The sequence below is a fragment of the Arachis hypogaea genome, chromosome 3, assembly GCF_003086295.3.
Source record: "Arachis hypogaea cultivar Tifrunner chromosome 3, arahy.Tifrunner.gnm2.J5K5, whole genome shotgun sequence".
In the NCBI taxonomy this organism is placed as follows: Eukaryota; Viridiplantae; Streptophyta; class Magnoliopsida; order Fabales; family Fabaceae; genus Arachis; species Arachis hypogaea.
In genome coordinates, this window is record NC_092038.1 from 17,454,943 (window position 1) to 17,527,031 (window position 72,089).

Consider the following 72,089-nt stretch of genomic DNA (forward strand, 5'->3'; position numbering starts at 1 on the left):
TCATTTATTTTCTTTATATTTTTTTATTGCTTTGTTTTAATCAACATTTTACACTTTCATCATCTTTTATATTTAATTATTTATTCCTTTCTCGTTCAGCATCAGTTTACCACTGGCAATATTAACATAAATTGTTTCGACAATAACTAAGTAATTTATGGGTCGAACTCACTCTTTTTCATAGGAGCCGTATCTGTTCTCAAATACTTAAGATCTTGATACAAGCTCGTTTCGACATCACCGATCAATGTTGACCAAAAAATGAGTGAAACAAATTGGCACGTCCAGTAGAACCTTGAGTTAAATTCGTATCGAGTGGTGTATGTGATTACGGTGGTAGATTGATTATAATAGATAGAGCTTCAACGTCGATGGGTATGTCAAACAGTGATAGTAAAAATTTTACTAGAAGTCCTGAAATAGAGGTAGTCCCTTTGACTAGTCTTTCGAGTCAACAGTTGACAGAGGACATTCTGATGGCCATTCTTGTCACATGGTCTCAATATGGATTACCTTTAAATTATTCACCACCTTTAAAAAATTCTAGTGTTATATATACTGGAAGTATAAATACTATAAGAAATAATCCTTTGTACAACCTGATACCTCTTTTGGGTTATCCTTCGATGGATATACACAATCAATACTTTACATAGCAAAATATAATGCCTATCAATCATTAATAAATAACCCTTTGTATTTGGGATCTATACTCATGCGACAATCAACTCCTGCAATGTCGAATGTCATTTTGATGCAGGGCCTAGGAGCCCCTAGAGTGTCGATAGGAGGAACTCGTAATTCAATATTTTCTTAAATGTCGAGGTAGATTTTGTAAGGACATCTTCACCTAATACAGTTGAATCTTTGGCTATATTTAGACGACAAATCAAGGAAAGTCATTATGATATAGTCAACATGTTGACACAACAACTGCTACAGTATTAAATTCAATGTTAGAAAATGACAATGCTCGAATAGAATAAGTCGCTTGATGCAATGATGATATTGTGGGAGCAATTAATTGACCACTAGCCCAACCTTTTGGGAGAGTTCATGTTAATAACCTTCCTATCATGTTAAATAGGGGGGATGATCCAAATAGGGTATTGAACGAAGTTAGAACAAATAATGCTGCTCAAGCTTACGGGAAAAATATAACTTAAGTAGTCAAGCAAATCCTGAATAGAGCTAGATTGAAGATTAGGGTAACTAATCAACCTTATTTCATATCTCCTTTCCCCGATTATGTTCTGCAAGCCAAACTCCCAAGAGGGGTCAAAACTCCTAAATTCCTTACGAAGTTTGCAAGAAAAAATGGAGAATCGACCGTAGAGTATATTTCTCGTTCTTCGGTCGAAATAGGTGAATTGGTTAATAATGAATATTTAAAAATGAGATTTTTTCCTCTTCTCTAATAAAGAATGCTTTCACTTGATTTTCAAATTTGCAACCAAATTCGATTCTTAGTTGGGTTCAACTAAAAAGAAGTTTCCATGATCAATTATTTATAGGAAAAATGAAAGTAACATTGTCAATCTATTTATAGTGAAGAGAAAAAAAAATCTAAGTCAATCGATGATTATCTCATCAGGTTCAAAAAGACGAGAAATAAATGTTTTACACCTATTCCAGAATCGAAAATAGTTAAAATGACTATCAACGGGCTTTGGTTTAACATTTGAAAGAAATTATGAACTAAAAATTTCTCGACTTAGCCCAGTTGGCTGATAAAATTCAACAAATCAAAAAATTAAATAAAGAAAAAGAAGAACAAGAGTCAAATAAAATAACATTTTTTTTAATAAAAAGGTTAATTATGTCGATTGCATGAGTGAGAAAAAATCGAATAGTGAATCTAATTTTGTTGTGTTATTAAAAGATGGACCTCCTTATGTGTGTTAGTCTCTTAATCCAACAAAGGATAAAACTCTTTTATCAGGGGGAAAGAATTATTCCTTTGATTTAACAAAAACTGAACAAATCTTCGTCATGTTACTAAAAGATAAACAACTTGTACTCCCTGAAGGGAAAAGAATGCCGTCTATTTTAGAAATGAGAAATAAATTTTTTTGCAAAATTTATCAAGTTTCTGGATATTATACTAACAATTGTGTTCATTTCAGGGACTTGATACAAAAGGCTATTGATGAAGGTTGACATAAGTTTGCTGATAAGCCTGAAATGAAGGTAGACTCTGATCCCTTCCAGGTCGCTTCAAATTTTGCTGAAACAGAAGAAATGACATTCCCAGTAAATAAACATGGCTTTTGTCAAACCTATAAAAAAATATGAACTATTTGAACTAGACATATAAGAAGTAGAAAGGTCTATCTATCCAAAAGCATGGGAAGACCTTCTATATACCCATGTAGCTACTATATACCCATGTTGTAGTGCCCTATTTGACACCTTAGCGGGTAAAGCTTTCGACTCTTATAAAAAGAGTAGAGAGTGTGTCCAATAAGAAGAATTGAGACAAGCTCAACTGAAACAGGGATTAAAGGTCAAGAGGTTGTGGCTGTTCCTGTTAAACAGCACATGTGCACGATGATAACAGTCGACCAATTACTCCAGGGGTTATCGAGTCGAACTAGGGTTTCTCCATCCAATGTATCGAACAACAATTGGGTACAAAACAATGCTCCAAACTACTCAAGGAACTATAATTTCAGTATTCCTAGAGGTGATTTTGGAAATCGAGCTAAAACCCAAAAAGAGGAAGTTCTAGACAAGAAGCAAGCAAAAGGGGTATTGGTTGAGGTAGGTATCAATGCGGTTTACCTGAAAGAACCCCCTTCATTCCAAGGGATGTGGCACAAACACAAAATGCTTGTGCCAATATACAAGAGCCATATCCAGAGTTGGCTAAAGGAAGTAAATCACCTCAAAAGAAAGAATAGGAAGGAGATAAGGTGTTTGAAGAACCGAAGGTGAAGTAGATAATGCCAGTCAAGTCGGTCCCTGTTCCGAGGGTTACTTGAAACTGTAGGTCGATCTCGGTCGAGATCTTCTGTGCTGGTCAGAGATGACGTGTCCGGCGTATAGGTGGTGGTCGGAGCTGCCGAGTTCCGACTTGTTGGACTGCCAATGCTGCTGATCCTTTGTCTCCGGAGGGTGGTGGTACCTGCAAGGGACTCCGATGCTTAAGTTAGCAAGGGATTAAACAGGTTTTTAGTAGAATCAGAGTATGAGTTATACCTGGGTGCTCCAGTGTATTTATAGAAGTGTGGAGTGACCTTTTTATATAAGATAAGTTAGTTATCTTATCTTTATCTTATCTTCAAGTGAGGTCATCTTATCTTCAAAGGAACTGCCCTTCTCTCTGTAGGCTTTGGGCTGCCTTAGCATTTGGGGCGTGGTCCTCCGTTTGGGCCCTTTTTGGGCTTTCCTGGTGATTTGACCGAGCTCTTTGAGAAGAGGTCGGATTGTCCTGACCTGAAGAGGTCGGTCGACTTGTCACTAGAGCATCCCGGGTCGGACAGCTCGACCCAAGGTATGAACAATGACCCTGCTCGAGCTCGGTCTTCTGTTTTGAGGTCGAGTCTTCAGTTTTAGGACTTCGATCCTTTTATGGTGAAGCCGAACTCGAGCATTTTGTCGATTTCTTCTTTGCAAGGGTTCTCCTTTTTTAATATGGAACGTTTTTCTTTTGCTTCTTCTTAAAAGCGCATTTTTGCATTTAGCGCTCGTAGACTTGGGAATGTGCAAGGGTTTAATACCCTTATTAATTGGTTTTTAATTGCCCCATTTCTCTTAGCCTCTCTGTTTTTGAATTTCACGCTTAAAAAAATGGTTTCTCTTCTTTGTAACTTTCCTTTTCTTTCTCTCTTTCTATTTTCTGAAGTTTGCAGTTTTCGTATTTCTTCCTGCGATGTTGCTTGGCGATTATTAGTGCTTTCCTTATTGTGAAAGGGCGACTCCTAATTCCATCTTCTACCTTCAACTTCGTCGAAGCTTTCTGCTTTTTCCAGGTTGGTTCTTCTTTCCGCTTTTTTACTTCATTCGTTGCTTTGCATCCGATTTTTGGTAAAGTTTTAATTTTGCTGTGATGCATGTTGTTACTGGGGCTTTTACTTTCCTGGAAAGATTGTTCCTTTGACGTCTTTTCGCCATGTTGGTAACTGTGATGACTTTGGGTATGAACAGTAACTTTGCTGACGAACCTTAGAAAGTAACGATTTTTTGATGGCTCGTTTTGATTTTGTGTCATTTGCCTGTTTGGGGGGGATTTATTTCTCTGAAAAAGGTGGCGCCTTTGATGAATACGTTTTGCTGCTTGGTAGTTCCGTTTGCTGATAAGCTGAGACTGCGAATTTGGGAGGTAGTTATTTTGATGACTTATTTGATTTGTAGCTTTTTGAGGTAATGTCTTTCTTTTCTTCTCGGGATGTCACTTTTTGAGAGAGGGCTTTTCTTTGTCTTTGCTGAGAGTTTTATTGGGGTGTTAGTCTTGTAGGTTTTCCTGAGTCCTTGTTCTGTTAACTGCCTCCAAAGGATGCCCCTGGATCTTTTTTGTGTGGGTCCTGGGGTTTCCTTTTGTTGCCTGTACTGCGCTGGATTATGTTGTCTGAGTTGTTTTGATTTCATCCGAGATGTTTTTTTAGTAATCCAATCTTCTTTTCTTGTTTGTAGGACTAGTTGGCCATGTCTTCTCGCAAAAATATTGTCGAGGCGTCTTTTAAGGTTCCTGAGGGGATATCCGATTGGCTGGACTCCATTGTGTTGCTGTGTGTTTCTTTAGCCAATTCTGAATTTTGTGTAGCGCTTAGAAGACATCATCATATTTGTAGCAGTGAGGATCAGGAGAACAATTATGAGTTAGTGGCACCTGATTCTGATGATAGAGTTTGCTTTCCTGTCCTAATTCGGAGGGGCGTCCCTTTTTCTATGCCTATGACTTCTTTTTCAGCCAAATGAACATCACCTTTCCTTTTACTTCTTTTGAAACTGACCTGTTATGGTCCTGTAACGTAGCCCCCTCTCAGCTTCATCCGAATTCTTGGGGCTTTATCAAGATTTTTCAGCTGGTTTGTCAAGAATTTGCTGTTACACCTTCTCAAACTCTCTTGTTGTATCTTTTCGTGTTAACCAAGCCTGGGACTACCAAGAAGAAGGCTTCTTGGATTTCTTTTAGGTCTGCCCAAGGGCATAAGGTTTTTTCTATGTATGAAGAGTTTTTCCGGGATTTTAAGAATTACTTCTTTAAGGTCCGGGCTGTTGAGGGAGCCCGACCTTTCTTTCTGGACGAAAATAACGAACCCTGTTTTCCTTTAGAGTGGCAAAAGAACGTAGTGGTATTCCGGTATACTTGGGAGATGTTGGACGAGGTTGAGCAGGCCTTTGTGAATGTCTTGGAGGATATTTGGGGGGAACCTTTTCATATGGATACTAAAAAAATCTTTGGGGGACCCATCCCTTGTTCAAACTGCTTTGGGTATTACTTGATATATTTTGTTTCTTGTTTTTACTTTGCTTTCTCCTTTTTTCCTGGTTTGTAAAACTGTTGGTTTTCATTTTTCAGAGATGGCCAAGAATAATGACGCGATGAAGGCTTTCAAAAAGGCGATAAAGGCTAATGCAGCTCAGAACATCTCGACCCGAGCGAATGGGGAAGGGTCCTCTCAAGTCTCGTTGAAGCCGTCTGTGCCGAGCTCTCCTGGCCCAAGGAGAATGATCCATACTCCTCGAGTTCGTTTAGTGGATCCTCCACAGTCTTCTAGTGCTGCTGTGGCTTCTTCTACGGCCGTTCTTCCTTCCAAAAGACCTCGGACCGTTAAACCCTTCAATCTGGATGCGCTTGATTTTGACCCTATTGGATTTGTCGACCAGTAGATCGGTCCTTATGGTTCCCTCTCTATGGATGATGTTTCTCTCCTTCATCACTTAGATTTTATAACTCGGAGTAGCATCAAGATGGCACATATGGGAGCTGCCCCATGTCGTACTGCCCAAAATCTTCCCCTTCATGCTACCAAGGCCTTTATGGAGGAGGCTAAGCGGGAGTTTGATAGAATGAAGGGTTTGAAGGAGGAGCTCCAAGTGAAAGTGACCAAGCTGGAGAAGAAGTTGGAGAGTGAAAAGGCTAGTTCCGTTGCCTTGGCGGCTTCTGTGCAGTTGGCTGAAGACACGGCGTTGAGGCACAAGGATAGCTATGTCACGACCTATAGGGAAGTGATGCGTCTCAGGGAGGAGTTGGAGTCGGCCCAGGCTGATTATGCCGATCTCCAGGGTCACCTTGTGGGCAGCGCAACTGCTGCTTATGAGAACCTGAAGGAGCAGGTTCGGGTTCTTGCCCTCGAGGTCGACCTTACTCTCTTCAGCCTGGATAATGTTGTGAAGGATGGTAAGATTGTCCCTGACGAAGATGATGATGTTGAACCTTTCTCTATGCCTGCTACCAAAGCCCTTCTGGTGCCGACTTCTTTAGTTCCTGAAGTCGGTCATTCTGAGTTGGAACCTGATTGTCAAATCTGAATCCGGGATGATGGGACAGTGGACGCTATTCCTGTTCAGACTCGCCCTCCCTCACCCCATGTTGATGCTGCTGAGAAGCCTTTGGATTCTTAATGAATTTTCTGGATGTTTGTGTGGACAGCCCGGCTTGTGGGCTTTTTGAACTCTTTATATTTTGTAAATAGTGGTACTGACTTTTGCTACATTTATAGTTGCTTGTTTAGCAACTTTATTTTGAAAAACAAAGTAATTCCCAAGCTCTTGGGACTGGTTTTGATAGCCCTTTGAGTTTGTTATTATTATAACTTTGTGTTTTTCGTAACATATCTGTCTGCACTCATTTTGGTACCTTCATAGGTTTTGGGAGTGTTGGAACTTTCGATGTCTGACCTCTTTGGATTGGCTTGATTCCCTCGAGCCTTTGCCTGATGTTATTTTCAGTAATTTGTTTTGTTTGGACCTTGTTCAGGTCTCTTAAGGTTTTCGAGAGGTCGATTTTGCCATGTTGGTTTTGTCCAGGTTGTTGTTAGTAATCCTCTTTTTTGGACCTTTGTTTAGGTCTCTTTTAGGGATTACTTTCGAAACCTTGTGTTTTGGGCTGACTTCATCATGTGGGGACCTTCTAAGTTATTTTTGTAATCCTCTTTCTTGGACTTTGTTCAGGTCTCTTTCAGGGATTAATTTTATAACTTTTATGTTTTGGGCCGACTTCATCATGTCGGGCCCTTCCAAGTTATTTTTGTAATCCTCTTTCTTGGACCTTGTTCAGGTCTCTTTCAGGGATTACTTTTATAACTTTTATGTTTTGGGCCGACTTTATCACACCGACCCCTTTTAAGTTATAGTAATCCTCTTTTATAGGGCTGGCCAGACCTCTTTCCAGGGATTTACTTATAACTTTGGTTATTGCGACTGGTCTGACTTCTTTACGTCAGCCAGTCTTTAAGTTATTTTTTTAGCAATCCATTTTATTAAGACCTCGTCAGGTCCTTTCTATGGATCACTTTCGATAACTTCTTACATTATTCTGTTTTCATCTTTGCCGATTTTGTAGAAATTGGGTTTAATCCTCGTTTGGTCGACCTTTTAATGAATTTGGTTTTCATCTCTGTTGGTCTTTATCGTGATCGTGTAGTGAATTTGATTTTCACTTTCTCCCGATCTGTAGCTTTATAATCGGACGATGAATGTTTCAAATTAATGCGGCTTGAGGATTTGTAGAAGATCTAAACAGATTTTTTTCAAAATAAAATGCAAATATATACATGCGGGAGTTTTATCCTCTAAGTCAGGTAATTTGTAGGTCTTGGCTTGGCGCCTCATTAAAACCTTGTTAGGAAAAAGAGTGCGCCTTATCCTAAGATCCTTTATCATCCCTAACTGTAGTACCTTCTTAAGTTGCAGGCATGCCATGACCTAGGAAGCTCTCGCACATCGAGTTCGCTCAGTCTGTAGTAGCCCTTTCCCAGTACTTCTATGACTCGGTAGGGTCCTTTCCAACAGCCAGCTCTCCTTCTCCAGGTTGGGTTATTTCGATATCATTTCTGATTAGGATGAGGTCGTTCTCAGCAAAAACTCGCTGCACTACCTTTAGATTATATCTCGAAGCCATTCGACATTTTAATGCTTCTTCCCTAATCCAAGCTCTTTCTTGGACTTCCAGAAGTAGGTCGAGTTCTTCCCTTTGAAGTTGGGAGTTGGCATCTGATGAGCGGATAATTTATACGCTTTTTGGCATTGTTTTTAGGTAGTTTTTAGTAGGATCTAGCTACTTTTAGGGATGTTTTCATTAGTTTTTATGCTAAATTCATATTTCTGGACTTTACTATGAGTTTGTGTATTTTTCTGTGATTTCAGGTAATTTCTGGCTGAAATTGAGGGACCTGAGCAAAACTCTGATAAAAGGCTGACAAAGGACTGCTGATGTTGTTGGATTCTGACCTCCCTGCACTGAAAATGGATTTTCTGAATTTACAAAACTCCAAATGGCGCGCTCTCAACAGCGTTGGAAAGTAGACATCTAGAGCTTTCCAGCAATATATAATTGTTCATGCTTTATTTGAGATTAGATGACGTAAATTGGCGCTCAACGCCAGTTCCATGCTGCATTCTGGAGTCAAACGCCAGAAACACGTCACGAACCAGAGTTGAACGCCAAAAATACGTTACAACTTGACGTTCAACTCCAAAAGAAGCTTCTGAACGTGTAAAGCTCAAGCTCAGCCCAAGCACACACCAAGTGGGCCCTGGAAGTGAATTTCTGCATCAATTACTTACTTCTGTAAACCCTAGTAGCTAGTCTAGTATAAATAGGACATTTTACTATTGTATTAGGGATCTTTGGTCTTGGTTTTATTCCATTATTCATCTTAGGAGACTATTGATCATTCATGGGGGCTGGCCATTCATCCATGCATGTACTACCATCACTTATGTATTTTCAATGGTGGAGTTTCTACACACCATAGATTAAGGGTGTGGAGCTCTGTTGTACCTCGAGTTTTAATGCAATTACTACTATTTTCTATTCAATTCCGCTTATTCTTATTCTAAGATATTCGTTGCACTTCAACATGATGAATGTGATGATCCATGACACTCATCATCATTCTCACCTATGAACGCGTGACTGACAACCACTTCCATTCTACCTTAGACCGGGCACATATCTCTTGGATTCCTTGATCAGAATCTTCGTGGTATAAGCTAGATTGATGGCGGCATTCATGAGAATCTGGAAAGTCTAAACTTGTCTGTGGTATTCCGAGTAGGATTCAGGGATTGAATGACTGTGACGAGGTTCAAACTCAAAAGAATCAATGGATTTTATTTCGACATGATCGAGAACCGACAGATGATTAGCCGTGCTGTGACAGAGCATTTGGACTATTTTCACTGAGAGGATGGGATGTAGCCATTGACAACGGTGATGCCCTACATACAGCTTGCCATAGAAAGGAGTAAGAAGGATTGGAAGAAGGCAGTAGGAAAGCAGAGATTCAAAAGGAGCATAGCATCTTCATACGCCTATCTAAAATTCCCACCATTGAATTACATAAGTATCTGATGAGTGGATAATTTATACGCTTTTTGGCATTGTTTTTAGGTAGTTTTTAGCATGATCTAATTACTTTTAGGGATGTTTTCATTGGTTTTTATGCTAAATTCACATTTTTGGACTTTACTATGAGTTTGTGTGTTTTTCTGTGATTTCAGGTATTTTCTGGCTGAAATTGAGGGACCTGAACAAAACTCTGATAGGAGGCTGACAAAGGACTGCTGATGCTGTTGGAATCTGACCTCCTTGCACTCGAAATGGATTTTCTAGAGCTACAGAACTTTAAATGGCGCGCTCTCAACGGCGTTGGAAATTAGACATCCAGATCTTTCCAGCAATATATAATAGTCTATACTTTATTTGTGATTAGATGATGTAAACTGGCGCTCAACGCCAGCTCCATGTTGCTGTCTAGAGTCAAATGCCAGAAACACGTCACGAACCAGAGTTGAACGCCCAAAACACGTTACAACATGGCGTTCAACTCCAAGAGAAGCCTCAGCTCGTGGATAGATCAAGCTCAGCCCAAACATACACCAAGTGGGCCCTGAAAGTGGATTTATGCATCAATTACTTACTCCTGTAAACCCTAGTAGCTAGTTTAGTATAAATAGAACTTTTTACTAGTGTATTAGTCATCTTTTGACTGTTTAGTCTTTTTGATCATTCGGTCTTGTGACCACATGGGGGCTGGCCATTCGGCCATGCCTGAACATCTTTCACTTATGTATTTTTCAACGGTGGAGTTTCTACACACCATAGATTAAGGGTGTGGAGCTCTGCTGTACCTCAAGTTTTAATGCAATTACTATTATTTTCTATCCAATTCGATTTATTCCTGTTCTAAGATATTCGTTGCACTTCAACTTGATGAATGTGATGATCCGTGACACTCATCATCATTCTCACCTATGAACGCGCGTGATTGACAACCACTTCCGTTCTACCTTAGACCGGGCGCATATCTCTTGGATTCCTTAATCAGAATCTTCGTGGTATAAGTTAGAATTGATGGCGACATTCATGGGAATCCGGAAAGTCTAACCTTGTCTGTGGTATTCCGAGTAGGATTCCGGGAGTGAATGACTATGACGAGCTTCAAACTCCTGAAGACTGGGCATTAGTGACAGACGCAAAAGAATCACGGGATTCTATTCCAACCTGATTGAGAACCGACAGATGATTAGCTGTGCTGTGACAGAGCATTTGGACCTTTTTCACTGAGAGGATGGGATGTAGCCATTGACAACAGTGATACCCTACATACAACTTGCCATGGAAAGGAGTAAGAAGGATTGGACGAAAGCAGTAGGAAAGCAGAGATTCAGGAGGAGCACAGCATCTCCATACACCTATCTGAAATTTCCACCATTAATTTACATAAGTACTTCTATCCTATTTTATTTATCTTTTAATTATCTAATCCAATCACATTTGAATCAGCCTGAATGAGATCTACAAGATGACCATAGCTTGCTTCATACCAACAATCTTTGTGGGATCGACCCTTACTCACGTAAGGTTTATTTTTTGGACGACCCAGTACACTTGCTGGTTAGTTGAGCGAAGTTGTGGAAAGAAAGTGCTGACTTAACAAATGCACATACCAAAGAGCCATTATTGATGATCACAATTTCGTCCACCAAGTTTTTGGCGCCGTTGCCGGGGATTGTTCGAGTATAGACAACTGACGGTTCATCTTGTTGCTCAGATTAGGTAATTTTCTTTTTATTTTCTTTTCAAAAAAACGTTTTCGAAATTTTTTCAAAAATTTTTCTTTATTTTCGTTTTTCCAAAAGAATGTTTTCGAAAAAAATAATAAAAACACAAAAAAAAATCATAAAATCATAAAAACAAAAAATATTTTGTGTTCTTGTTTGAGTTTTGAGTCAATTTTTAAGTTTGGTGTCAATTGCATATTCATATTGTTCTTGCATTTTTTTTCAAAAAATTCATGCATTCATGGTGTTCTTCATGATCTTCAAGTTGTTCTTGGTAAGTCTTCTTGTTTGATCTTGATGTTTTCTTGTTTTGCATTTTGTGTTGTTTATCATATGCATTTTTCGTTTGTTAGAGTCCAAGCATTAAAGATTTCTAAGTTTGGTGTCTTGCATGTTTTCTTTGCATCAAAAATTTTTCAAAAATATGTTCTTGATGTTCATCATGATCTTCATAGTGTTCTTGGTGTTCATCTTGACATTCATAGTGTTCTTACATGCATCATATGTTTTGATTCATAATTTTCATGTTGTGAGTCATTTTTATGTTTTTCTCTCTCATCATCAAAAATTCAAAAATCAAAAAAATATATTTTCCTTATTTCTCTCCAAATTTTCGAAATTTTGGGTTGACTTGGTCAAAAAAAAATTTTAAAAATTAGTTGTTTCTTACAAGTCAAGTCAAATTTTCAATTTTAAAATCTTATCTTTGCAAAAACTTTTTCAAAAATCAAATCTTTTTCATTTTTTTTTACTTTCAAAAATTTTAAAAATGTTTTTCAAAAATCTTTTTCTTAATTTTTATCTTTATTTTCGAAAACTTAATTAACAATTAATGTGATTGATTCAAAAATTTGAAGTTTGTTACTTTCTTGTTAAGAAAGGTTCAATCTTTAAATTTTAGAATCTTATCTTTTAGAGAAAATTGCAGCTATAATCACTGATAAGGAATAATATACTATCAGCTTAGGTTACTCAATAACCTCAACTGATCATAATTTGCAACAAAGATAGTTCTCTCTTTTTGTTTTCTTAAATCTCAACGCAGAAGAAAAGCATAGTGCAATGCATTCGAGTCGTAGTGAGTTATTAAAATCAATTCTCAATTCAGTGCAACAGCAACAACATCATAAATCTCAATTTTCGACTAATTAGTAAGCTTAAAATGCAGCAACGATAAATTCAGCCATCATGAGACCTAGAATCATGATTGCAGCTCATGTTCAATTTAACACTGAAATTTGGAAAAAATAGTTGAGAAATCTTACGCTACACAAAGCACACAAGACACTGACCTATGTATACAATAGGGATTCGAGCTTTGGAGAGTAAGCGAGTGACGACAACCGGAGAGGAGAGAGCGGCGGCGAGTGGAGAGGAGCAGCAACGAGCGAGTGGCGAGCAGAGAGTAGCGCGCAGCGACGACGACAAGAGAGGAGTGTGAAAGAGTAATTCTCCATATACAAGAGATTTTCAATACAAGTCATACAAGTCATTTATATTTACGCTATTTCACGTTTTTTTGTGTGCCTTTTTTCTTCTTCCTCTTCCTCTTCCTCTTCCTCTTCCTCTTCCTCCCGTGTCTCTTTTTTTTCATTTTCGTAATTTTTCTCTCTCGTTATCATCGTCATCAACACCACATCTTCCTCCCTCTTTTTTATTGAAATTTCTTCTCCTCTTTTCGTTTTCTCTTTCTCCTTCATTAAAATCACCTGAAAAAATGAAGAAACATTATTTAAGGTACTGTTTTACTGTTTTTCTAGATTTTTTTTAGATTGTCTCTGTCATGTGCCTCATCCTTAACCAGCAAAATATTAAAAGATTTCAAGAAGAAATATACTGTCTCCTCCTATATTGGGTGTATTTCTTAAATCCTTTGAGTGTATTTATTAAATCCTTTGGGTGTATTTCTATAATCGTTTGGTTTATTTCTGTAACTGTTTGGGTGTATTTCGGTAATCCTTTGGATATATTTCTATAATCGTTTGGGTGTATTTTTGTAATCATTCGGGTGTATTTCTGAAGTTCCATCATCTTCAAAACAATTTTAAAGCTTGATTTCAGAAACCATGAAAATCGAAAAAAATATAAGCAGATCGAAGGCAAAGAGAGAAAGCTTTTCCATACAAATCATACAAGTCATTTATATTCACGCCGTTTTCACGTTTTTTTTTGTGCCTCCTTTTTTTCTTCTTCTTTCTCCGTACTTCCTCTTCCTACTCTTCTTCTTCTTCTTTCTCTGTGTCTCTTCTTCTTCTTTTTCGTAAAAAAGGAAACGAAGATGAAACACGCGAAGATGATTCAGTAACGCGCGTGTTAGGCCCAACTTGTAAGACTTGTAACTAAAAATGACTTGTATGTGTAGCACTCCTCATGCACTTCTCATTATACAGAACAATAGAAGAAACAATGATTTTTTTTCAATATAAATTATGAAAAATATTTATTTTTTTTTAAAATTTGTATGTGTAGCACTCCTCATGCACTTTTCAATGTATGTTTTTTATGTATTTGGGCAAATTCATCGAATCTCACGGCGAATTCTATAAAAATTAACAAGTTCGCCTTATACTCGAACAAACTCTCCCTGGCGAACTCCACCTTAAATACATTAAATTGAGTTTGAAAAGTTAAGAATGGTAAGTATTATCATCGTCTCCAAAATTTATAAGAGTACACAAGAGTATACAAGAATAAGTCGTATTTTATTTTTGGGAAATAATTATTTTTCTAATTTATAATTAAAAAAATTTTGTTAGACATACTTACTCCAGTGTACTTATATATTTTTGAAGACGATAATAATGATTACCATAAACCCATGAGACAAAAATAATATATAAAAATAATAAAAAATAATATCAATATATTTAGTTATTTAAATCTCATAGTATGTTAGTTAGTCAAATTTTTAATAAATATAATTAACACATTAAAAAATATATTAATTTATATTAAAAATATTTTTTCTCATTTTAATGTTTTGGCATTATTGTGTGATACGTTTATTATTAATATCAGTCCCTTATTCAATATCTTATATCTGTCAAATTATATTTTTATGGATTATTTTTTATATAATACAACAAAAAATTATAGTTTAATAATTAAAGAATCTATAAAAAATATAATTCGAATTAACTAATATTAAATTTTTAGCAAAATTGTGAGACAAAAATATTTGTAAGAAAAATAAAAATTTACATCAAACAACTTCAATTCTCTTTATCAAAAAAAATTATTTTTGCCCAAACTATTATAATTTTCTGAGTCCATGGCAACCATTATCATGGTCTCCAAAAATATACAGGTACACCGGAATAAGCCATATTTAACAAATATTTTTTAATTATAAATTAAAAAAATAATAACTATTTCCCAAAAATAAAATACGACTTATTCTTGTGTACTCTTGTGTACTCTTATGTACTTTAGATACGATGATAATGCTTACCATTGTTAACTTTTCAAACTCAATTTAATGTATTTGAAGTGGAGTTCATCGGGGAGTAAGGTGAACTCTATAAAATTTATAAAGTTTGCCGGGATGTAAGGCAAACTTGTTAATTTTGTTAGAGTTCGCTGTGGGATGCGGCGAATTCGCTCAAATCCAAAAAAAATGTGCATTTCGGTAAATAAAGCTCACAAATGAATTTTGAAAAAATAAATATTTTTCACAATTTATATTAAAAAAATCCAGAAAAAATCACTATAGAATAATCCTAGCTACTTCTATATATAGCTTTCAATAATAGCTAATTAACTTAATTAACAATACTAAAGGGATTATTTAACTTGATGCTGAGTTAGCTCATCACTTCTACAAATAACATTACTAATTATTAGTTACAACTTACCAAAGTAAAATATGCCAAAACAATAAAACTAACTAATTTACATCTTCATCATCCTCCCTCAGGTTGGAACTAATCACTCCACTTGAAGAGGAATCACATCCTCCCTCAAGCGGGGAAAGCAAATCAAGTATTCCTAGCTTGTTGAGTAGCAAACCAAATAGTCCTGGGACAAGCGCTTTTGTGAGCAAATCAACTGTTTGATTAGCTGATATAACTGGCAGTAATTTAAGCACACCGCATTGCACCTTCTCCCGCACGACAATCCACCTCAATGTGTTTTGTTCGTTCGTGAAAAATTGGATGCGCCGCAATATGCATCGCGGATTGATTATCACAATATAAACTGATTGGTTGTGAGTGTTGAATCCGAAACTCAAGAAGGAGAAACAATAACCATTTCCCCTTTCTAGTTGCTTGTACCATAGCCCAATACTCTGTTTCGGAGGAAGAGCAGTTGTCTATTTTTTACTCTTCCAATACACGAGGGAAGATCTAAGAAAGTAACAATACCCGGTGACTAAGCATCTGGTGTCCGCACACGTAGCCCAACCAGAATCAACAAAGCCAGAAAGCTTGAAATCATTCTTGGAGGGGAAGAATAACCCCTTGCTGGTGCTTGTTTGAGGTAAAGAAGAATGAGCAATGAAGCCTTAAAATGTTCATCAGTGGCACAGTCAAGAAACTGGCTGAGTTTACCAACCACATACGCAATATCTGAACGTGTATTAGTCAAATAAAGGAGTCTTCCAAGCAACCTTCTAAATTTTGTCAACTCTGGGAGCTTAGAGCTACTATCCTTAGCTAGTTTTCCATTGTAAAGCATAGGCCACTTGCTGGTTTTGCCTTCACCATCCCAAACTCATTAAGGAGATCCAAGGTATATTTCTTTTGGTACAAAGCAATACCTTGAGAACTGCATGCTACCTCCATTCCCAGGAAGAACTTTAGTCTTCCCAAATCCTTGATGCTGAATTCAGCATCCAAGGCTTCCTTAATAGCATTAATCTCAACTGCATTAACTAAATCATCCACATACACAAGGATCACTGCTAGTCCACTACTGGTGCGCTTGGTATAAAAGGAATGATCATGACTGGATTTGAGGAAACCGTGCTGCTGAAAAAAACCACACAGCCGCGGATTCCATTGGCGGCTCGCCTGCTTTAACACATATAACGATTGATCAAGTCAACAAACAGATCCGGCCAAAACATTAAGTCCTTGTAGAGCTGCCATGTAAACTTTCTCATGTAATTCACCATGTAAAAATGCTGTATTAACATCCAATTGGTGCAACGGCCAACTGCGGACTGCTGTCAGGGTCTACTCGCAAAGTGGTCATTTTTACCACCGAGCTAAACATATCAAAATAGTCATAACCAACCCGTTGGTTGTGCCCACGAGCCACAAGTCGTGCTTTGTGTCTCTTCACACGACCATCCAGGTTGAATTTCACTTTAAATACCCATTTACAACCGATAGCACGCTTCTCTGGAGGCAAAGAAGTAACGGTTCAGGTTTTGTTCCTTTCAAGAGCGAGCAACTCCGTACTAATGACGTTTCTCCAACATTCATGAGCTACAGCCGGCTGATATGTTTTTGACTTCTCGGTTGTGGTAGAGCAAGGGAAAAAGCTCTAAAAGGTGGGGACAACTTCCCATAATGCACCATTTGCGACAGGCCATACTTCCATGAATCAAATTGTAAGATAGAGCAATTTGTCCTAGCTAGCATGCAATGATAATCACGCAAGTAGTGTAGTGGTCTGCTAACCCGAGTTGACCGGCGTAGGGAAACTATAGAAGAAGATGAAAATGAACCATTTTGATGCATGGACTTAGACGATGAACTATTTTGATGCAAGGACTCAGATGGATCCCCAACATGCCTATGAACAACTAAAGGATGGGATAAATGAGATGCAGATGTAGAATGGGAAGATACGACACTATCCAAAGAAGAATAATCACAAGTAAAACGATCGAGTAGTGCAAGATCCGAACTATGGTTAGGACCAACAGATTTGGAGGTATCCATAGCAATATTAAAATTGGACAGCAAGTACAGAAAGGAATATTCATAAAACTCCACATTCCTGGACAAGTAAAGCTCCTTTGTTCCAAGATCAAATAGAAGAAAACCTTTTGTACCTGATTTAAAACCAAGAAAAATGCTCTTTCTTGACCTTTTATCAAACTTCTTCCTACCGTGAGCTAATGTAGATTCGTAGGCCAAACAATCGAATGTTCTAAGGTTACTAATATCAATATTTTTTTATATAAAGCAGAAAATGGTGTTTGATACTTTAAAATAGGAGATGGTAGTCGATTAATTATATGCGCAGCTTGACCTATAGCAAAAATCCAAAAATATTTAGGTAAACCAAATTAAAACATCAAGGCTCTTGCCACATTGAGTAGATGTTGATGCTTCCTCACAACAATACCATTTTCTTATCGGGTTTCAACACAAGAGGTTTGATGTGAAATGCCCTGTGTTTGGTAAAAAGTAGCGAGTTTAAATTCCAGACCATTATCCGAGCGAACAACTTTGATATGTGTTTGAAATTGTGTTTTAACAAAGTTTACAAAATTTTGCATTAAAGAACCTATTTCAGATTTCAACTTCATAATGTAAATCCACACAAATCTTGTTTTGTCATCTACTATTGTTAAAAAATACTTGAATTCTTGCATTGAAACAAATGAATTAGGTCCCAGAAGTCTACATGTATCAAATCAAAGCTGCGCGCACTTCTTGACTCACTAAGAGGAAAAGGTAACCGCTTTTGTTTAGCCATGTGACAAGAATCACAAGGTATATTACATTCAAGCCTATTGAATTTTACACAAGGATAAACCTTCCTAACACTTTCAAATGCACTATGTGGTAAGTGACCTAGTCTATTATGCCACAAACTAGTAAGAGAAAATTGATGTTGTGATACCAAATCTGCTATCCTGATATTCGAACTAAAAGTTATTTTTCTATTGTTATTACTCTCCTTTGGTTGATGTATGATGTTATCCGTAGATGTAGAAGGAACTAATGCTAATGATGCATGCAAATCAGTTGGTGTATCTAACATGTACAACCCTTTACATGCTCTAGCTGTGCCAATCTTCTTCAAGGAGGTCTGACTCTATATTTCACCACCATTATCAGTAAAAACACATTTACAATACAAGTCTTTTGTAAGCTGAGATATAGAGAGTAAGTTGAAATTAAAACTGGGTATGTACAACACATTAGTGAGATATAGTGTGTCTGAAAATACCACAGTTCCACAAATATTTGAGGTTGCGTAAGATCCATTTGGCAATTTCACAAAAATTGACCTAATATGCCTAAAAGTTGCAAAAAAAATGCAATGAGTGTGACACATGATCAGTTGCTCCTGTGTCAAGCACCCAAGAATTTGAAAAGAAAGTGTTTACCGATAATAGATGTGCAATATGTAAGCTCATGCATAATGTGTAAGCAACTAAAGTTGTACCTCCCTGTCTTGCATTGGAGTTGCAGGTTTCTCTCATACTCTCTCCATGGCAAGCTTGTGTACATTCCTGTCGAAAAAAGGCAACTAGTGCATCTCTCAAACTTTGATTGGACAATGGTAGATCATCCTTCTCTTTGTCCTGCTTCAAACCACTGCCACTTTCATCATTTACCTCAGTAGCAATGTGATTAGCTGCTGCCAAATTGTTCACTTCCCTTGGCTATTTTTGCCTCTGGAAGTGTAGTGGAAATCCATGCTTGTGATAGCATTTGTCCACCAAGTGTCCTGCCTTGTGACAATATGAGCAGCTTTTAGGTGAGTTTCTTCCACTTTGTCCACCTCTTCCACCCCGCATTCCTCGTCCTCTCTCTCTAAGGACGCTATTATCGTTGAAATTGTGAGTGAAATTGGTAAGAGCTGCGAAGCTCCTGGTCTCACTATCCATCCCATGGATTTGTCTCTCTTGTTGAGTAAGTAGAGGGAACATTTCATTCACAGCAGAAAATGGCTTCATCAGCATGATCTGTGCTTGAACGCCACTAAATTGCTTATTCAGTCCACGCAAGAATTGAACCGCATAGTTTCTTTTCCAGTAACTCCTAACTACTTCAAGTCCACATTCACAATTCACATCACAGCTAACATACACTAGAATGGGTTCAAAACTCTCAATATCTTCCCAAAGTGCCTTTATTTTTGTGTAATATTCTGTAATATTCAAGTCTCCCTACTTCATAGCCTATAATTCTTCTTGTAATTCCACAATTCGAAACAAGTCTCCATGGTAATATCGATGCTCCAAATCTTGCCACAGATCTGCCGCACTCTCGTGCCAAGCTATGCTTTGAGCTATGTCACTGCTTAGTGACAAATTAATCCATGACACTACATACGTGTTACACTTATCCTACACCACAAACTCAGGATGGTTCATAATTGGTTTAGCAAGTGTGCCGTCAATAAATCCAATTTTATTCTTTGATCTCAAAGCTCTCTTCATAGATCTAGGCTAGGAGTTATAATTATAGGTATTCAACACGACTGACACTATAGAAACTCCAGGATTCTCACCTGGATGGAGATAGTAAACGCTCGACGGATCTACCAAAGCACTCGCACTTGACCTAGCTCCGTTCGAGTTCAGATCTGGAAACCTAAAGTCAGAAAGACTTCGATAGCAATCTCGCTAAGCTTCGAAGCTCTGTTGTGGTTAGATTTGAGTTCTGATCGCGGTTTCCTTCTACGTCTGAAACGTCTGCCATTGAAGTAGAATCACAGCTCCGATCTGTAACTGTTCTTCACCTCTCGTTAGATTCTAGATCTTCCACGCTCACCGCACCATGTGAAAACCATGCTCAAGATTAAAATTGAGAGAAAGAGATGTGATGGGAGTACAGGGAGTACGTGTGAGAAAATGCACTTCTCATTATACAGAAAGATAGAAGGAAAAAATCACTATACAATAATCCTAGCTATTTCTATATGTAGCTCTCACTAATAGCTATTTAACTTAATTAGCAACACTAAAGGGACTATCTAACCTGATGGTAAGTCAGCTCATCACTTCTACAAATAACGTAACTAACTATTAATTACAACTTGCCAAAGTAAAATATGCCAAAATAATAAAACTAACTAATTTACATCTTCATCAGAGAGAGTGGCTGCAAGGGGAGAGGAACGAGCAGCAGCAAGAGGAGAGGAATGAGCGACGATGAGGAAAGAGTGGCGACCCATTGGTGAGCAGTGGCGAGCGATCGGCGACAAAGCGAGTGACGATGGGAGAAAGAGACCGGGGCTACGAAAGAGAATGAGGGCTGAACGAATGAGAGAGGGCATGCGTTTTTGTGAAAATGAAACCATAATTTTAACTATCTATTTAGTTAGTAACCAACTATTTTTCTGTTTAGTTTTTAAGTTGGTCGCTACGCTAATGATAAATTTAATTACTGAATTTAGTGGTTAACTACTTTTATCACTTTATATTTTTATTAGTCGCTAAATTAGTTGTTAATTTTATCATTTACAACCGATTTAGCGACCAACTATTTTCCAGCTTAGATTTTATGTTAGTTGCTAAATCAATCACTAATGATAAATTTAACGACTAACTGCTTTTATCACCTTATATTTTTATTAATTGCTAAATAGGTGGCTAATTTTATCATTAGCTACTGATTTGAAAACCAACCCCTTAGTAATCGATTTAATGACCAACAATTTTTCAACTTAGTTTTTGTACTAGTATCTAAATCAGTAGCTAATGAAAAATTAGCGACCGACAACCGAATTGGTTTTTTTATGACCAAAAAGATATTAGTTACTAAATTTGGTTGCTAATTTCTGATTAGTGACCGATTTAGCGAGCAACTAGAATGGTTTTAGTGATAGTCGCTAATTTAATTAGCTACCAACTTTTTTTGGTATAAAAAATTGGATCGGCCACTAAATCGGTTGCTATTAGCAGATGATTTTGTTGGTCGCTAAAACTTGTCGCTATTCCAATAATTTTTGCAGTGACTAATACTAAAATAAATAAAATGATCATTAAGAAAATAAAGCATCATCAACAACAAGGATTTTTCACAACATCAGCAACAATAATGAAAATCTTAAAACAAAAGTAGAAGGAATAAATAAGAAACATTAGCAGAAGTAACAAGACACAACAACAAGACAGCAAAAAAAAAAAAACAATGTAATAAATAAAAAATAGAAGAAAAAATTTGTACCAAGACGAGAGATCAATGACAGAAACAAATCTGCATTTCAAATATCAAAAAATTAATAAAATAGAAAAGAATTAAAACCCTAATTTAGAAGTGAAATAAAGAAGAAGTGAAACGAGCAGAAGTAGATTTGCATTGAAAGAGCACAAGAAGAAGGAAGAAACTGCAAAACGATGAGAATGCAAGCGGTGAGTGGCGAGGAGAGCGGCAAGCGAATAAGGAGTAGCGCTGCAAAGCTCGTCGGAAAATAGCAAAAATAGCGACTCTAACTCCGCCGTTCGATCTGCTTGTGTCAACGCGGTCTCCACCACACCCGCTCATAGATGTGCTAGCGTAGGAGCAGAAACAGCGATGGTGGCACATGACATCTCCCTCTTCCCCTTATCTCTCGTCATGCTTCTCTCTCTTACTTTTTTTAATTTTATAATTTTTTGTTAGAGGTAATTTGGTCCATAATTTTAATATTTAGGTAAAATGATGATTTTAAAACCAAGTTGAACTTTAAGGACGAATTCGAATGCAAAAAAAAGTTGGAAATGAATAAAATTTTTAGTCTAAATCATAGAGACCAAAATCATATTTAACAATAATAATAATAATAATAATAATAATAATAATAATAATAATAATAATAATAATAATAATAATAATAATACACTTTTTAAATTTATAGGTGATTTTATGTCATAATATCATAATATTCAAATTAACTAAAATAGTCACACAAAAAAATTAACTAAAATTATAAATACAAAATAAATTATATATTTACATAATCTTTTGTATATTTACATCATATTTTATGTCATAATATTCAAATTAACTGAAATTAACTGAATTTATAGATATTTTGAGCGTATTTTTCATTTCTTGTGTCTAGAATTGAGAGTTTATTGAAAGAAACAAAAGACAAAGAGTGTTCGGACAAAAATCATATATTTATTTTGTTTGAGTTGTATTTAAAAGTGTGCTAAGTTGAGTACATTTGGTTCTTCTTATCTAAATTGTGTTAGTACTTAAGTGTTGAACTAAGTTTGAATTAGCTTAGGGTTTTATAAAAGTGTGACTATTTTATAATTGATAATTGTAATCTGTTTTGATTATAGTGAAAATTCTACTATTTATTACATTATATTTTGTGACTGAACCAAAATATTTCGTGGTGTATGTTACTCTTCTTCCTTTCTAAAATCTACAACTTTTAGTTTCATTTTGTCTCTTATTGTAAGACGAGACAAAAACAAAAATAATATCTTAAAACCTATTTTTCTGCACAAGTTATTCTTTAACTTAAAAAGTGAATCTATAATTCAATTTCTTTTTCAACCCACTTGAAACCTTCATTATTTTATGTACCATTTATTATTTACTTTTAACATTAAAAGGTAAAAGATACATATATAAAAAGGATATACATAATTGTTATGTATATAACATTCCTTTGTAAATAAACGAGAAGTTATAAACAAATGATATGTAGCCAAACTCATTCATTCAAGCGATAACTTCTACCACGAAAGGCAATCCCATTATCTCCCTTATCATGATTTTGTTGCTGAGAAGAGGAAGCATTATTGTTATTATCATTCCCTTTAGTGTTACTTGTTGCTTGAGACCCCCCAAGTCGGTGACTTCTTCCTTTGAATACAATTCCAGATGATGGATTAGATTGCACTGGAGCATTCACTTGGGTACCCTCTCCCCAATATGCCACTATTTTGTGTCTGATTTGGTACTTAGTTAAGGATTATAAGAAGCGTGATCAAATGCTATGTATTTTAGGGAGGGCATATATATGTTTTCAACAATGATTTATATGAAAATGTTTTGAAACTAAATTAAAGAATAAATACCTTTCTCATCCTTGACCATTTGTCCAAAACACAAAATATTTTTCTATAATTTGAAAATTCTTCATCGATTGCCAACCATCCAAATAATTGGTTTAAGCGACTCTAGACACATCAGCAGGTCAGTATTTACAAGGATTACTTAGACTATTATTTGAATGATTGAAAAATAATTTTAAATTATAGAAAATATTTTATCTTTTAAATAAATTGTCTAAGATTGAAAGAGACATTTATTTTAAATTAAATGATCAGCAACATAATTTTTTTAAAGTTAAACTAATAATTTACTTAAAAAAATAATGGATACACCCAGAGAGGGGTTTTGAACTTGATTTTCCCACCAGCAAGAGGATGAAGTACTGATAAGAAGTAATATAGGTGTCCTGCAAGCATCCCTAAAATATTTGGTTTTATAGGACTTCCAAATATTAAGTCTAGAGCTAGTAGTGCCCATGGAAGGTAAAAACCCTGCACATCAATAAAGATTAACAAAAGTCCGATAGTTACTATAGATTATGAATTATACTCCATCGTTTTTAAATTATTTCTCTCATTCAATTTTTCAATATATTAAAATATTAATGTATCAAAACACACTTTCAAGTAAAAATTTGTTGGGAAATCAAAATGTCCGATCTAAAATTCTTCAGGAATCAAGATGATCTCGGATGTTTGATATTGTCCAATAGATTTTATTAATCGAAACAAAAACAAAAGTATAGTATAGGATAAGGCAGGACAAGGTTAAGCAGTGTCAAGATTTAATCCTATCTATCTTATTGCGATCCTTAATAAGAGGAGGAATTGAAGAAGCAAAAGAAAAAAGAAAGAAAAGAAAAAGAAATGAAAAGCAAAACATATGGGAGAGAACAAAAAAAAAAAGTTGAAAAAATGAGACTTAATTAAAAAGAACTTGTTGCGTTAGTACTAATAAATCATTTCACTTTGTTGGTTATAAGCCAACAATTTGACAAATGTTATAAGCAACAAATTGATAAATGTATTTTTGTGATGACTGATGAGAATGAATTCTTTCAATTATTTTTAATAATTAAAGAAGTAAAGTACGATTTTTTATCATAAATTTTATAAGTGAAATTAATAAAAAATATGAGAGAAAAAGTGTAATGAAGGGTTAAAAATCATACTTTACTTCTTCAATTTTTTTTAACAATCTAGAAAATCTATACTGATGATATAATAAAGCAGCAGCAGCATTAAGTAAAAGCTAACATCATTAAAAATTTAATGTACCTTCAATGATACAACACCATAAATATTGATTCTCGCATTTGGAAACTCACGGCTCCAAACGTAAGTGATCATGTAAACTATAGATACTCCCAAGAATCGAACCCGGAAAAATGGCACAAAAGTGATCACCTAATACATGAGGATGCATGCATCAATCAAAATAAACCATAACATGTTTTCTCTACATGCCTAATAGAATGTTCTAGATAAAAAAAAAATGTTTAATTCGTTCACTAAATCATTGAATTTTTCTTAATTGAATTTTTCTTAATTGAATTATAATTTCCTAAAACATAAAACTGCAGTCATGTACATTTTGGTTCACGACTAAACAATAATCATTCGTTGGCCTGTTAATCTAAAGAAACAAGTGTAATGAGTATAACTGAATTATTAAAGGGAAAAATTAGTATAATGAATATTAATGGATTAATTAAGTCCAATTAACGTTCAATGAAAGCATTAAGGTAGCAAGGTATGGATTTCACTACTGTGAATATAGGTTTTGGCCGCCGTGTGAAGGATTTATGAATGTAATTAGAACTATATATGAGTTTGAATTGGAAATAATGGTGAAGTTATGAAAGCATGTGCAGTAAAATAGACAGAAGAAGAACTATTGTTTAAAAAGAAACTTGGAAAAATAACGCAATAGTAGAGAAGACTTTGGCTAAAAATCAATATAATAATTCATTTATATTAATTAATTTTACATATTGTATGTATATGTATATGTATATGTAGGGGATGTATTGTATGAAAATGAGATTTTTAGGGGATGTATTGTACGAAAATGAGATTTTTATATGACAATGCTAGAATGTATTTATAGCTATTGGATTGATTTAAATGATTAAAATTGAATATGCTTAATAAATAATATACATACAATGTATTTAATATAGTCATTGAATTCATGAGAGAGAATACATAATACCATTGTATTTATAGTCATTATCTTTGACTAAAATATTCCTAATAAATAAATTAAATAATTATATTTCACATAACTATAAAAATATAACATATAAGAAATTATATTATCAAAAATATTATGTTCAAAAATATTATACTCAATTATTATTAAACAAATTATTTATTTAGTGTTATAAATTGATATAAATTATTTTTAATAATAAATTAGAATATGTATGTTTCACTATACATACTCTTAAAAATGAATTCATAATTTTTAAAATAATTTCAATACCCATAAAAAGAGTTCTTTGACAAAAAAATTTGAAGTATACCGTAATAACTTTATATTTCTTGTTTTATTCTTTTGATGACATGAGATTATTAAATACCTATTTTTTAATAAAAAAAGCATTTTTTAATTATGATTTCATTTTAAAAAAAAATATTATTTACTTTTTAGAGAAATGGAAGTAGCCTACAATCATTAAAGAGTGCATTTTATTTGCTGGTCTGCGTATAAGAGTTTAACTATAGTGCGATAACAAAATTAGTTCTTTTTTTATGATAAACATATTTAATTATTTATTATATTAAAATATACTAAAATAATATATATATATATATATATATATATATATATATATATATATATATATATAACTGATTTAGTGACTTAATAATATATATTTTAAAAATTAAAAATTTATTTTTAAGAGTATGTATAGTAAAACATACATATCTTAATTTATTATTGAAAATATTAAAAATAATTTATATTCATTTATAACACAAAATAAACAATTTTTTTATAATAATTGAGTATAATATTTTTTAACATAATATTTTTAATAATATAATTTCTCATGTTATATTTTTATAATTATGTAAAATATAATTATTTTAATTTATTTATTAGGTATATTTTAATAAAAATTAAAGATAATAACTATAAATATAATAGTTATTAAATGTATTTTTTTCATGAATTTAATAATTATATTACATACATTGCTTGTATATTATTTATTAGGCATATTCATTCTCAATCATTTAAATCAATCTAATAATTATAAATGCATTCTTACGTTCTAATATAAAAATTTTAAATAGAACTGATTAAAATAAAAATTTTGATACTAATTTTAAAAATTTTAGTCCAAAATCGGGTCAAACAAGCCAAATCGAACGAACCGGTCCGTATTGAGCCCGTGGCCCAGTCCAACTCTACTTAAATGAAGGGCATCAGCCCTTCTTTCCCAAACAAAGGGGGAAACACACTGAAACATAGTGAGGGGGAGAAGGAGAAGAGCAAACCCTTGGCTCCAATTTTATTCTGCCATAACTTTTAATTTGGGGCTTCGATTGACGAGCCGTCAACAGCCACACATTTGTCTCGGAATTCTCTACAAATCCTGCTAATCAATTTGGTAAGAAAAACTCAATCTCACTCTCAGTATCTCCCTCCCAAATTTGAAAATTTGATGAGTGAGTGTTGAGATTTTTAGTTGTTTTGATGTTCTAGGGCCAAATTAACTGGAGAAAATTAGTGGGTCTTGCTCAATTTGATGCATAAATAAGGTAAGAACCTCAAGTTCTTGTTGATTTGTGAATTAACAAGCTTGAATGTTGATTATAGTAATATGTTGTGGGATTAGATTGAATATTGTTGATTTGGAGTACATTGATGATGTTGGGAGCTTGATTGTTGGACCTTGGTGGCTGAGATTCGGTTAGGAGAGGCTTTAGGACTGTGGTCTCTTAAGGAACGTTGACCTTGAGGTGTCTTTGGGTTTTACGAGGAATCGGCTAAGGTACTATTTAAGTTTCATTTAAGTACCATGTGGTGTGATGTAAATTTCTAGGTTAGATTCCCCTCAGATTAAGTTTGAATTTAGTATTTAGATAGAGTTGCTATGTGGAGAAGACATGATGTGATAATTGATGTTTTGGATGATTTATTGTTGTTGTGTTGATTGAAATTGGTATTAGATAGTGAATTATATGGTTATGAGTTTATGTATATTGATTTGATGAAATATTGAGGCGGAGGCCGTGAATTTGGGTCGGAAGTTGGAAAGAGGTAAGGACGGTAAGTGATGGTTGATGATTGATAAGTTTTGATAATGATTATGAATAACGATAATAATTGATTGTTGATTTATGAATAATGTTGGTTAATTGTAAATTTGTTGGATTGAAATTGATAGAATTTGATACTGATATGTAGAGAGAGGGGTGATAAGAGTATGGAAGGATTTTAGTTGGAAATTGGGTTATTTTAGGTTGGAAAACTTTGGTATGAGAATGAAATGTTGGAAGATAAAGTTTTTGAACTTTTGGGTAAAACTTGGTTTTTAATGAATTTCGACCATCCATAACTTGAGCCTCGGATTTTGGAATTGAACAAAATGTATTTCAAATTAAAGATAATTTTGAAAGCTTTAAAACGGTATACATTTTGTGGAAATAAGAGTTTTGTATAGAAAATTATGGACGTCGAAAGTTAGGTGCATAAAACTGAATTTATGGACTTAACAACTTTTAACCTATTCTGCATGACTCGCGTACGCAAGCCTCGCACGCGACGCGACCAACCTTTTCGGGTTTGGTATCTCACGTACGCGAGCAAGAAAAAAAACTCACCCACGTGTACGTGTGACTCCTGTTTTCAGCAAAGTGAATTTTATATTTTAAAACCTAATTTTAAACTTCTAAACCTCTATTTCCACTCTCTAAGACCCTAGAATTGAATGATAATGGTAATGAAGAGGGTTGAATTAGGAAGTGATGGTGACTTATAGGAGAAGAGAGGTTTTGGAGTGGGGATTTAAATTGAAAAGTGTGAGTAGAGCGAGTAACTAAGTAATAAGTTGTTGGCAATATTGAATGAGAAGTGAATGATGAGGATGATTATAAATGATGAACTTGAGATTGAATTAAGATATGAATTGATAAAATGTGAGTGTACGAGAGAAGGTATAAGGGTGGTAATGATAAATAGTGAATGTGATAGACACTATATGTCTGGTAGACAGTGACTGTGACTATGATTGATTAATTGAGAAAGTGCTATATAATTGATGAATTCTTGGCCATAATGATATTGAATGAATGAATGTGAATGATTGATGAATGAATATGATAATAGAAATCTGATTGAGATTGATGATGATGAGTATGTTGAGTTTCTCTCTGTTGTAAGGTGTGTCGGGCATTATATCCCATGAGTGTGACGGACACTATATCCGGAGACCGTGGTGGGCGCTATATCCCAAGAGTGTGAAAGCACCTTACCCTGAAAAGTGTGTCGGGTATTATATCCCATGAGTGTGATGGGTACTATATCCCGAGAGCGTGGAGGGCGCTATATCCTAAGAGTGTGGGAACACTTTGTCTCAAAAAATGTAATGGGCACTATATCTCATGAGTGTGATGGGCACTATATCCCGAGAGTGTGATAGGCACTATATCCCAAGAGTGTGGAGGTATGTCAGAGAGATGATATCTAGGTTAGCTACCAGATATGTCGGGTTCTACCAAAATAACCGACACGTGAGCTCACGGCCAGTAGGATAGACATACATCATATGCATCTGTTTGAATTGTTTGAGTTTGCTAATAACTTTGGTTTGCCTAATTGTGCTTGTTTCATAATTATTTTTTAATTGTCTTACTTGCCTTACTTGTGCATTACTTATCTGTATTGTTTGTGTTTGCATGAGTTGAAATACTTGAGGGATGGTTCGGTTCTTGGATTGTTCAGTTGGAAGGTAGTGAAAGTATAAAGGATATTGGATTAGAATTAGAATCCCCTATGGTAGTTGCCAAGTTATGGATTAGTGAGAACTTAGGATGGATATGACGAGGTAAGAAGTTTAAGATGCTTAGTAAATTTATATTATAGTGTATTGTATTTATTTGGCACTATTATCGTACTGGAAACTTATGGGTCCGGAATTCTCATTCCGTATATATATCTTGTTTTTCAGATGCAAATCCAGGTGCTCATCAGTGAGCTGTGGTTTATCTGAAAGATGGCGAAGACCTTTGAAATTCTCTTATTTACATTTTTCTTAGATCCTCTTCGCTTTTGTTTTGAAAACTTATGCTATGTATTTAATCCTTTGAAACTTGCCTATAGAGGTCCTTATGTATCTTTTGGGAGAGATTAGGAGATATTGTTGTCAATTACTTTTATACTGTACCCTAGCCGGCCTAAACTTCGCAGGTCACAATTAGTGGCTATTTACTTATGTTATATATCTATACTTTGTCTTGTTCTTACTCTTCTTTATAGTTTTATCTTTGTATCGTTGTCGATTCGTACTTTGTCTTCTAATTATCGATACGTGAGTGTTGCAATTTTGCGATTTTATTTTTACTCTTTTCAGACTTCTCGATTTATACTTCTTTTCAATTATTTATAATTATATATTATAATTCACCTTGAGAGTCATACCACCTTATTATCATTGACTATTGATTCGAGTATAAGAATTTGAATAATAGGATGTTACACTATTCTTATATTACTAACATCTTATTCAGTTTCTACTTGTTTGGCTTAGTTCAAATTATGCTCAGTTACATTACCTCTTTCAACAGACCAGAGGAGCAAACATGTAAAAATTGATTTAAATAAACAAGAATTGCGTTACATACCAAAAGCGAGAGTGCACCAAATATGAACATCCAAACATAGTCTGCAGTACGTTTATCAAAGGGTCCTCTTTCCAACGAAACTCCATATTTTGCTCTGTTCAATTATTAAATACTCAAACAATCATGGTTCTAATTTTTTGGAAAGTTGAAGATTACTATATAAAGTTAATAACTTAATATAGATACTTTCATCAAGAATTAAATCGGAGATATAAAGAGACAATTTTGGTCACTTTTAACTTTAAAGTATGGATTCTCAGAATTTAGAACAACTGAACAACTCAAATAGTAACTTTTATTTTAATTTCATTTGGGGTCTCATAAAATGCTACATCTATATTTGTGAAGTTATATATCTCAAATAGTAATTTGAAACTAAATGTAATATTTGTCATTCTAATATTTGGTTCAATTCAATTTGAATTTCAGTCCAAAAAAAAATTCAATTTATATTATTTTTAATTATTTATCGAGATAATTATACAAGTGACAAAATTTTATTAATCGTCTATTGAAATAATATCATATCTCTAACGTGAGATCAATTTTATTTCATCTAATAATTGTAATACACATTTTAATTTTAAATCAGTTCACTTTTTATAAATATAAAAAATAATACTTTAAAAATACTCTTTGAAATTGCTCATGGAGTGTAAAGTAAGGGATGTGATAAAAAAAAAATTACATTGCTACTTACATCATTATAAGTCGAATTGCAAATGGAAATGAAAACGGTCCAAGAAAGAAGAAATTTGTGATAAGCCTCCAAATCTACATCAGGGACAAACAAAACATAAGTGAGTAAATTAAATAAATGAAATTACGAGACAATTAGAACTTTTGCTAGAATTTTATTGCTAGAAAGAGTTGATCTCAATTTTAGCCTTAGAACGAAAATCCGGGTCCCAAGAATTTTAAGAATAGGTAGTTGTTGGCGAAACATAGAAGAAGAATGAATCAATTTAATTTTTTATGACAAACCTGAAGGCGTTTAAATACAAGTCCATAAAAGAGTGCTATGTTCTTTGCATCATATAATTGCAGATAATATGCAGCACTGGTCATCAAACATAACACTCCATAGGTCTTACTGACAGGTGGTAGAGAACGGTAGTAACTGCAATAGCAACATAGAATTAAATTAATTTTTCTAAAATGGTATATGGCAGCATAGCAAAAGTTTTAGAATTTAGAAAAATAAACAAGTTTTGGTATAACTTTAGAAAAATAACATAGGAGACTCTGATGAGTTTTTACGAAATTTGTTTGAAGATTTTAAATCGAAAAATCATTGGAACAAAGCTTAAAAAGAAATAAATCTTGCTCGGTCTCAAAACATAATGCACTTATAGGAGATGTGAAGCAAAATAATTGAGCATAATTAAGATGATTATGATGGAATTTTGAGCATAAAATGATATATAGTAACAATTTCAATAAAAGCACAACAATTAAAATGCAAATATGCATCAACAAATGAAAATCTAATCTCTGTTTAGAGGGAGAGAAAATAGAGAAAGAGAGAATACTCTGCTGGAGTAGACATATTGAATTGAATTGAATGGAATGATGGGAATTAGAGAATGTAGAGTTACATATAAGATGAAGAAAGAAAGGAAAATATAAAATAAAATTTCACAACTTTGGAAATTCCAAAGAGTAGTGGAATACTAGTATGAGCCAATAAATGATGAAGAATTAGTCTTTGAAGTAATGACCATTCAAAGTCTAGCTTTAGCACCAGATCACACTCCACACTGTCGTTATCTAGTGGAGATTATTAGACTCTAACTCCTTTCGTATTGCGCATGAATTTGGAGAGTATTTTCCTGTCTTATTCCCAAATTATATTTAATAGAAAATTTGTAAATATTAAAATAATAAAGATAAAGGATCATTTGAAAAAATCACAAAAAATAAAGAAAAATGGTATTATCAATTTTGGGTGTGATGATAAAGTCATTCTCCCAAGAATTTAACTGCCAATTATATTGTTTTGTTTAGATTAATACCTCAAATGAAGCTGTAATAAATTTTATTCAAATTGTTTTTTATAATATAAATAAATTATTCCTGAATTTTTAAAGAAAACTATTATTTTTTGTTATAAAAATTCGAGCGCAGACAATTATAAGAGTAAATCCTTAAATTAGTCCCTCAAATTCACAACTTTTACTATTTTGGTCCCCGAGATTTAGCTATGGACACTATATTAGCTTTTAGATCCTTTTTAACATTGATCTAGCAAATAAAATGTTAAATTATCTTTGACTTATTATCCTAGATATACGGTTAAACGACGTCGTTTTGTTTTTTGCACTTAAACAAGACAAAACAAGAAAACGAAAAAGAGTTTAAATTATGTACAAACAGATTATCTCCCCTTATTCTCCAAAACGACCTCGTTTTTGTTTTGTTTAAACGCCAAAATGAATAAACATCATTTAACTCGGATCTAGCATGGCAAGCCAAAATTATTTCGACATTTCGTTCATTGACTTAACACCGAAAAGTGTCCAGACACCAATATACATGGTGCCTAGAATTAGATTTCAAAAATTAGTACAGACAATTTTAAATTTAAAAGACTAAAATAATAAAGGTTGGGAATCTCAAAAACTACTATACGAATTTAATCCAATTATAACAAAATTTATAAACAAATTTGATACAGATCAAAGATTTGGTAGTGTTCCTTCAATAAAACTATCCAAAATGAGTAATTTGTTAGGTGGTTTTATCAAATGTTTTGGATAGATTATTTAATTCTTTTATCATATTGTTGTAAAAAGATAAAGTTATCTATAATTTTAAAAAGATAATCAGTTATTTTTTGGTTCTAAAATATATTTAAATATTTTTTATTAGTTGAATAATTTAATGTTTTGGACTTATGATTTTTTTAAAAAAATTTTGGTCATTTATAAAAAAATTTATGTGTTATTTTTAACTAAATGATATATTTTGTAATCATTGAATTGATTGCGTGGTATTAAACTAAAAGAGAAGAAGAGAAGGAGGGAGATTTTTGAATTATGTAGAATTTACCAAAAATACAGCACCGGAATTTTCTAAACGTGAGGCAAGAAGTTTTTTAATTTTGATACTGAAATTTTTTAACGATGACACAGGTTCTTATTAAAAGGGTGAAATAAGAATTACGAAAATATGAAAGAAAAAGAACATAGCACTGAAACTTTTTAAACATGACACAAGAAGTTCTTAATTTTGACATTGAAATTTCTTAACCATGACACAGATTCTTATTAAGAGGGTGAAGCAAGAATTATGAAAATGTAAAAATGGTGGTGATGATATTGAAGGAGGAGGAGAAAAAATAAAAAAAGAAGAAATCAAATGAAAAAGGAAGAAGGAGAAGAATGAGGAAGAGGATGAGGTAGTAGTTGTGGTGGTGACGACGACAATAAAAAAATGAAAAATGAGAAAAAAAGAACGAGGAGAAAAAGAAAAAGAAGAAGTAGTAAAAGTGTAGGTAAGAATAAAAGAAAAATCACAGGAAAAAGAAGAAGAAAAAGCGTGGACGAAGAAGAAGAAAAAGCGCGCACATAGGATTTCGTTAGACCTGGTGTTTTGTCGATTTTTAGCAAATCGATGGTGGTTCGATTCTAATGGTCTGGGAGTAAAAGCAACTCCTCTTTTGCGAGTACCAATTTTTCTAAGAGTGCATCAAAGATCTTCGAATTAGACGAAATTTAAAGGAAAGACTGAAAAAGGTGTTAAATAAAGATTTTTAAAAGTAAAATTGACTAAAATCGAAATGGCTTGCATTGAATTTAAACAAAGCGATAGAATGCCTTCGACTGAATCAAATGACTTTTGACATGGAAATTGAAAGTGCTGAAATGTAAATTTAACAAGAAAATTAAAGTTGTTTGAAAGATAAATTGAACATGAAAAGTAATGTTTTGCAAAAATTATATATGAAAAGTAAAAACAAGTGGAAGGAATCCTACAGAAATTTGACTCGCAGCAAATTCAGAAAGTTGCTGGGATGTGAGTGTGCGTGAGTAATTTCTGAAACCAAGTTCCAACCTTTGTTCCTTTGATCCTTCTAGTATTTATAGCCATTTCCTTAACTGATCAATCTTGAAGTGACACCCCCACGTATGCAAAAACGTAGGTAATCGTTCTCGCTCTTTTGTCTGATCGTGTGACAGTTGTTGGATAACCCTTGATTTTGAAAATCTTCGATTTCCTTTTTTTGAGTGACTTCTCGAATTGCTGATCCAATTGAACTCTTACTTGGTGTCCTTACATACATCTCTTTCGATACCAAATTCTACTTCAAGGCTTACGGAAGGGACAAAGCATCTCCATACGCTTATCTGAAATTCTCACCAATGAATTACATAAGTATCTCTATCTTTATTTTATGTTTTATTTATCTTTTAATCATTAATCCTCGATAACCATTTGAATCCGCCTGACTGAGATTTACAAGATGACCATAGCTTGCTTCATACCAACAATTTCCGTGGGATCGACCCTTACTCGCGTAAGGTTTATTACTTGGACGACCCAGTGTACTTGCTGGTTAGTTGTGCGAAGTTGTGATAAAGAGTTGAGATTGCAATTGAGCGTACCATGTTGATGGCGCCATTGATGATCACAATTTCGCGCACCAATGTGCCACGCTTTCCTTCTTCCATAGGCCACTCTTTTCTTCTTCCTTAGGCCATGCTTTCCTTATTTCTTTCTCTTCTTCATCTTCAATTAATCAAAACAACCAATCAAAGTATCACCAAATTCACAAGGTTTGTAAATCATTCAAAACCCAATTAGTTTTAGCTTAAACCTCATGATTTAGTATCAAATAAAGGATGGTTGATTGATTCAACAAAACCATGCAATTCCACTCCAAACCACTTACTTACAATGCAAGAAAGTGCATAAAACCTAATGAAACAAGTGAAAAATGCTTGAAAAGCTAGCATAAGATGACTTGTCATCACAACCCAACAACCTTACAAAGACAACAACACAATCAAATAACAAACCAATAGAACAAGAAAACAAAACACAAAATCATACCTGCATATATTGCCTAATGGCAATATCTCCAACCTCATTCGCCAATGACACATCAGCCGACGATTGACAAACCTCATCAGCGACGACCATATGAGGAAAGTCTTTACCCCAAATAGATGACCCATCACTATGGTCATGCAGTTTTTTCTAATTATCCATAAATTCATGAATTTCCGCAATAGGAACCTCCACCCCTCCCCATCTTCATCAGAGTCCTCAGATAAGTCCACAACATCTAATTTCCTTTTCTTCAGTATGACCTTCTTCCTTTTTGGGTGAGGTTGATTAACCTCACCCACACCAGTACCCTTATCTGGTTTCGAGGTCGACCCTTCCTTTTCCAGATTTTTACTTTTTACCCGAGCTCTTAAAGTAGCAATAGATACTCCAGGATACTTCCCACCTGAAACAAATACGAATCAAACAGTTACTAACATACTAAATCAATACCTACAAAGCTATATTTCAACACCTTACCCAAATACTCTACAACGGTCTGCCTATTGTCATCCCATTGAAGTAAATCAAAAATCGAGATTAACTCTTTTCGGGTAATAAAGTCTACTAAATACTCAATGATGCATTCATTTCTCGGACTGATCGTCTCAAAACTTAGAATATTTTGGGGTTCAAAGCAGCACCACAATGGAAACTTCTCCCCAAGAGTTTCATCAAAATAAAATGGAAAATCACTCTTAGCAGACCTGACTTTCAAATACATCTCTTTAAAGTCCTTGAAAGAGGACTTATACAGCTTAAAAATGGCAAAACCCTCGAGAACTATTCAAGTTCACCCAACCACCCTTCTAAACAATCTTGGCCTGACACATGAAGAAGAATAACTCTAACAACGGATTTTTCTCCAGAAACTCCATCAACACCTTAAAACTTCACAAAAAAGCCCAACTATTGGGGTGAAGTTGCGAGGAGCACAACTCAACTGCTTTAAAACCTAACACTCGAAATCCGTAAAAGGAAGCTTGACCCTCAACTCTTCTAGCACACAACTGTGTATGTAAAAGAACTCGAAACCCTCCCCCTTATGAAAGACACGATCATGAGCAGAACATGACAGTAACTCTAAACGCACACCAGAACCCCTTCTATCTATCCTATTCCTATCTATCTATTTGATAGCTTCTTCATCAACAAACAAAGAAATCCGTTTTCGCACATCTTCGTTCACCAAATTGTAAGACCAATCAATCTTTTCCTTTTTCTCTTTCTCAAACCCCATTATCAACGACTCAGAAAAATAAACAAAAGAAGAAGAAACACTACAGGTAGCAGAGATAGAACAAAAGCTTACCTCTCTTGCTCATTTCTTCCTCCCAAACATTTTTTATAATTGGCAAGATAATGACTTACAAGATAACCATTTGGATTCTAAAGTATCTAAATAAACCATTAACAAAATTGCTTGGGTTCCACCAAACCGTCCCATCAGTTACATCCACGATGCAGAAGGCCTCGAGAACATGCACACTCTTCACATTAGCATTTAATGTCTTAACTATAATTATTACCATTTTTTCTTTAATCCAACTTGATATTTATTATTTTTAATAAAGCATCTTGATCTGGGGGCTCCATAGCTATCTTACTTACTGAGTTATGACTCATTATAAGTTCAACCTGCTTCATCAAAAATATTCACAGGCTAAGCTTGAGGATTGTGATATGGCTGTTACAAATCATAAGTCATAACTCGGCATTATGCATTATAACTCGGGTCAACGGGCTATAACCCATCTCAAACGGTATAGCTCGGAATCCTAACGCCCGATCAGATACCATAACCTGCCGACCTGTTATATTTACCCTTCAATGCAAATGATTACCAAAAAACATAACCAATCTACTCCACATCACCTATAAAGATATGGCATTTTATTTTCGGAAGGACACACAAAAAATTTATAATACTAACTTAAGCATCGACTGCAAGCGACCGAGTTACATCAAGGTCATTCACCCAAGAGCACCCACAATAAAAAAATATTATTTTTCTTTCTCAAGTCACATTCAAAATACCATAAGTGCACACTAAATAATTTTTAACACAACTAAAATTCATTCGAAAATTTTATATAAATATTTTTTGAACAAATCTAAAATTAAAAATTAAACATATTATCAAATATTTACTCGTGAAAATATGATTGAAAGTGAAATATGTTAAAAAATTAAGAATTTACTTTCTACTAGTTAGATTAAAAGAATTAAACAAACACATCCTATAATGAATATTACCCACAATAAAAAAAAATTATTATTTTTTCTTTTTTAAGTCACATCCAAAATACTATAATTGTACACTAAATGATTTCTAACACATCCAAAATTCATTCGAAAATTTTATATAAATATTTTTTGAACATATCCAAAATTAAAAATTAAACATATTTGATAAACATAAAAAATTCATTATATGAGTGACGTTTAAAAATGTTTTTGGGATGTTTTGAAAATTTTGAAATGTGTTAGTATGTTGTACGTGATTTGTAAATTAAATTTAAATTTATAAATTTTAGTCTTTCTAAATTTTTGAAAAAGAAAAATCATATCTATTAAATGTATTTGTTTTATATTTTTAAAAATTAAAGTAATAAAAAGGTGATTGAAGAAATAATTTAAAAGATACCTTATTGTAGTGATAATTTAAAAGATGGACATTTCTTTTTTCTGAATGGTAATTGATTTACGAATTACCAATAGTCTTCTAAAACAAGTAAACAACTTACAAAATGATGCCATCTTAAACAATGCAAGAGGGGACTAAATCCTCCACTCTCAATCGCTAATTTTGTGACACCATTCTCATATGATGATTTTTTTTGATAAAAATATGATGATTTTTAAGGATAAACTATGTAATGCGATTGATTTAATTAATGGAAGTTGATGCATCATCGGATAAGCGGTGACGTTAGGGTGACGTCTAAGCAGTCCTCGCCGGAGCCTTCATGATCTTCGGATAGTAGCTCTACGACGAAGAGGAGGACGAAGACGGTGGGGACCAGGGTACCGGTGGGGACAAGTCAGGTTCATATGAAGACGGGGCAAGTGTGTACACGTGGCGAGCAGTTATTGGTGAGCTCAGTTCAGATAGTGACTGAAAGATAGTTGCAAGGAAGTAAATGGGATAAGTTAAAGCCATGTTTGGTAGAGATCAAAGCAAGTAGCTAGTGGGGGTCGATTTTTCCTTTTTGGATTTTGTAATACAATAATTGTTATTTCTTTGTCCTACTCCCAGGTACTTTTCTTGAAGTCATGCTTTTTTTTTTAAAGCTCTACACCGGCTGATGTAAAGAAATAAAGAATGTTTATACTTTATAGTGTTAGAAGAAGGATCGAGGGGCGGCGCGTATGGAGAGAGAAAGTTGGCGAGGTATTTTTACAATGCTCGACTACAGCAGATAGCACTAGTTTTTGATGCAGTTCGGTTTGGTTGATTCTCAACGATTTTTATCTTGAAACGGTCTTGGTTTTGGATTGAATCGGATTAGAGTCTGATTTATTAATTTCTCAATTCAACCGAAATTCAATTTAGTTTTTACAACTATGGTTTCATATTTTTCGAATAAATTGCCTTATCTTGCATGAAATTAAAGCCCTTATTCTCTAAGTAAACAAAAAAAATCCACGTGTGAATCTGAATATAATTGTCGGTAGATATATTTTAGTATTGAAGAGGGTGTGCTTTACTGTATTATAAGAGTGTACACAAAATTGTTATCCATAACAGTAGATTGTAGATACGTTTCATCCATTTCTAAAAAACTTAGCCATAGAAATATGAGAGATAATTGATATAAGTTTACATGTTAAATGATGACAAATATAAGCTTTAGAAAATTTAAATGGTAAAAAGATTCATGTTATCTGGAGATATGAGCAATGAAGGAATCCATTTCCCGTCTTGAAACCCCACCTTCATCCATGGATTCAAGAACGGCATCTCTCAGCTTCAATGCCGTCTTTCTCATCTCATCACCTTCCTTTGATGCCATCAAAGTTCTCACAGCATTCTCAACCTCGGAAGCAGTAACCAACTCATCCCTTTTGGCCCAATCCTTAACAACCAAACCAATCTTCAACACTTGGGTTATCAAAACCATGTTCCTTGGTTGGTCAGAGTGCATAGGCCATGCCGCAATTGGCACCCCCATTGTTATGCTCTCCATGGAAGAGTTCCATCCACAGTGACTCATAAATCCTCCGGTTGAATTGTGCCTTAGAATCTCCAATTGTGGAGCCCAATCTCTTATAACCAACCCCATCCCTTCAATTCTCTCTTCAAATCCGTCAGGGAGAATGTATCTCCTGACTTGGCCATCGAAAATGTCCCCTTTGTCTGCATCTCTCAGCACCCATATGAACTTCTTCTTGCTCTGTTCCAACCCAGTTGCAATCTCTTTGATTTGTTGCTCCGTCAATGATGTTGTTGTCCCAAAAGAGATGTATATAACTGAATTTGGTTCTTGCTTATCAAGCCACTCAATTATGATGTCCTTTTCCTTGCAACTTTTCTTGCTGGGGAATAAAGGGTTGAATGGCCCCAGAGCAAAATGCTTAATATTTTTGTTGATGCCAGGGAACTGTTCTATCATCTCCATATAAGGACCTTCAATGGCTCTGCTTGTGTTGTGGATGAACCCATTACTCAATGCAAAGAATTTGACTTGTTCTGTAATGAAGTCCATTATTTCTTCCGGGAAGCATCCTTCTAAAGAAGCAGCTTCGGTAATATGAACACCAAAACTTTCAATATTCGGATTATTGTTTTGCATGAGATCCAGCACAAGGTACAATGCAAAGCAAAACGCAGAGACACTCTGAAAAGTGTAGTTCTCTGCGTTTGGTATATCCGAGGCATCTTGTGCCACAGACGACATTAGCGAGTCGTGGATCACTACCACCCTTTCGTGCAGACACGAAAGGGATCGAAGAAGTGATGCCACAGGCTCACGAAGATTTGAGGAAGCGTAAAAGGAAGGAATTATGTGAGATGGGAACATGCTTTGTTGGTTAGGGTTTGGAGGAGGAGAAGGAAAAGGAGGGACTTCAAAGTCATGGAAATGGAGTTTGGAAATGGAGGTTGGTTCCCAACCTTGAACACGAAGTGTGGCTTGGCGGTTGTGTGATTTTGTTCCAACGTAGTGGACGGGTATGTTGTGTGATATGATTAGGCGTGAGAGATGGAGAAGCTGGTTGAGGTGGCCTTGTGCTGGGAAAGGTATCATCACAACAACAACTTGGTTTTGATTATGAACATTATTATTGTCATAGGTTTTGCCAGTGGAAGCCATTCTTCGAGTTTGGGCTGTAGGGGTTGATGCTTAGCTGGCTACTATGCAATGTACATATAAAGTATACTAGACTTTATTAATATTTATAATTTAAAAATCACATTTTTTTGTTTATTTATTTTATGAGAAGTGGAAAACGACATTTGAACTTTATTCGGGGTAGTATCAATAAGATGTCATACCTCTTATAGGTGGAGTACTATTGGTCCGTTATACCTTTGTTGGTCATCCGACTTAAAAGGCAGTTATTGGGTTCTTAATGATGATGTTTTGGTTGGGCGTTACCTTGTTGAAATTGTAACGTGTAACGGCAGAGTTGTTATGCAGATTGCCGAGTTATGATCATTGATTGCCGATTAATAACTGTAATGCCAAGCTATAACGCCAGCTTTCTGAATAATAACGTGAATAATGCCGAGTTATGAATGATAATGCCGAGTTTATGATGTTGGATTTGCAACGGCCGGATCATAGCCCCCAAGCTTGACCTGGGAATTGTGTTTAATGAAGCAGGTTGAGCTTTTTAATGAACAGGTCAGTTAATTGAGTTGGTGCATAACTCGGCATTTGACGTGGTTTTGGAGCCCCCAGTTCAAGATGCTTTGTTAAACAATTAATAAATTAATATTAATGAGAGAGAGAATACTGTGTGTACTTATTAATGACGTGCGTCTTCTCAATGCACATCATATCTCTTAGGGCAGTTGAAGTGACTGTTTGGTGGTACTGGGAAGCGATTTTTTGGATTTTGAAATTAACCTTTGGAGTTGAAAAGGTTTGGTAGTTTGACATAAGGTTATGTGAGCTTTATCAGAAGAAGTTTGAAGTAAAATATGAGCGAGAGAGGTATTATCTTTTTCTGACATTTTTTACCTTTGCTTTCCTTTTCTGTTATCTTTTTTCTTGTTCTTTCTCTTTTTGTTATTTGTTTGATATTTTTATGGATGACCAATTTGGTTCCATTTTCCTTTGTATAAGGTTGTTGGTCTAAGGCTTGCCAGTTTAGGGCGTAGCCGAGAAAAGAAACATCGTCAAATGGCCGAGTAGAAGCCAGATGCGAAGTTGGAGGAACAGTTGAGCTTGAAGAATGTAAGGGTTACAGAACTGGAGAGTAAAGTAGCTGATCTTGAGAAAGAGCTAAAATTGATGAAGGAAAACTATGCAAAAGAAGTTGAAGATTTGAAGAAGAAAGAGGCCGAGCTTTCTTCTATGACTTCCCAGGTTGTAGAGATAACAGCGAGATTTGAAGGAAGTTGAGAAAAGTAAGGTAACAGAAATTTTAGACTCTTTTGTTGAGGGATTTGAAAGGGCTTCCTTGCAAGCAAAGTTTTTGGCTCCCGATTGTGATTTTTCTCAGATGGATTCGGGCAACAATTTCAGAGATGGAGTTATGGTTGAAGATGACGGAGATGCCGAGGAAGAGGATGAAAATAGTTGATCAGTGTGTATATTTTGTGTGTTAAAACATGTATGTTAGTGATTTATTTTGCTCCTATAGTGAGCTTATGACTGTTTATGTTCTTAATTTTGGTACTGTTTATGTAAATAGTTTATTTGGCTTTTGGTTATTTGCACATGTTGATTTTGTAGAAAATATATATATTGTTATGATAGGTGAATTTCTCCTAGTTGTGATTGTGGCTTGGAGCCAATTTGTTTTTTAGGCAAAATTGTGTTAATGGTATAATGCCATTAATTTGATGGAGAAGTATCATTGAAAGGCTGAGTGGGCAGAGTTTATTGAGATGCCGATTTAATAGGCATTGATAGTATGTTGTGTAACTGCATTCTGTTTAATGATCGGCAGTAATTCTGAGTATTGCTCGGCAATCTATTATTAAGTCCGAGTAGTTTGTTTAAGATTGTGGATTTGTTTTGACTGATATTTGTCGAAAGGTCGGGTTCGGATTATAATCGGATATTTGATTGAATGATAGTGTTCGAGTGTTCAGATTTTGATTAAGATGAGTTACTTGATGGAATGATTGTATCTGAGAGGTTAGATTCGGAGTGAGATCGGATATTTGTTTAATTTTGAATAATCGGCTTTCGATTTAGATCGGAGGTTTGTTTGATTGAATGATCGGATTCCGATTTAGATCTAATATTTGTTTGGTTGAATCAGCTGATTTCGATTTAGATCGGATGTTGGTTTGATTGAATGATCGTATCCGAGTGATCGGATTCCGTTTAAGGTCGGCAGTCGGATTATCTGATTGTATCTGAGTGATTGGATTCCGTTTTAAGGTCGGCAGTTGGATTGACTGATTGTAACCGAGTTATCGGATTATGTTAGAGGTCGGATATCAGATTGACTGATAGATTTCGAATGACCTATTTTGGCATATGATCGGTGTTGATAGTATCCGAATGGTCGGATTGATAGTATAAGTCGGCATTATATGTTTATAGATGAAGCGGAACTATGAAATGGAGAAAATAATGATTTGATAAAATAAGAAATTTATTTATTGAAGAACCCTTGATTTCAAAGGCCCAGGTAGGCTAGCCTCGTTAAAACCTCTCCAAGCAAAACCCTTGTGGGAAAAATCTTAGTAGTAGGAAAAAGAGTACTGGCCTGTCCCTGGTATTAACTGTAATATAACTTTAAGAAAGATACATTCCAAGTGTTAGGGAGATCTTTAACCTCTAAGGTTTGTAGTCGGTAGGCTCCCTTGCCAATTACTTCTGTGACTCTGTAAGGGCCGTCCCAATTAGCTGCTAGTTTGCCATGTGCTGATGGTTTCATAGCTTGTTCTGTTTTTCTGAGCACAAGGTCGTGGACTTGGAAAGACCTTGGTTGAAGTCTCTGGTTATATCTTCGAGCTATGTGCTGTTGCATGGCCAAATGTTTGACCGCTGTTGATGATCTTATTTCTTCTGCGAGGTCAAGTTCGGTTTGCCGAGCTGTGTCTTGTGTAGTCTGGTCGGCTAGTTCAGTGTGCAGTGAGGATTGGGAAATCTCCACGGGTATCATTGCGTCGGATCCGTAGACTAGCTGGAAGGGTGTCTCTTTTGTTATTGAGTGGACAGTGGTGTTGTATCCCCATATGATCTCTGGGATAAGCTCGGCCCAGAGGCCTTTTGCTTCATCTAGTTTCTTTCTTAGAGCATGTAGTATTACTTTATTTGCAGCTTCAGCTAATCTGTTTGTTTGTGGGTGCTCTACTGAGGAAAAGTGTTGTTTGATTTTCAAGTCCTGCAAGAAGGATGGGAATTTTTATCAGCAAACTAGCGACCATTATCTGTGATAATGTGCCGAGGAATGTCGAATCGACAAATAATATATTTCCAGATAAAAGAAAGCATTTGTTGTGATGTAATCTTGGCTAGAGGCTGTGCCTCTATCCATTTGGAAAAATAATCAATTGCTACAATGAGGAATTTTACCTGTCCTGCTATTGTGGGGAAGGGGCCGAGGATATCTATGCCCCATTGGTTGAATGGCCAACTTACCTCGGAACAGCGTAAGAGTTCGGTCGGGAGATGTGTGATCGGACTATGTTTCTGGCAGTTGTTACACCTTTTAACTTTTTCATGGCAATCCTGTCGTATTGTCGGCCAGTATAGTCCAGTTCTGAGTATTTTTGAAGATAGACTTTCGGGCTTCGAGGTGTGTACCACAGATCCCTTCATGTGCCTCGGCAAGTGCAAGCGCGGCTTCTATTCTGCAAAGACACTTTAGTAATGGACGAGAGAATTCTCGTCTATATAGGTCGTTATTATAAATTGTAAAATAGGAGGCATGTCGGCAGAAGTGTCGGATATTTTCGACGTTGCCTGGCAAGTTTCCTGTCTGAGGATAGTCCATGTATGGAGATTTCCAGTCTGCTTCCTGTGTAACACTTAAGATTTTTGTTAGTTCAATCCTTGGCTTAAGCAATGTAGATTGGAAAAGGGATGACCTGTTTGGATGAGTACTGGCGAGTTTAGACAAGATGTCATTTCGGCCATTACTCTCCCTGAGTATGTGCTGTATTTCGTATTTAGAAAATTTTGAAAGTAAATTTTGTATGATGTCAAGGTATTTAGAAAGCAAATGGCCCTTTACTTGGTATAAGTTTTTTACCTGCTGGACGATGGTAAGGAGTCGCAGTATACCTTAAGTTCGGTGATGTTTAGGTCGGCAGCGAGTCTAAGGCCGGCAATTAAGGCTTCATACTCACTTTGATTGTTGCTTGCTTTGAATGAAAAATGGAGGGAATGCTCGATGACGTTGCCGTGGCCATCATCAAGTATGATACCTGCTCTACATCTTTGTGGGTTGGAGGAGCCGTCGACGTATAAGGATGATGAGCGGATAATTTATACGCTTTTTGACATTGTTTTTATATAGTTTTTAGTAGCATCTAGCTACTTTTTAGTATATTTTTATTAGTTTTTAAGCAAAATTCACATTCCTGGACTTTACTATGAGTTTGTGTATTTTTTTGTGATTTCAGGTATTTTCTGGCAGAAATTGAGGGACCTGAGCAAAAATCTGATTCAGAGGCTAAAAAAGGACTGCTGATGCTGTTGGATTCTGACCTCCCTGCACTTGAAATAGAATTTTTGGAGCTACAGAAGCCCAATTGGCGCACTCTTAATTGTGTTAGAAAGTATACATCCTGGGCTTTCCAGAAATATATAATAGTCCATACTTTGCTCGAGTTTTGATGACGCAAATTGGCGTTCAAACGCCAATTCCCTGCCCTATTATGGCGTTAAACGCCAGAAACAAGTTACAAGCTAGAGTTAAACGCCCAAAACAGGATACAAACTGGTGTTTAACTCCAAGAAAAGTCTCTACACATGAAAGCTTCAATGCTCAGCCCAAGCACACACCAAGTGGGCCTGGAAGTGGATTTCTGCATCATTTACTTATTTCTGTAAACCCTAATAACTAGTCTAGTATAAATAGGACCTGTTACTATTATATTGGACATGCTGGGATCTTTGATCAGTTTTATGCTATCTTAGATATTGGGGGCTGGCCTCACGGCCATGCCTGGACCATTATCACTTATGTACTTTCAACGGTGGAGTTTCTACACACCATAGATTAAGGTGTGGAGCTCTGCTGTTCCTCGAGTATTAATGCAATTACTACTGTTTTCTATTCATTTCATGCTTATTCTTGTTCTAAGATATCTATTCGCACACAAGAACATGATGAATGTGATGATTATGTAACGCTCATCATCATTCTCAACCTATCAACGCGTGTCTGACAAACACTTCCGTTCTACATGCTAACGAGCTTGAATGCATATCTCTTAGCCTTCTGGCTCACGATCAGAGTCTTCGTGGTATAAGCTAGAATCAATTGGCAGCATTCTTGAGATCTGGAAAGTCTAAACCTTGTTTGTGGTATTCCGAGTAGGATCTGGGATGGGATAACTGTGATGAGCTTCAAACTCGCAAGTGTTGGGCGTGGTGACAAACGCAAAATGATCAATGATTCCTATTCCAACATGAGTGAGAACTGACAAATGATTAGCCATGCGGTGACAGCGCATTTGGACCATTTTCACTGAGAGGACGAACGGTAGCCATTGACAACGGTGATTGATGAGTGGATAATTTATACGCTTTTTGGCATTGTTTTTAGGTAGTTTCTAGTAGGATCTAGCCACTTTTAGGGATGTTTTCATTAGTTTTTATGCAAAATTCACATTTCTAGACTTTACTATGAGTTTATGTGTTTTTCTGTGATTTCAAGTATTTTCTGGCTGAAATTGAGGGACCTGAGCAAAAATCTGATAGGAGGCTGACAAAGGACTGCTGATGCTGTTGGATTCTGACCTCCCTGCAATTGAAAAGGATTTTCCGGAGCTACAGAACTCCAAATGACACGTTCTCAACGGCGTTGGAAAGTAGTCATCAAGAGCTTTCCAGCAATATATAATGGTTCATACTTTATTCGTGATTAGATGATGCAAACTGGAGTTCAACGTCAGTCCCATGCTGTATTCTGGAGTAAAACGCCAGAAACACGTCACGAACCAGAGTTAAACGCCAAAAACACGTTACAACTTGGCGTTTAACTCCAGAAGAAGCCTCTGCACATGTAAAGCTCAAGCTCAGCCCAAGCACACACCAAAGTGGGCCCCGGAAGTGGATTTCTGCATTTAGAGTTATTTCTGTAAATCCTAGTAACTAGTCTAGTATGAATAGGACATTTTACTAATGTATTAGACATCTTTGGATTATTTTTGGATTACCTTATGATCCTTTGATCATGTTTATGGGGGCTGGCCATTCGGCCATGCCTGGACCATCACTTATGTATTTTCAACGGTGGAGTTTCTACACACCATAGATTAAGGTGTGGAGCTCTGCTGTACCTCGAGTTTTAATGCAAAGTACTACTATTTTCTATTCAATTCAGCTTATTCTTATTCTAAGATATTCGTTGCACTTCAACATGACGAATGTGATGATCCGTGACACTCATCATCATTCTCACCTATGAACACGTGATTAACAACCACTTCCGTTCTACCTCAGTACGAACGAATATCTCTTGGATTCCTTAATCAGAATCTTCGTGGTATAAGCTAGAATCCTTTGGCGGCCACTCTTGAGAATCCGGAAAGTCTAAACCTTGTCTGTGGTATTCTGAGTAGGATTCAGGGATTGAATGACTGTGACGAGCTTCAAACTCGTGATTGTTGGGCGTGGTGACAGACGCAAAAGAATCAATGGATTCTATTCCGACATGATCGAGAACCGACAGATGATTAGCCGTGCTGTGACAGAGCATTTGGACCATTTTCACTGAGAGGATGGGATGTAGCCATTGACAACGGTGATGCCCTACATACAGCTTACCATGGAAAGGAGTAAGAAGGAATGAAGGAAGGCAGTAGAACAGCAGAGATTTAGAAGGAACACATCATCTTCATACACTTATCTGAAATTTCCACTAATGATTTACATAAGTATCTCTATCTTTATTTTATGCTTTATTTATTATTATTTTTGAAAACCTTTATAACCATTATAATCTGCCTGACTGAGATTTACAAGATGACCATAGCTTGCTTCATACCAACAATCTCTGTGGGATCGACCCTTACTCACGTAAGGTTTATCACTTGGACGACCCAGTGCACTTGCTGGTTAGTTGTGCGAAGTTGTGAAGAATGTGAGTGAACCATACTAGTGTGCACCAAGTTTTTGGAGCCATTACTAAAAATTGTTCGAGTTATGAAAAGAGTAGATCACAATTTTGCGCTATCAAGTTTTTGGCACCGTTGCCGGGGATTGTTCGAGTTTGGACAACTGACGGTTCATCTTGTTGCTCAGATTAGGTAATTTTCTTTTCAAAAAGTTTTCAAAATATATTTTATAAAAATTTTCTTTGTTTTCATTTTTCCAAAAATTATTTTCGAAAAATCAAAAAATTTTTTTTCTTTGTTTTCGTTTTTCTAAAAATAAATTTTCGAAAAAAATCCAAAAAAATTTAGAAAATCATAAAAATAAAAAATATTTTGTGTTTCTTGTTTGAGTCTAGTGTCAATTTTTAAGTTTGGTGTCAATTGCATGTTTTTTTTAAAACTTTTGCATTTTTCGAAAATTCATGCATGTGTTCTTCATGATCTTCAAGTAGTTCTTGATAAGTCTTCTTGTTTGATCTTCATATTTTCTTGTTTTGTGTCTTTTCTTGTTTTTCATGTGCATTTTTTGCATTCATAGTGTCTAAGCATTGAAAATTTCTAAGTTTCGTGTCTTACATGTTTTCTTTTCTTAAAAATTTTTTCAAAAAAAAAAAACCAAATCTTGATGTTCATCTTGATCTTCAAAGTGTTCTTGGTGTTCATCTTGACATTCATAGTGTTCTTGCATGCATCATGTATTTTGATTCATAATTTTCATATTGTGAGTCATTTTTGTTGTTTTTCTCTCTGCTCATTAAAAATTTAAAAATAAAAAAATATATTTTCCTTATTTTTCTCAAAATTTCAAAAATTTGAGTTGACTTAGTCAAAAAATAAAAAAAAAAACTTAGCTATTTCTTATAAGTCAAGTCAAATTTTCAATTTTAAAAATCCTATCTTTGCAAAACTTTTTCAAAAATCAAATCTTTTTCATTTTTCTTTTATGATTTTCGAAAATTTAAAAATTATTTTTCAAAATCTTTTTCTTGTCTTTGTTTCATGATTTTCGAAACTTTACTAACAATTAATGTGATTGATCCAAAAATTTGAAGTTTGTTACTTTCTTGTTAAGAAAGGTTCAATCTTTAAATTCTAGAATCATATCTTTTAGTTTCTTGTTAGTCAAGTAATCAATTTTAATTTTAAAAAAATTAAATCTTTTTCAAAACAAATTTCAATCATATCTTTTCAAATCATATCTTTTCAAAAATTTGATTTCAAAATATCTTTTCTAACTTCTTATCTTTTCAAAATTGATTTTCAAATCTTTTTCAACTAACTAATTGATTTTTTGTTTATCTCTTATCTTTTTCAAAACCACCTAACTACTTTTCTCTTTCTAATTTTCGAAAATCACTTCCCTCCTTTTCAAAAATTTTCTTAATTAATTAATTGTTTCAAATTTTAATTTTTAATTTTATTTCTTCTCCTAATTTTCGAAAATCACTAACCCTTTTTCAAAATTAATTTCAAAAATTCTGTCTCTCTCATCTCTTTCTATTTATTTATCTACTAACACCTCTCTTCCACTCTAGAATTTGAACCCACTCTTCCCCCTTTAGTTTGGATTTTTACCTTTTCCTTCTTTTATTCTTTTATTCTTCTACTCACATAAAGGAATCTCTATATTGTGACATAGAGGATTCCAAATATTCTTTGTTTTATTCTCTTTCATATGAGCAGGAACAAGGAAAAAGGCATTCTTGTTGAAGCTGATCCTGAACCTGAAAGGACCCTAAAGAGGAAACTAAGAGAAGCTAAAATACAACAATCCAGAGACAACCTTACTGAAATTTTCGAACAAGAAAATGATATGGCAGCCGAACCCAACAACAATAATGCAAGGAGGATGCTTGGTGATTATACTACACCTACTTCCAAATTTGAAACCTCAACTAGTTGCTCTAATGCAACAGAACTGCAAGTTTCATGGACTTCCATCAGAAGATCCCTATCAGTTTTTAACTGAGTTCTTACAGATCTGTATGACTGTTAAGACTAATGGAGTAGATCCTGAAGTCTACAGGCTCATGCTTTTCCCTTTTGCTGTAAGAGACAGAGTTAGAACATGGTTGGACTCACAACCTAAAGATAGCCTGGACTCTTGGGAGAAGCTGGTCACTGCCTTCTTGGCTAAGTTCTTTCCTCCTCAAAAGCTAAGCAAGCTTAGAGTGGATGTTCAGACCTTCAAACAGAAAGATGGTGAATCCCTCTATGAAGCTTGGGAAAGATACAAGCAGATGACCAAAAGGTGTCCTTCTAACATGCTTTCAGAGTGGACCATTTTGGATATATTCTATTATGGTCTATCTGAGTTCTCTAAGATGTCATTGGATCATTCTGCAGGTGGATCTATTCACCTAAAGAAAATACCTACAGAAGCTCAAGAACTCATTGACATGGTTGTAAATAACCAGTTCATGTACACTTCTGAGAGGAATTCCGTGAGTAATGGGACGCCTCAGAGGAAGGGAGTTCTTGAAATTGATGCTCTGAATGCCATATTGGCTCATAACAAAATTTTGACTCAGCAAGTCAACATGATTTCTCAAAGTCTGAATGGATGGCAAAATGCATCCAACAGTACTAAAGAGACATCTTCTAAAGAAGAAGCTTATGATCCTGAGAACTCTGCAATGGCAGAGGTAAATTACATAGGTGAACCCTATGGGAACACCTATAATTCCTCATGGAGAAATCATCCAAATTTCTCATGGAAGGATCAACAAAAGCCTCAACAAGGCTTTAATAATGGTGGAAGAAACAGGCTCAGCAATAGCAAGCCTTTTCCATCATCATCTCAGCAACAGACAGAAAATTCTGAGCAGAACTCTTCCAGCTTAGCAAATATAGTCTCTGAACTGTCTAAGGCCACTTTAAGTTTCATGAGTGAAATAAGGTCCTCCATTAGAAATTTGGAGGCATAAGTAGGCCAGCTGAGTAAGAAAATCACTGAAACTCCTCCTAGCACTCTCCCAAGCAATACTAAAGAGAATCCGAAAAGAGAGTGCAAGACCATTGACATAATTAAAATGACTGAACCTAGAGAGGAAGGGGAGGACGTGAATCTCAATGAGGAAGACCTCATGGGACATCTCCCAGACAAGAAGGAGTTCCCTATTGAGGAACTAAAGGAATCTGAGGCTCATATAAAGGCCATAGAGATTCCATTAAACCTCCTTCTGCCATTCATGAGCTCTGAAAACTATTCTTCCTCTGAAGAGGATAAAGATGTAACTGGAGAGCAAGTTGCTCAATATCTAGGAGCTATCATGAAGCTAAACACCAAGTTGTTTGGTAATGAGACTTGGGGAGATGCACCTCCCTTACTTATTAGTGAACTAGATACATGGGTTCAGCAAACTCTACCTCAAAAGAAACAAGATCCTGGTAAATTCTTAATACCCTATACCATGGGTACCATGACCTTTGAGAAGGCTCTGTGTGACCTGGGGTCAGGTATAAATCTTATGCCACTCTCTGTAATAGAGAAACTGGGAATCTTTGAGGTACAAGCTGCCACTTTCTCATTAGAGATGGAAGACAAGTCAATAAGACAAGCTTATGGATTGGTAGAGGACGTGTTAGTAAAGGTTAAAGGCCTTTACATCCCTGCTGATTTCATAATCCTAGACACTAGGAGGGAGAAGGATGAATGTATAATCCTTGAAAGACCCTTCCTAGCCACAGCAGAAGCTGTGATTGATGTAAACAGAGAAAAATTAGTCCTTCAATTGAATGGGGACTACCTTGTTTTTAAGGCCCAAAAGTATCCCTCTATGAACATAAAAAAGAGGCACGATAAGCTTCTCTCAATACAGAGTTAAACAAAGCCCCCACAATCAAACTCTAAGTTTGGTGTTGGGAGGCCACAACCAAACTCTAAATTTGGTGTTGAGAAGCCCCCACATTCAAACTCTAAGTTTGGTGTCGGGAGGCCCTCATCATGCTCTGAACATCTGTGAGGCTCCATAAGAGCCCACTGTCAAGCTATTGACATTAAAGAAGCGCTTATTGGGAGGCAACGCAATTTTTATTTATCTATATTTTTATTGTTCTTTTATGTTTTATTAGGTTGATGATCATGTGAAGTCATAAAACAAATACTAAAATTAAAAACAGAATAAAAAATAGCAGAGGAAACAACACACCCTGGAGGAAGAGCTTACTGGCGTTTAAACGCCAGTAAGGAGCATCTGGCTGGCGTTCAATGCCAGAACAGAGCATGAATCTGGCGTTGAACACCAGAAACAAGCAACAGTATGGCGTTTAAATGCCAGGATTACACCCTGAGGAGAGCTGGCGTTAAACGCCAGAAATAAGCATAAAACTGGCGTTCAACGCCAGAAACATGCTGCAGATTGGCGTTGAACGCCCAAAACAAGCATAGAGCTGGCGTCTAATGCCAAAACAAGCATTAATCTGGCGTTAAACACCAGGATTGCATGCAGAGAGCGTTTTACACGCCTAATTGGTGCAGGGATGATAAATCCTTGACACCTCAGGATCTGTGGACCCCACAGGATCACCTCAGGATCTGTGGACCCCACAGAATCCCCACCTACCTCAACTTACCTTCTCTCTTCTTCACACAACCTAATAACACTCTTCCCCAAACACCCTTCACCAATCACCTCAATCTCTCTTCCCCACACCTCTTCACCACTCACATCCATCCTCTCTTCCCCATGAACCCTACCTACCTTCAAATTCAAAATCTCTTTCCCACCCAAACCCACCCTAAATGGCCGAACCAAACCCCTCTCCCTCCACTATATAAACCCCTCCATCCTTCTTCATTCTCACACAACACAACCCTCTCTTCTCCCCCTTGGCCGAATACACATCTCTCCCCCTCTCCTTCATTTTTTCTTCTTCTTCTTCTATTCTTTCTTCTTTTGCTTGAGGGTGAGCAATATTCTAAGTTTGGTGTGGTAAAAGCATAGCTTTTTTTGTTTTTCCATAACCACTTATGGCACCTAAGGCCGAAGAAACCTCTAGAAAGAGGAAAGGGAAGACAAAAGCTTCCACCTCCGAGTCATGGGAGATGGAGAGATTCATCTCAAAGGTCCATCAAGACTACTTCTAAGAAGTTGTGGCCAAGAAAAAGGTGATCCCTGAGGTCCCATTCATGCTCAAGAAAAATGAGTATCCGGAGAGCCGACATGAGATCCAAAGAAGAGGTTGGGAAGTTCTGACCAACCCCATTCAACAAGTCGGAATCTTAATGGTTCAAGAGTTCTATGCCAATGCATGGATCACTAGGAACTATGATCAAAGTATAAACCCGAATCCAAAGAATTATCTTACAATGGTTCGGGGAAAATGCTTAGATTTCAGTCTGTAAAATATAAGGTTGGCGTTCAACTTGCCTATAATGCAAGAAAATTCACGCCCCTACACTAGAAGGGTCAACTTTGATCAAAGGTTGGACCAAGTCCTTATGGACATATGTGTTGAAAGAGCTCAATGGAAAAGAGACTCAAAAGGCAAGCCGGTTCAATTAAGAAGACTGGACCTTAAGCCTGTGGCTAGAAGATGGTTGGAGTTCATCCAACGCTCCATCATCTCCACTAGCAACCAATCCAAAGTTACTGTGGATCAGGCCATCATGATCTATAGCATCATGATTATAGAGGAAGTAGAAGTTCATGAAGTCATCTCTCTTGAATTCTACAAAGTAGCCGAAAAGTCCTCTACCTTGGCAAGGCTAGCTTTTTCTCATCTCATTTGCCATCTATGCTACTCAGCTGGAGTTATCATAGAAGAAGACATCCTCATTGAAGAGGACAAGTCCATCACTAAGAAGAGGATGGAGCAAACAAGAGAGCCTACTCATGGATCTCAAGAGACGCAAGAGGGAGCTTATCATCAAGAAATCCCTAAGATGCCTCAAGGGATGAATTTTCCTCCAAACAACTATTGGGAACAACTCAACACTTCTCTAGAAGACTTGAGTTATAACATGGACCAAATAAGGGTGGAGCACCAAGAGCACTCCATCATTCTCCATGAAATTAGAGAAGATCAAAGAGCTATGAGGAAGGAGCAACAAAGGCAAGGAAGAGACATAGAAGAGCTCAAGGACATCATTGGTCCTTCAAGAAGAAGACGCCACCATCACTAAGGTGGACTCATTCCTTAACTTCCTTGTTCCTATTTCTCTGTTTTTCGGTTTTAAGCTTCATGATTGTTTATGTTTTGAGTCTTTATTACATGATTATTAGTGTTTAGTAACTATGTCTTAAGGCTATGAATAATTCCGTGAATCCTTCACCTCTCTTAAATGAAAAATCTCTTTAATACAAAATAACAAGAAGTACATGAGTTTCGAATTCATCCTTGAAATTAGTTTAATTATATTAATGTGGTGACAATACTTTTTGTTTTCTGAATGAATGCTTGAACAGTGCATATTTTTCATCTTGTTGTTTATGAATGTTAAAATTGTTGGCTCTTGAAAGAATGATGAAAAAGAGAAATGTTATTGATAATCTGAAAAATCATAAAATTGATTCTTGAAGCAAGAAAAAGTAGTGAAGAACAAAGCTTGCAAAAAAAAAAAAGCGGCAAAAAAAAATATAAAAGAAAAAGAAAAAGTAAGTAGAAAAAGCCAATAGCCCTTAAAACCAAAAGGCAAGGGTAAAAAGTATCCAAGGCTTTAAGCATCAATGGATAGAAAGGCCCAAGGAAATAAAATCCAGGCCTAAGCAGCTATATCCAGTTGTTCCTAACCATGTGCTTGTGGCATGCAAGTCCAAGTGAAAAGCTTGAGACTGAGTGGTTAAAGTCGTGATCCAAAGCAAAAAGAGTGTGCTTAAGAGTTCTAGACACCTCTAACCGGGGACTTTAGCAAAGCTGAGTCACAATCTAAAAAGGTTCACCTAGTCATGTGTCTGTGGCATTTATGTATCCGGTGGTAATACTGGAAAACAAAGTGCTTAGGGCCACGGCCAAGACTCATAAAAGTAGCTGTGTTCAAGAAACAACATACTTAACTAGGAGAATCAATAACACCATTTGAACTCTAAGATCCTATAGATGCCAATCATTCTAAACTTCAAAGCATAAAATGAGATGCCAAAACTGTTCAGAAGCAAAAAGCTACAAGTCCCGCTCATCTAATTAGAACTAATATTTATTGATATTTTGAGATTTATATTATATTCTCTTCTTTTTATCCTATTTGATTTTCAGTTGCTTGGGGACAAGCAACAATTTAAGTTTGGTGTTGTGATGAGCGGATAATTTATACACTTTTTGGCATTGTTTTTAGGTAGTTTCTAGTAGATCTAGCCACTTTTAGGAATGTTTTTATTAGTTTTTATGCAAAATTCACATTTCTGGACTTTACTATGAGTTTGTGTATTTTTCTGTGATTTCAGGTATTTTCTGGCTGAAATTGAGGGACCTGAGCAAAAATCTGATAGGAGGCTGACAAAGGACTGTTGATGATGTTGGATTCTGACCTCCCTGCACTCGAAATGGAATTTTTGGTGCTACAGAGCTCCAAATGGCGTGCTCTCAGCGGCGTTAGAAAGTAGACATCCAGAGCTTTCCAGCAAAATATAATGATTCATAATTTATTCGAGATTAGATGACGCAAACTGGCGTTCAACGCCTGTCTTATGCTGCATTCTAGAGTAAAACGCCAGAAATATGTCACGAACCAGAGTTAAACGCCAAAAACACGTTACAACTTGGCGTTTAACTCCAGAAGAAGCCTCTGCACGTGTAAAGCTCAAGCTCAGCCCAAGCACACACCAAAGTGGGCCCCGGAAGTATATTTCTGCATTTAAACTTATTTCTGTAAACCATAGTAACTAGTCTAGTATAAATAGGACATTTTAGTATTGTATTAGACATCTTTGGATTATTTTTGGATTACCTTATGATCCTTTGATCACGTTTATAGGGGCTGGCTATTCGGCCATGCCTGGACCATCACTTATGTATTTTCAACGGTGGAGTTTCTATACACCATAGATTAAGGTGTGGAGCTCTGCTGTACCTCGAGTTTTAATGCAAAGTACTACTATTTTCTATTCAATTCAGCTTATTCTTATTCTAAGATATTCGTTGCACTTCAAAATGACGAATATGATGATTTGTGACACTCATCATCATTCTCACCTTTGAACACGTGATTGACAACCACTTCCATTCTACCTTAGAACGAACGAATATCTCTTGGATTCCTTAATCAGAATCTTCATGGTATAAGCTAGAACCCTTTGGCGGCCACTCTTGAGAATCCAGAAAGTCTAAACCTTGTCTGTGGTATTTCGAGTAGGATTCAGGGATTGAATGACTGTGATGAGCTTCAAACTCGCGATTGTTGGGCGTGGTGACAGACGCAAAAGAATTAATAGATTCTATTTCGACATGATCGAGAACCGACAAATGATTAGCCGTGCTGTGACAGAGCATTTGTACCATTTTCACTGAGAGGATGGGATGTAGCCATTGACAATGGTGATGCCCTACATACAGCTTGCCATGGAAAGGAGTAAGAAGGATTGGAGGAAGGCAGTAGAAAAGCAGAGATTCAGAAGGAAGGCAGTCGAAAAGCAGAGATTCAGAAGGAACACAACATCTTCATACACTTATCTGAAATAATCACCAATGATTTACATAAGTATCTCTATCTTTATTTTATGCTTTATTTATTATTATTTTCGAAAACCTTTATAACCATTATAATCTGCCTGACTGAGATTTACAAGATGACCATAGCTTGCTTCATACCAACAATCTCCGTGGGATCGACCCTTACTCACGTAAGGTTTATTACTTGGACGACCCAGTGCACTTGCTGGTTAGTTGTACAAAGTTGTGAAGAATGTGAGTGAACCATAGTAGTGTGCACCAAGTTTTTGGAGCCATTACTAAAAATTGTTCGAGTTATGAAAAGAGTAGATCACAATTTTGCGCTATCAGTGATCCCCCAACATACAGCTTGCCATAGAAAGGAGTATGAAGGATTGGATGAAGGCAGTAAGAAAGCAGAGATTTAAAAGGAATAAGGCATCTCCATACGCTTATCTGAAATTCCCACCAATGAATTGCATAAGTATCTCTATCTTTATTTTATGTTTTATTTATCTTTTAATTATCAAAACTCTATAACCATTTGAATCCGCCTAACTGAGATTTACAAGATGACCATAGCTTGCTTCAAGCCGACAATCTCCGTGGGATCGACCCTTACTCACGTAAGGTTTATTACTTGGACGACCCAGTGCATTTGCTGTTTAGTTGTGCGAAGTTGTGAAAAAGAGTTGAGATTACAATTGTGCATACCAAGTTGTTAGCGCCATTGAGATCACAATTTCATGCACCAAAGGACCATTCGATGTAGTCCTCAGCTGTGTCTGGTACTGAGAACTCAGCGATGAAGTCGGCTAAGAATTGGGATTTGATAGATGTTCGGCCTTCGTATTTGATATCAAATTCCGAAAGTTCAACCGACCATTTTACTAGTCGACCAGCCAGCTCTGGTTTCTGAAGGACTTGGTGTAAAGGATGATCTGTTCGAACATGGATTTCATGGCTCTAAAAATATGATCGGAGTCTTCTGGCCGAGAAGACAAGGGCTAGGGCCAGCTTCTCAATGGTTGGATATCGAAGCTTGGCATTCTGTAATGTTTTGCTGGTAAAATAGATTGGGAACTGTAGCTTTTCCCTTTCTGCAACAAGAGCGGAGCTTACAGCCCAGTTAGTGATGGATAAATATAAGAATAATGGTTCCCCTTTAATGGGGGTTTGTAAAATTGGTGGTTTTGAAAGAGTTTCTTTGATTATTGCAAATGCTTGTTCGCAATCATCAGTCCATTGGAAAGCTTTTTTCTTTTTTAAAGTTTTAAAAAAACATAAGGACTTAGAAGCTAGGCAGGGTAAAAATCTAGAGAGTGCAGCAAGTCTCCCTGTTAATCATTGGACTTCTTTGATTGTTTTTGGGCTTGTCATATCTAAAACAGCTCGGCATTTCTCTGGATTAGCCTCAATACCTCGGCTAGTGAGCATGAAGCCGAGGAATTTGCCGCTCTGGACGCCAAATACGCACTTTTCGGGATTTAACCACATGTTATATTTTCTTAGTTGTCCGAAGATTTCTGCGAGGTCATCAAGGTAATTGTTGCCGAATTTGGTCTTGGCAACCATATCGTCAATATAGACCTCAATATTCCTGCCAATCTGTTTGGCAAAGACTTTGTCCATTAGACGTTGATATGTTGCACCTGCATTCTTAAGGCCCGAATGGCATGACTTTATAACAATAGTTTCCATATTCAGTAAAAAATGCTGTCTTATTTTGATCGGATGGATGCATTTGGATCTGGTTATAACCAAAATATGCATCCATAAAGCTGAGTTTTTCATAACCAGAGGCATTATCAACTAAGCAATCAATAGAGGGCAAATGGTTGGAATCTTTGGGGTATGCTTTGTTGAGATCGGTGAAATCAACACACATACGCCATTTACCGTTGTGTTTTTTCACCATGACTACATTCGCCAGCCATGTTGTGAATCTGATTTCTCGGATGAAGCCATCGTTGATGAGCTTCTTGGTTTCTTCTAGGGAAGCTTGTTTTCGGTCATGGCCGAGATTTCTCTTTTTCTGTGCTACTGGTCGGACAGATGGATCTAATGCCAACTTATGGGATATGATGGATGGATCGATGCCTGGCATATCAGCTGGGGTCCAAGCAAACAGGTCGGCATTGTACTGTAAGAATGCTCGGAATGATGATTTTTCTTCTGAGGATAATGTTGAGCCGACGTATGTGAATTTGTCCGTGCTTTCTGTGAAATAGACTTTATGCAGGTCTTCCATTGGGGATGGTCTTTCAAATGTTCCTGCTATTGGATCAAGATCGGCCAGGACTGGTAGATCGTCCATGCTGCCGATGATATGAACATGGGCTTTTGTGTTTTGGTTAGGTCTTTTGAGACTGTTGTTGTAGCATTCCCTGGCTTCTCGGGCATTGGTGGACGAAATTGTGATCACTACAACTTTGCACAACTAACCAGCAAGTGTACTGGGTCGTCCAAGTAATAAACCTTACGCGAGTAAGGGTCGATCCCACAGAGATTGTTGGTATGAAGCAAGCTATGGTCACCTTGTAAATCTTAGTCAGGCAAACTCAAAAGGATATGAATGATGAATAAAACATAAAGATAAAGATAGAGATACTTATGTAATTCATTGGTGGGAATTTCAGATAAGCGTATGAAGATGCTGGGTCCCTTCCGTCTCTCTGCTTTCCTACTGTCTTCATCCAATCCTTCTTACTCCTTTCCATGGCAAGCTTATGCAAGGGTTTCACCGTTGTCAGTGGCTACCTCCCATCCTCTCAGTGGAAATGTTCAACGCACCCTGTCACGGCACGGCTATCCATCTGTCGGTTCTCAATCAGGCCGGAATAGAATCCAGTGATTCTTTTGTGTCTGTCACTAATGCCCCGCCCTCAGGAGTTTGAAGCTCGTCACAGTCATTCAATCATCGAATCCTACTCAGAATACCACAGACAAGGTTAGACCTTCCGGATTCTCTTGAATGCCGCCATCAGTTCTAGCCTATACCACGAAGATGCTGATCTCACGGAATGGCTGGCTCGGTTGTCAGGCGAGCGCTCGGTTGTCAGGCGATCAACCATGCATCGTGTATCAGGAATCCAAGAGATATTCACCCAATCTAAGGTAGAACGGAGGTGGTTGTCAGTCACACGTTCATAGGTGAGAATGATGATGAGTGTCATGGATCATCACATTCATCAAGTTGAAGGACAAGTGATATCTTGGAACAAGAACAAGCGGAATTGAATAGAAGAACAATAGTAATTGCATTAATACTCGAGGTACAGCAGAGCTCCACACCTTAATCTATGGTGTGTAGAAACTCCACCGTTGAAAATACATAAGAACAAGGTCTAGGCATGGCCGTGAGGCCAGCCTCCCAATGATCAAAAGATCTAAAGATCAAAAGATTCCAAAGATCAGAAGATGAAAATATAATAGTAAAAGGTCCTATATATAGAGAACTAATAGCCTAGGGTTTACAGAGATGAGTAAATGACATAAAAATCCACTTCCGGGCCCCCTTGGTGTGTGCTTGGGCTGAGCATTGAAGCATTTTCGTGTAGAGACTCTTCTTGGAGTTAAACGCCAGCTTTGGTGCCAGTTTGGGCGTTTAACTCCCATCCTTGTGCCAGTTCCGGCGTTTAACGCTGGGAATTCTGAAGGTGACTTTGAACGCCGGTTTGGGCCATCAAATCTTGGGCAAAGTATGGACTATCATATATTGCTGGAAAGCCCAGGATGTCTACTTTCCAACGCCGTTGAGAGCGCGCCAATTGGGCTTCTATAGCTCCAGAAAATCCACTTCGAGTGCAGGGAGGTCAGAATCCAACAGCATCTGCAGTCCTTTTTAGTCTCTGAATCAGATTTTTGCTCAGTTCCCTCAATTTCAGCCAGAAAATACCTGAAATCACAGAAAAACACACAAACTCATAGTAAAGTCCAGAAAAGTGAATTTTAACTAAAAACTAATAAAAATATACTAAAAACTAACTAGATCATACTAAAAACATACTAAAAACAATGCCAAAAAGCGTACAAATTATCCGCTCATCACAACACCAAACTTAAATTGTTGCTTGTCCCCAAGCAACTGAAAATCAAATAAGATAAAAAGAAGAGAATATGCAATGAATTCCAAAAACATCTATGAAGATCAGTATTAATTAGATGAGCGGGGCTTTTAGCTTTTTGCCTCTGAATAGTTTTGGCATCTCACTCTATCCTTTGAAATTCAGAATGATTGGCTTCTTTAGGAACTCAAAATCCAGATAGTGTCATTGATTCTCCTAGTTAAGTATGATGATTCTTGAACACAGCTACTTTATGAGTCTTGGCCGTGGCCCAAAGCACTCTGTCTTCCAGTATTACCACCGGATACATACATGCCACAGACACATAATTGGGTGAACCTTTTCAGATTGTGACTCAGCTTTGCTAGAGTCCCCAATTAGAGGTGTCCAGGGTTCTTAAGCACACTCTTTTTGCCTTGGATCACAACTTTATTTCTTTCTTTTTCTCTCTTTTTTTTTTCGTTTTCTTTCCTCCTTTTCTTTCTCTCTTTTTTTCGACATTTTTTTTTGAATTCACTGCTTTTTCTTGCTTCAAGAATCATTTTTATGATTTTTCAGATCCTCAGTAACATGTCTCCTTTTTCATCATTCTTTCAAGAGCCAATAATTTTAACATTCATGAACAACAAATTCAAAAGACATATGCACTGTTCAAGCATACATTCAGAAAACAAAAAGTATTGTCACCACATCAAACTAATTAAGCTAGTTTTAAAGATGAATTCGAAATCCTGTACTTCTTGTTCTTTTGTAATAAAAACAGTTTTCATTTAAGAAAGGTGATGGATTCATAGGACATTCATAACTTTAAGGCATAGACACTAAGACACTAATGATCACAAGACACAAACATAGATAAACATAAGCATAAAATTTCGAAAAACAGAAAAATAAAGAACAAGGAAATTAAAGAACGGGTCCACCTTAGTGATGGCGGCTTGTTCTTCCTCTTGAAGGTCTTATGGAGTGCTTGAACTCCTCAATGTCTCTTCCTTGTCTTTGTTGTTCCTCTCTCATGGTTCTTTGATCTTCTCTTATCTCATGGAGGAGGATGGAATGTTCTTGGTGCTCCACCCTTAGTTGTCCCATGTTGGACTCAATTCTCCTAGGGAGGTGTTGATTTGCTCCCAACAGTTTTGTGGAGGAAAGTGCATCCTTTGAGGCATCTCAGGGATTTTATGAGGAGGAATTTCCTCATGCTTGCTCCATCCTTTTCTTAGTGATGGGCTTGAGGTCATGCTTTCTCGGTTGAACCGGCTTCCCTCTTGAGTTTCTCTTCCATTGAGCGCCCTCTTCACAAATGTTTATGAGGACTTGGTCCAACCTTTGATCAAAGTTGACCCTTTTTGAGTTTGAAAGGGATCTCGGGGATCACCGTCTTCAAGGCCACAACTTCATAGAAGTGGTCTTGATGCACCCTTGAGATGAATCTCTCCATCTCCCATGACTCGGAGGTGAAAGCTTTTGCCTTCCCTTTCCTCTTTCTAGAGGTTTCTCCGGCCTTGGATGCCATAAATGGTTATGGAAAAACAAAAAGCAATGCTTTTACCACACCAAACTTAAAAGGTTTGCTCGTCCTCGAGCAAAAGAAGAAAGAAGAGAGTAGAAGAAGAAGAAATAGAGGAGATGGAGATGACCTTGTGGTTCGGCCAAAGGGGGGAGGAGTAGTGTTTAGGTTGTGTGAAAATGAAGGAGTGAAGAAGGGTTTATATAGGAGTGGGGGGAGGGTTATGGTTCGGTCATGTATGGGTGAGTTTGGGAGGTAAAGTGTTTTGAATTTGAATGGTGGGGTAGGTGGGGTTTTATGAAGGATGGATGTGAGTGGTGAAGAGAAAGATGGGATTTGATAGGTGAAGGATTTTTGGGGAAGAGGTGTTGAGGTGATTGGTGAATGGGTGAAGAAGAGAGAGAGAGTGGTGGGGTAGGTGGGGATCCTGTGGGGTCCACAGATCCTGAGGTGTCAAGGAAAAGTCATCCCTGCACCAAGTGGCGAGCAAAATTGCTCTTTGTGCCAAATCTGGCGTTAAACGCTGGGCTGGTGCCCATTTCTGGCGTTTAACGCCAAGTTCTTGCCCTTTACTGGCGTTTAACGCCAGTCTGGTGCCCCTTTCTGGCGTTAAACGCCCAGAATGGTGCCAGACTGGGCGTTAAACGCCCATCTGCTAACCTTACTAGCGTTTAAACGCCAGCAGGATCTTCCTCTAGGGTGTGCTGTTTTTCTTTCTGTTTTTGCTTTTTCAATTGATTTTGTGACTTCTCATGATCATCAACCTACAGAAAACATAAAATAACAAAAGAAAATAAATAAAATATAACATTGGGTTGCCTCCCAACAAGCGCTTCTTTAATGTCAGTAGCTTGACAGAGGGCTCTCATGGAGCCTCACAGATACTCAGAGCAATGTTGAAACCTCCCTACACCAAACTTAGAGTTTGAATGTGGGGGTTCAACACCAAACTTAGAAGTTGGTTGTGGCCTCCCAACACCAAACTTAAAGTTTGACTGTGGGGGCTCTGTTTGACTCTGTTTTGAGAGAAGCTCTTCATGCTTCCTCTCCATGGTGACAGAGGGATATCCTTGAGCCTTAAACACAAAGGATTCTTCATTCACTTGAATGATCATTTCTCCTCTATCAACATCAATCACAGCCTTTGCTGTGGCTAGGAAGGGTCTGCCAAGGATGATGGATTCATCCATGCACTTCCCAGTCTCTAGGACTATGAAATCAGCAGGGATGTAATGGTCTTTAACTTTTACCAGAACATCCTCTACAAGTCCATAAGCTTGTTTTCTTGAGTTGTCTGCCATCTCTAGTGAGATTCTTGCAGCTTGCACCTCAAAGATCCCTAGCTTCTCCATTACAGAGAGAGGCATGAGGTTTACACTTGACCCTAGGTCACACAAGGCCTTCTTGAAGGTCATGGTGCCTATGGTACAAGGTATTGAAAACTTCCCAAGATCCTGTCTCTTTTGAGGTAATTTCTGCCTAGATAAGTCATCCAGTTCTTTGGTGAGCAAAGGGAGTTCATCCTCCCAAGTCTCATTTCCAAATAACTTGTCATTTAGCTTCATGATTGCTCCAAGGTATTTAGCAACTTGCTCTTCAGTGACATATTCATCCTCTTCAGAGGAAGAATACTCATCAGAGCTCATGAATGGCAGAAGTAAGTCCAATGGAATCTCTATGGTCTCATTTTGAGCCTCAGATTCCCATGGTTCCTCTTTGGGGAACTCATTGGAGGTCAGTGGATGTCCATTGAGGTCTTCCTCAGTGGCGTTCACTGCCTCTCCCTCCTCTCCTAATTCGGCCATGTTGATGGCCTTGCACTCTCCTTTTGGATTTTCTTCTGTATTGCTTGGGAGAGTACTAGGAGGGAGTTCAGTAATTTTCTTGCTCAGCTGTCCCACTTGTGCCTCCAAATTTCTAATGGAGGACCTTGTTTCAGTCATGAAACTTTGAGTGGTTTTGATTAGTTCAGAGACCATGGTTGCTAAGTCAGAGGTGTTCTGCTTAGAACTCTCTGTCTGTTGCTGAGAAGATGATGGAAAAGGCTTGCCATTGCTAAACCTGTTTCTTCCACCATTATTATTATTGAAACCTTGTTGAGGTCTATGTTGATCCTTCCATGAGAGATTTGGATGATTTCTCCATGAAGGATTATAGGTGTTTCCATAGGGTTCTCCCATGTAATTCACCTCTTCCATTGAAGGGTTCTCAGGATCATAAGCTTCTTCTTCAGAGGAAGCTTCCTTAGTACTACCTGGTGCATTTTGCATTCCAGACAGACTTTGAGAAATCATATTGACTTGCTGAGTCAATATTTTGTTCTGAGCCAGTATGGCATTCAGAGTGTCAATCTCAAGAACTCCTTTCTTCTGATTAGTCCCATTATTCACAGGATTCCTTTCAGAAGTGTACATGAATTGGTTATTTGCAACCATTTCAATTAGCTCTTGAGCTTCTACAGGCGTCTTCTTCAGATGAAGAGATCCTCCAGCAGAGCTATCCAAAGACATCTTGGACAGTTCAGAGAGACCGTCATAGAAAATACCTATGATGCTCCATTCAGAAAGCATGTCAGAGGGACACTTTCTGATTAATTGTTTGTATCTTTCCCAAGCTTCATAGAGGGATTCTCCTTCCTTCTATCTGAAGGTTTGGACTTCCACTCTAAGCTTACTCAATTTTTGAAGTGGAAAGAACTTTGCCAAGAAGGCATTGACTAGCTTTTCCCAAGAGTTCAGGCTTTCTTTAGGTTGTGAGTCCAACCATGTCCTAGCTCTGTCTCTTACAGCAAAAGGGAATAGCATAAGTCTGTAGACCTCAGGGTCAACCCCATTAGTCTTGACAGTGTCACAGATTTGCAAGAACTCAGCTAAGAACTGATGAGGATCTTCCAATGGAAGTCCATGGAACTTGCAATTCTGTTGCATTAGAGAAACTAATTGAGGCTTAAGCTCAAAGTTGTTTGCTCCAATGGCAGGGATAGAGATGCTTCTCCCATAGAAGTCGGGAGTAGGTGCAGTAAAGTCACCCAGTACCTTCCTTGCATTGTTGGCATTGTTGTTGTTTTCGGCTGCCATGGGTTCTTCTTCTTTGAAGATTTCTGTTAGGTCCTCTACAGAGAATTGTGCCTTAGCTTCTCTTAGCTTTCGCTTTAAGGTCCTTTCAGGTTCAGGGTCAGCCTCAACAAGAATGCTTTTGTCTTTGCTCCTGCTCATATGAAAGAGAAGAGAACAAGAAAATGTGGAATCCTCTATGTCACAGTATAGAGATTCCTTGAGGTGTCAGAGGAAAAGAAAAATAGAAGGCAGAAGTAGAAAATTCGAACTTATCAAAGAAGATGGAGTTCGAATTTTGCATTAAGGAATAGTGTTAGTCCATAAATAGAAGGATGTGAAAAGGGGAGAAGTAATTTTCAAAAATTAAGTCAAAGATTTTGAAAACATTTTGAAAAACCTTAATTGATTTTCGAAAACCAAGAGTGGAAAAGAAATCAAGTGATTTTTGAAAAAGATTTTGAAATTAGAAATCAAAAAGATTTGATTTTGAAAATTAATGACTTGGCTATCAAGAAAAGATATGATTCAAACATTAAACCTTTCTCAACAGAAAAGGCAACATACTTGAAATGTTGAATCAAATCATTAATTGATAGCAAGTATCCTTGAAAATAGAAAGAAATTGATTTTGAAAAAGATTTGATTAAAAAGATTTGATTTGAAAAAGATTTGATTTTGAAAAGATTTTGAAAACTTAAAAAAAATTGATTTGAAAACAAAATCTTCCCTCTTGTGCCATCCTGGCGTTAAACGCCCAGAATGGTGCACATTCTGGCGTTTAACGCCCAAATCACTACCCTTTTGGGCGTTAAACGCCCAGCCAGGCACCCTGGCTGGCGTTTAAATGCCAGTCTGTCTTCTTCACTGGGCATTTTGAACACCCAGCTTTTTCTGTGTAGTTCCTCTGCTGTATGTTCTGAATCTTCAATCCTCTGTATTATTGACTTGAAAAGACACAAATTAAAAATATTTTTGGATTTTTTAATAATGAGGAATAATCAAAATGCAACTAAAATCAAATAACAATGCATGCAAGACACCAAACTTAGCAGTTTGTATACTACTGACACTAACAAAATGAGAATGCATATGAGACACATGAACACTCAAGTCAAGAGAATTTAAAGATCAGAGCAATGAAATCATCAAGAACATCCTGAAGATCACTTAAGACACATGAATGAATGCAAGAAGAACAGAAACATGCAATTGACACCAAACTTAAAATGAAACACTAGACTCAAACAAGAAATATTTTTGGATTTTATGATTTTGTAAATTTTTTTGGATTTTTCGAAAATTAAGTGGAAAAGAAAATAAAGGTATCAAAATTCTTAATGAGAGTTCCAGGAATCATTGCAATGCTAGTCTAAGACTCCGGTCCAGGAATTAGACATGGCTTCATAGCCAGCCAAGCTTTCAAAGAAAGCTCCGGTCCAAAACACTAGACATGGCCAACGGCCAGCCAAGCCTTAGCAGATCACTGCTCCAACAGCAAGATTGATAGAAATCAACAAGCTCTTGTGATGATAAATTGAAACCTCGGTCCAATAAGATTAGACATGGCTTCATAGCCAGCCAGACTTCAACAGATCATCATGAAACTCTAGAATTCATTCTTAAGAACTCTGAAAAAAAAATACCTAATCTAAGCAACAAGATGAACCGTCAGTTGTCCAAACTCAACAATCCCCGGCAACGGCGCCAAAAACATGGTGGACGAAATTGTGATCACTACAACTTCGCACAACTAACCAGCAAGTGTACTGGGTCGTCCAAGTAATAAACCTTACGCGAGTAAGGGTCGATCCCACAGTGATTGTTGGTATGAAGCAAGCTATGGTCACCTTGTAAATTTTAGTCAGGCAAACTCAAAAGGATATGAATGATGAATAAAACATAAAGATAAAGATAGAGATACTTATGTATTTCATTGGTGGGAATTTCAGATAAGCGTATGAAGATGCTGGGTCCCTTCCGTCTCTCTGCTTTCCTACTGTCTTCATCCAATCCTTCTTACTCCTTTCCATGGCAAGCTTTTGCAAGGGTTTCACCGTTGTCAGTGGCTACCTCCCATCCTCTCAGTGGAAATGTTCAACGCACCCTGTCACGGCACGGCTATCCATCTGTCGGTTCTCAATCAGGCCGGAATAGAATCCAGTGATTCTTTTGCGTCTGTCACTAACGCCCCGCCTCAGGAGTTTGAAGCTCATCACAGTCATTCAATCATCGAATCCTACTCAGAATACAACAGACAAGGTTAGACCTTCCGGATTCTCTTGAATGCCGCCATCAGTTCTAGCCTATACCACGAAGATGCTGATCTCACGGAATGGCTGGCTCGGTTGTCAGGCGAGCGCTCGGTTGTCAGGCGATCAACCATGCATCGTGTATCAGGAATCCAAGAGATATTCACCCAATCTAAGGTAGAACGGAGGTGGTTGTCAGTCACACGTTCATAGGTGAGAATGATGATGAGTGTCACGGATCATCACATTCATCAAGTTGAAGGACAAGTGATATCTTGGAACAAGAACAAGCGGAATTGAATAGAAGAACAATAGTAATTGCATTAATACTCGAGGTACAGCAGAGCTCCACACCTTAATCTATGGTGTGTAGAAACTCCACCGTTGAAAATACATAAGACAAGGTCTAGGCATGGCCGTGAGGCCAGCCTCCCAATGATCAAAAGATCTAAAGATCAAAAGATTCCAAAGATCAGAAGATGAAAATACAATAGTAAAAGGTCCTATATATAGAGAACTAGTAGCCTAGGGTTTACAGAGATGAGTAAATGACATAAAAATCCACTTGGTGTGTGCTTGGGCTGAGCATTGAAGCATTTTTGTGTAGAGACTCTTCTTGGAGTTAAACGCCAGCTTTGGTGCCAGTTTGGGCGTTTAACTCCCATCCTTGTGCCAGTTCCAGCGTTTAACGCTGGGAATTCTGAAGGTGACTTTGAACGCCGGTTTGGGCCATCAAATCTTGGGCAAAGTATGGATTATCATATATTGCTGGAAAGCCCAGGATGGCTACTTTCCAACGCCGTTGAGAGCGCGCCAATTGGGCTTCTGTAGCTCCAGAAAATCCACTTCGAGTGCAGGGAGGTCAGAATCCAACAGCATCTGCAGTCCTTTTTAGTCTCTGAATCAGATTTTTGCTCAGGTCCCTCAATTTCAGCCAGAAAATACCTGAAATCACAGAAAAACACACAAACTCATAGTAAAGTCCAGAAAAGTGAATTTTAACTAAAAACTAATAAAAATATACTAAAAACTAACTAGATCATACTAAAAACATACTAAAAACAATGCCAAAAAGCGTACAAATTATCCGCTCATCAGGCATCACTGTGAATGGTTGCAATTGTGTTATCCTGCAAAGGGAACTTTACACAGAGATAAATTGTAGATACTATAGCACCGAACCTATTTAAGAAAGGTCGGCCAAGTATTAAATTGTAAGGACTAAAATAGTCAACCACCAAGTATTGAATATCTGAAGTTTTTGACGAGGGAAACGCACCAAGTGTGGTTTGTAACCACACAAAGCTCATAACCGGGACTCTCTCACTTGAGAAACCTACCAGGTCACCAGTGGAAGGTTGGAGGATGTTGTTGCTCAGGTTCATTTTCTGAAATGTGGAGCAAAAGAGAACGTCGGCACTGCTCCCTGGGTCCAGCAATACCTTTTTTATTAGGAAATCTCCGAGCTGTAGGGAGATTACGACCGGGTCATCTAAATTTTCTACACTGTTGTTATGATCGGCTGTCTGGAATGTTATCTGTGGAGCTTGTGGCAGTGTCTGCTGTTGAGTTTGATAAGCGTTGATGGAAAGCATAGCTCGATAAGATCGCTTTCTTGCCAAACTTGTGGTTCCTCCACCTGCAAAACCTTTGGAAATACAGTTAATGATACATCTTGGTTAGTCGAGATGGCTGGTATCTAGTCGATCTGTATGTTGGCCATGCTGTATCGCTGAGTTTTGTTCACCAGAGGAATTTGTTCGTCACTGTATATGGTCGCCGATGTACTTGTCCAGGTGGCCTTGCCGAGCTAATTGCTCTAGAAGGTCTTTGGCGATGACACACTCGTCAGTAGTGTGTCCATGCTTTTGGTGGAAAGAGCAGTATTTTGATATGTCCGCGCCTTTTGAATCTGGGTAACTGCTAGCTTTTCTTGGCGGTTTGATCAACTTCGAATTCAAGATCTCCTTGATGATATCATCGTGCTTGGTGTTGAATTGAGTGTAGGACTCATATCACGAAGTTGGTCTAAAGTTCTTCTTTTTGTCTTGAGTTTTATCGTCGTCTCTATAATGAGGCTTTTCTGTTTTTCGAGCTTGCCGGAGTTCCTCGATATCGATCTGACCTTTAGCCTTTTCACAAAACTTAGCCATAGTCTTAGGTTTGGCTACGGCATTAGTTTCCTGGAATTTTCCTGGTCGCAGTCTGGTTTTTATGGCGGGCAGTTCTACCTCAGGGTGGAGGTCGGGTATACTCATGGCTATCTTTGTGAAGCGCGTCATGTAGTCCCTGAGGCTTTCGTGTTGGCCTTGGTTGATTGTATTCAGGTAATCGGAGTCGTGTATGTAGATGGCCGATCCAGCAAAGTGCTCCTCAAAGGGCTTTGATATGTCTCGAAATCGAGAAATGGAACCTATAGGCAAAGAACAAAACCAATCAATTGCAAGGCCGTCTAAGTAAGATGGAAAGCAACGACATAAAACTTTATCAGATGCACCGTTTACTATCATTATGGAGGTGAACTTCTTGATGTATTTCTCCAGATCACCTAACCCATCAGAGGGAGTTAGGGTGGTCGGCAGAGTGAACCTCCTGGGTAGCACGAAGTTCATCACCTCGGCCGTGAATGGCCCAGGGGAGCTTTCCTGATTGTCATCCTCGTTGTCTGGCCGAGCTTCCTCGTTATGCTCGGGTTGCTCCTCTTCCTGCCGAGCAGTGTCTGAGAAGTGTGTTGGCCCTGACTGCTGATCGGCTTCTTCTGTACATTCTTGCCGATTATTGTTGTTTTCGATTCGGGTGTTATTCAAGTTGGCAATTCGCTGTGCCATTCTTTGGTTCTCCTCGGTCATGCGCTGGTTGGCTTGCCGTAACTCGGTCACCATCTGAAGGAGGTCGGATGGTGTGGACGGAAGTTATTCAGCCACGACTCAGGCAAGAACCTCGAGGCCGATGATATATGGAAGGGATTATATTCTCGGCCCCACGGTGGGCGCCAATTATTCTTGTATGGATACCTGAAGGGAGAGTTCGGTCCCTGGGAGTCGACACCGAGTTGTTATCTTTGGTGCCGACCTTTGAGCTTTGTGGTAGTCTGAGCTTTACTCCGAGGAGATGTCTAATTAAGCAGAGCGTGAGCAAGGAACAAGGGGGGAGTGTACATGCAAAGGCACTCCGAAACTTAAGTCAGTATTGAGAATTTAATGTGTCCTTAAAGGAGAAGATGTCATACCTCTTATAGGTGGAGTACTATTGGTCCGTTATACCTTTGTTGGTCGTCCGACTTAAAAGGCAGTTATTGGGTTCTTAATGATGATGTTTTGGTCGGGCGTTACCTTGTTGAAATTGTAACGTGTAATGGCCGAGTTGTTATGCAGATTGCCGAGTTATGATCATTGATTGCCGATTAATAACTGTAATGCCGAACTATAATGCCAGCTTTCTAAATAATAACGTGAATAATGCCGAGTTATGAATGATAATGCCGAGTTTATGATGTTGGATTTGCAACGGCCGGATCACACTGTAAACGAGATAAGAGTGGGATTGGCCTATATATATATATCATCGATAGCAACATTTCGCGCCTTATTTCCAACTTTTTGACCACTTTTTACTTTCTTCTACCCTCAAGCATTGCATTGATGCACTCCGAGATTCGTTGTCATGTGACTGAACTGGCAATCACCGTCGCAGTGTTGTAGCCATATTTTTTTGTTGAACCTACCAGCCCACTCTGCCATCTCTCACAACAAATCTCTCAATGCATCTATGTACAACTCATACCCAGCCTTGCTTGGATTATAAGCAACATTTATGAGGTATCGCTTGCCCTCGATGGACTGGAAATAAGACATGAAGTCTATGGCCATGTGTCTAACACAATAAGCATGAAACGCCCTAAGAGGATGTCAACCACTATCATTGGCCCTCAGAGTAGCCTTGATCATCTGGAATCTATCAGATATAATCAACAGGCATTTTTGTGGGGTGACATGTCATCTTAAATTAGTCAAGAAGAAAGACCATGACTCCGTACTTTCAGACTCTACAATTGCAAAAGTAACAGGAAGGATATTGCTGTTGTCGTCTTGTACCACTACAATAAGCAACACACCGCCATATTTTCCATACAAATGTGTGTCATCAACAGAAACAAATGGCTTGTAATGCTTGAAAGCCTTAACACATGACGGGAATGCCCAGAATACTTTGTCGAAGATGCTATAGTCACGGACCATAAGGTCCCCATCATAGTAAGGTAAGGCTTTGAGCTCACATATTGTTTCAGGACAACAACTCTGCAGTGCTTGTAGCAGCTTTGCCACTTTGTTGTATGAATCCTCCCAATCCCCATATTTATGCGCAATTTCCTTTTGCTTCGCCATCCAGACCTTTCTATACTAGGGTTTGAAATGATAGATTTATTGAACTACACCATGTAGGACAGGGAAGCTGACAGATGGGTTAGACTGTATTAATGGCAGGATGACATTGCAGATGAGGATGCTGTCGAACTGTCGATGGTCTTAGGACATGGTGGGTGCTAAACACATATGCGCTCCACCAACCCTCCGGACCTCCTTAACGAAATAAAATATTCATGGTTGAAAACTACGCCAGATATAATAATCATAAATGAGTAAATACGCCACAATTAAATTTGACCTCACCAATATCCGAGATTCTATCAGAGAGTTACACGGAGACTCCAGGGGCATCCAGCTGCAGATTAAGGGCAATGCACATGGTACTTTAATCAGTACGATTCAAAAATTTGTTACTCAATATTTCTGTGAATATTGTAGTTCTTCAGACCCTGTATTACTGCATCTTGTAACACCCTACCACACAGAGCTTTACACCTAGGATGCAAAACAGAGGTGGCGAGACGCTATGACTTCTAAAAATAAATTATAAATATACATAATATAGTTGAAAAGAAGGTTTACCTAGGAATCTTTGAAAGAAAGTTTAAAGCAAAGCATTAAACAGAAAAGTGCATCACTCACGTAAGAGATAAACATAACGAAGCTGGATAAGAGTAAAATAAACATGAAAAAAATATATAAAAGAGTTCCAAGATACAGATAGCAACATTTTTGGTCTAAGGT

The 72,089-nt window shown here is 36.8% G+C and overlaps 3 protein-coding genes, 1 long non-coding RNA gene and 1 other non-coding gene across 7 annotated transcripts; 1 reads left to right on the top strand and 4 right to left on the bottom strand.

Annotated features, from left to right (window-relative positions):
- Nucleotides 1-22,645: 22,645 nt before the first annotated feature.
- Nucleotides 22,646-31,787, bottom strand: LOC112769714 (derlin-1). Of its 3 annotated transcripts, none has more exons than XM_072232472.1 (7): nucleotides 31,723-31,787; nucleotides 30,986-31,121; nucleotides 30,702-30,775; nucleotides 30,002-30,095; nucleotides 24,422-24,550; nucleotides 23,475-23,635; nucleotides 22,646-23,038 (listed from the first exon to the last, which is right to left on the bottom strand). In XM_072232472.1, exons 2-7 carry the CDS (start codon nucleotides 31,067-31,069, stop codon nucleotides 22,801-22,803), a joined length of 780 nt encoding a protein of 259 aa, XP_072088573.1. In that variant the 5' UTR covers nucleotides 31,070-31,121; nucleotides 31,723-31,787; the 3' UTR covers nucleotides 22,646-22,800. The 3 variants fall into 3 exon arrangements, with proteins under 3 accessions (XP_072088573.1, XP_025669982.1, XP_072088574.1); XM_025814197.2 differs by lacking the exon at nucleotides 31,723-31,787 and adding an exon at nucleotides 31,534-31,695; XM_072232473.1 differs by lacking the exons at nucleotides 24,422-24,550; nucleotides 31,723-31,787 and adding an exon at nucleotides 31,534-31,698.
- Nucleotides 31,788-38,257: 6,470 nt separating this feature from the next.
- Nucleotides 38,258-41,936, top strand: LOC140183723 (uncharacterized). Its single transcript, XR_011879562.1, has 2 exons — nucleotides 38,258-38,447; nucleotides 41,347-41,936. It is a non-coding gene; the product is annotated as an uncharacterized lncRNA (long non-coding RNA).
- LOC112789688 (zeatin O-glucosyltransferase) lies at nucleotides 38,792-41,182 on the bottom strand. The gene has a single exon (XM_025831695.3). It carries the CDS (start codon nucleotides 40,366-40,368, stop codon nucleotides 38,938-38,940), a length of 1,431 nt encoding a protein of 476 aa, XP_025687480.1. The 5' UTR covers nucleotides 40,369-41,182; the 3' UTR covers nucleotides 38,792-38,937.
- A 7,736-nt stretch (nucleotides 41,937-49,672) lies between the features above and the next one.
- Nucleotides 49,673-49,780, bottom strand: LOC112793704 (small nucleolar RNA R71). Its single transcript, XR_003198405.1, has one exon. It is a non-coding gene; the product is annotated as a small nucleolar RNA R71 (small nucleolar RNA).
- Nucleotides 49,781-70,973: 21,193 nt separating this feature from the next.
- On the bottom strand, nucleotides 70,974-71,363 carry LOC140183266 (uncharacterized). The gene has a single exon (XM_072231300.1). The coding sequence runs from the start codon at nucleotides 71,361-71,363 to the stop codon at nucleotides 70,974-70,976; it is 390 nt and encodes a 129-aa protein (XP_072087401.1).
- Between the last annotated feature and the right edge of the window lie 726 nt (nucleotides 71,364-72,089).

Bases quoted from the DNA above. Each gene is read 5' to 3' on its own strand.
- LOC112769714 (XM_025814197.2), bottom strand. The intron at 30,776-30,985 runs GTTTGTCATAAA...TCCCTGATGTAG, and splicing joins TTGTATTTAAACGCCTTCAG to ATTTGGAGGCTTATCACAAA. The intron at 30,096-30,701 runs GTAAGTAGCAAT...ATAATTGAACAG, and splicing joins GCAATTCGACTTATAATGAT to AGCAAAATATGGAGTTTCGT.
- LOC112789688 (XM_025831695.3), bottom strand. From the start codon at position 40,368: ATGGCTTCCACTGGCAAAACCTATGACAATAATAATGTTCATAATCAA.
- LOC140183266 (XM_072231300.1), bottom strand. From the start codon at position 71,363: ATGGCGAAGCAAAAGGAAATTGCGCATAAATATGGGGATTGGGAGGAT.